A 65,898-nucleotide genomic window follows, 5' to 3' on the forward strand; every position below is an offset into this window, starting at 1 on the left:
GAAATACAAATGATCAATAGGCACATGAAAAAATGCTCAGTATCACTAATGATCAGAGAAATGCAAATCAAAACTACAATGAGGTATCACCTCACACGAGTCAGAATGGCCATCATTCAAAAATCCACAAATGACAAATGCTGGAGAGGCTGTGGAGAAAAGGGAACCCCTCCTACACCGCTGGTGGGAATGCAGTTTGGTGCAGCCACTGTGGAAAACAATGTGGAGATTCCTCAAAAGACTAGGAATAGACTTACCGTATGACCCAGGAATCCCGCACCTGGGCACATATCCAGAAGGAACCTGACTTCAAAAAGACACTTGCACCCCAATGTTCATAGCAGCACTATTTACAATAGCCAAGACATGGAAACAGCCTAAATGTCCATCAACAGATGACTGGATAAAGCATTTGTGGTATATATATATACAATGGAATACTATTCAGCCATAAAAACCGACAACATAATGCCATTTGCAGCAACATGGATGCTCCTAGAGAATGTCATTCTAAGTGAAGTAAGCCAGAAAGAGAAAGAAAAATATCATATGAGATCACTCATGTGTGGAATCTAAAAAACAAACAAACAAACAAACAAACAAACAAACAAAAACAAAGCATAAATACAAAACAGAAATAGACTCAGACATAGAATACAAACTTATGGTTGTCAAGGGGGCGGAGGGTGGGAAGAGATAGACTGGGAGTTCAAAACTGTTGAATAGATAAACAAGATTATACTGTATAGCACAGGGAAATATATACTAGATCTTATGGTAGCTCACGGAGAAAAAAAATGTGACAATGAATATTTATATGTTCATGTATAACTGAAAAATTGTGCTCTACACTGGAATTTGACACAACATTGTAAAATTATTATAAATCCAGAAAAAATGTTTAAAAAAAAAGATGAAAAAAAAACCTCTCAAAACTCAATAATAAGAAAACTAATAACACTTTCTAAAAATGGGCAAAGGATTTGAACAGATGATTCACCAAAGAAGATACACAGATAGTAAATTAACACAGGAAAAAAATACTCAACATCATTAGCCATCAGGGAAAGTAACACTGCAATGAGACACCGCTGTCCACCTACTAGGACGGCCCAGCCATTTGACTCCCCAAGAGGAACGAAAAGGATACATTCACACAAAGACTCACGCCTAAACGTCCACCCCAGCTTTATTTGTAATAGCCCCAAACAAGAAGCAACGCACATGTCTGTCAGCAGACTGCAAGGCATCCAAATAATGGAATTCTGTTCAGCATTAAGTGGGAGTGAAACTCTGGTTCACACAGCAACATGGATGGATCTCAAAATATTGATGCTGAGTGACAGAATGATTCCACTTACATAAGACTTTAGAAAGTGCAAACTAATCTACAGTGACAGAAAGAAGATCAGTGGTTGCCTGGAGATGAAGGGGGTGCAGAGGCAGGGGCGGGGATCTCAGATGGGGATTGAGGAGCTGGGTAGGTCATTATCTCGTCTGTGGTGATGGTTTCATAGGTGCACACATGTGTCAAAACTTGTCAAATAGTGTTTTATGTGCATATCTTATTACGTCAACTTTACCTCTAGAAGGCTTTTTAAAAAAATTCTGAGTAATGACATCAGTAAAATGGCAGAATAAGGACATCCAAAATCCTCTTAGCCAGAGGAGCAACATTGGCAAAAATGATCGGGATCAACTTTTTCAGACCTCTGGAAATTAACCAAGGACTTGAAACGAGGAATGTTTATTCATGAAAAACAGCTGAATCTTGGTGAGATCAGTGAGCTTTGTGGCATTTTGAGTTGCTCTATTCCCGTCTGCCCCCACCACCCCATCTCCACAATAGCCTTGAAAATCAACAGCCTGGCAGCCAGGGGAAAGGGGCAAAATGGAGATGGTACCCCGGTGCCCCATTCCCAGAGAATCATCAGTCTCTGACCCATCTGCTGGTCCTCAGAAGACCACGCTTGCAAGGCCATCTTCCTCTGACTTGACCTCGAGCTCATCCAGCAGGAACAGCCATTTCCCCAAGGTCATTTGTTTTCTAAGAAAATCAGAGGCAATCGCTCAACATTGCGGTGGATAACAGGGCAAAAATAAACAAACAATCTTAAAAGAAGAAGCTGGGAATGAAATGTCCACAGGGAGATTTGGAAAAGTCCCATACATTCCTAGGAATCTGGACGGCCAGGCACTTGTCCAGGGCTGTGCACCTGCTCAGTAAGGAGCCGAGGTGGCCCTGCACTCTCACCTCTGGCCAGTCTGTGGAAGTGAAGGCTACAGCAGAGTTGTCCATTGCTGGACTGAGTGTGGAAGATGCCCCAGCACCACGGAGAGAGCCCTTTAGCAAAGACTGAGACGTACTGGTTCAGGAATTTAAGAAAATCTCCATGCAATCGCTAGCTGACCACTAAGCTAGCCGAGGAGAGATGTCAATAGCCACACAGGACAAATAATACAGATTTTATAGAATTAATTCAGGAAATCACCAACAAACAACACCAAAACTACATATTCCAGCAACAAACCTTGGGGAGAGGAGAGAGTCTGATTTCCAGAGTTGCCTCATTATATTATTTCAAATGTCCAGCTGGAAAAATAGAGACATGCAAAGAAACAAGAAGGCATGTCCCGTTCACAGTGGAGAAAGCAATCAGTAGAAATGTCCCTGTGGCAGCCCAGACACTACGTTTACCAGAAACTTCAAATCAGCTGTTTTAAATATAACTGAAGGGCTGAAGGAAACCAAGCATAGAGAGAGAACAACGTGTCGTCAAACGAGGAGCATCGACAGAGATGCAGGAAGAGCCAAATGGAAATTCTGGAGTTGAAAAGTACAATAAATGAGATTTAAAAATTCATTGGCAGTCTCACAAGCAGAGGAGAGAACCAGCCGGCTTGAAGATCGGGCAGCCTGTCCAGTCAGAGGAACAGAATGAGAGAGGAAAAAAGAAAGAAAGAAAGAAAAGTGAGCAGAGCCTTAGAGACATGTGGGACACCACTAGGCATCCCAAAATGCACATGATAGGGTCCCGAACACAGAGAAGAGAGACAGGAAAGAGCAGAGAGAGTATCTGAGAAAAAATGAGGGCCTAAAACTTCTCAAATTTGATGAAAAACATTAATTTACACATTGTAGAAGCTCAAAAAACTCTAAGTAGGATAAACTCAGAGATCCACACCTGAACACAGTGTAACCAAACTGTAACAGGTCACAGATGAGGGGAGGTCTTCAAAGGAGCAAGAGGAAAACGATGTGTCTCATACAAGGGATCCTGAGTAAGACTGACAGCTGGATTCCCATCAGAAACCACGGAGAACAAAGTCAGAGTGCTGATGGGTGGCGGCCGCCCGCCTGGGGTTCTGTGCACAGTAACCTGTGCTGCAAAATGAAAGCGATACTAAGACACATTAAAAAATAACAAAATTAAATGACAAAAAATATAAATATATTTAAAAATATAAATATGTATATATTTAATAAAATGAACAAAATACATAAAATCTGAGAGGATCCAACACTAGTAAGACTGCCCTACAAGAAACACCAAAGAGAGGCATTTCATCATCAAAAAGTCTACAAGCAATGAATGCTGGAGAGGGTGTGGGGTAAAGGGCGCTTCCCACACTGCTGGTGAGAATGTAAATTGGTGCAGCCACTGTGGGGGACAGTATGGAATTTCCTTAGAAAACTAAAAATAGAGCTACCATATGATCCAGCAATCCCACTCCTGGACATATATCCGGAAAAAAACCCAGTGCTCACAGCAGCACTATTTACAGCAGCCAAGACATGGAAGCAACCTAAATGTCCATCGACAGATGACTGGATGAAGAAGTTGTGGTGTATGTACTCAATGGAATACTACTCTGCCATAAAAAAGAATAAAATCATGCCATTTGCAGCAACGTGGATGGACCTGGAGATGGTCATACTGAGTGAAGTCAGTCAGAGAAAGACAAGTACCCTATGATATCACTTATATGTGGAATCTAAAAAAAAGACAGAAATGAACATATTTACAAAGCAGAAAGAAACTCACAGAGATAGAAAACAAACTGATGGTTACCGGGGGAAAGGGGACGGGGCAGAGAGATAACCTGGGAGTTTGGGATTTGCAGGTACTAACTACTATATGTAAAACAGATAAACAACAAGGCCCTGCTGTGCAGCATAGGGAACTGTATTCAGCATCTTGTAATAACCTATAATGGAAAAGAATCTGAGAAAGAATGTATACACATATGTATGTATAACTGAATCACCTTGCTGTACACCTGATACTAACACAAAATTGTGAATCGTGTGATGGAAAATTCCAGAAGCAGATAGAGGGGCTGGTTGCACAGCAGTGTGGACGTACTAAATGGCGCTGAATTACACTTTAAAAGGGTGAATTGCAAGATAAGTGAATTATATCTCATTTGTTAAGAGATGATTCCTTTCAAAGATGGTAACTGGTTAAAAGGGGCACCGAGGCCAGCCCACACCCACTGCGCTCCTGGTCCTGGAGGAGGGCGGCCTGCGCCCGCCACTGGGGGTGCACATGCCAGGGTCATGAGGGGCCCTCGGAGCCGCTCCCCCGGCTGCGGCTCTCCAGGAGCAGGCTGGCGCTCTGTAACCCAGACGCCCTGATGCCAAGGGGGCCCTGGCACCTTGCCGCTGCGACCACGGCTTCTGGCCTTGGCCGGCTTCCAGCCTGCGCCTCCACCTCTCCCTGCGAGACCTAATCTGCCCGCATCTGCCACTGATTTCTGATTCTAAGGACGCTGCGTTTACAGTGGTGAGATGAGTGAGTTTCTGCGGGAGAGTCCAAGAGCTGACCCGTGGTGGGGGAGGCGGTGGGCCAAGTGTGCCCTGTCCCTAAGCTTCTGTGCTTGTGTCCGGGGAGCCTGGCTGCATCCCAGGGGCCTGGCATCAGGGGACGTGGAGGGGCAGAGGTGGGAGGAGGGAGCCCAGCCAGGCCTCCACCGCTGGGCAGAGGCAGCCTCGAATCCAAGCCCCCAGCTCCGCTCACGGGAACCTGGACAAGAAAATGCTGTAGCTTCCTGCATTTAGAAAATCATGTTTCTGATTCAAATATTAGGGGCACTTGGCTCCCTGGTGCACTGGTCAACCCAGAAGGCATGCAGCTGGAGAGACCCAGAGGGTTTTGGCTCCGTTTCCCCGTTCCCCCTCCTAGGATGCACTCGGGCAGGCCGGCATCTGTGCGTCTGTCCGTCTGTCCACAGCCCGGCCTGGGAACACAGACGTCAGGATAGACAGACGCAACTTCTGCGCTCGTACCCACGTGCGGTGACATGTCCCGGGTCCCCGAGCACTGGCTTCCGTGATGGACTCACTGAGCACCCCCAGGGCCCGCTGATCAGCCTGTCAGGCTCGAGACTGGAGACCAAGGTCTGGGGTGCAGAACCGCGGCCCTGGGTCCTGACCCCCAGCTCGGCACCCACCAGGACAGACTGCCTCCTGCAGGACCTGCAGCTGGCTTCCAAGGCACCTGTGGGAGACCAGCCCCCTGGGCCCCACCCACAGGTGACCCCCTCATGGTGTCAGCTGGGTCCGGGGCCTCCTTCTGCAGACAACTGTGGAGAAGGAGGCAGCTCAGGAGACCAGGATCCAGTCCTGGTTCAGCACGAGTCTGCCGCATCCGGGCAAGTCTTGCCCCCTCCAGTCGGGCCATTCGGACTGGATGACCTTAGAGGCATGCGGCTCCCGAGAGCCCCCGCCCTGACCCACTCCCCCGATGTCCCGCCATCTCCCGCTGTCTTCTCTGGGCTTGGGGCATCTGGCAGAGATACCGCATCAGACATCACGGGGGTCACCAGCCGCAGCTGGTGCCAGCCTCCCCTCCTTAGGAGGCTGACTCTAGAAAGAGGAGCTTGGCGCTGGGATGATGGCTCCAGGCGCGGAGCCCACGAAGCTGACCGCTGGCGCACGAGCCCAGGACAAGTGGGACGGAGCATCTGAAGGGAACTCTTGGGCTCCGACCTGGAGCCACTGAGGACGTTTGAGGTTCCGGGTTCCAGCTCCACAGGGTCAGGCTGAGTTGCAGCTGCTCCTGTCCACTCCCCATCGTGGCTCTGCCTTTCCCGGGCCGCCCCGCAGACGGGATCGTACAGAACGAAGGCTGTCGGGTCCGGCTTCTTTCACTTGGGAAAACGCACTGAAGATTCACCCGTGCCGCGTGCCCACGACCTCGCTCCTCCCCATTCCTGCAGCCCACTCCACTGAGTGGCTGCGCCCCCGTTCGGTCATCCACTCATCTGCTGAACGGCACCTGAGTTCTCTGCGGGCTTTGTCAGCGTAAAGTGGCTGTGCACAGGTGCTTCCAATCCACCTGGGTAGGTGCAGGGCTCTGTGCAGGGGAGCAGCCGCCCCAGGTGATTTCTGGACAGACCTGAACAGAGGCGCCCGGGCAGTGTCAATGCACGCAGTCACCAGAACACTCTCCTGCAGCCTGCAAGGGCAGCCCGCCTTGGAAGCGAGGCCCCCGCACCCACCTACTGAACTGAGACCGGAGGGCGCACAGCCCCCCAGCACGTGGCAACAACAGGGATGGCTCCTCGGACCTTCCTGGTGCGACGCGGCATCCGTGAGGCACCACAGTCCCGGTGGTCACCCAGATGCTGTTCTCAGTCCCTGGAAACAAGGCAAAGCCAGGAAGTGATGCACTGAGCTCACCTCTGCAGAAGGAGGGTGGTCCCTGACCGCCCCCCTTGCTGACCTCACTCCCTTCTAGTCCTCCTGGGACCACCTGAGCTCCCAAGAGTGAGATGCAGGTGGTACATCCCGCCCCCGACCCGGTGCCCAGGGGAGCCTCGAAGGAAGGGAGGACCAGGGAGACAGACATTCCGGGTGGGAGACCCCAGGAAAGGTGCGGGCGGGGGCTCTGGGCAGGGGACTTACTATTCCGGGATATGAGCACAGATGTGCAGAACGAATGAAGTCAAAATCGTCATCCTGCCGCCCCAGCGTCATTGACACCCGTCCAGCCGGGAGAAACCTCCGGTCAGAGCTGCAGGAAGTATGAACGCTGGCTGCTCCCGTGGCTGCGGTAACAAACACACGTCCTGGCTTTAAACAACAGAAATTCATTCTCTCACAGTTTTGAGGCCATAAGCTCAAAATCAGGGAGTTGGCGGGGCCGAACTGTCTTCCGAGGCTGTCGGAGAGGCCCCTCTGCCTCCTTCGGCTTCTGGTCCCTGGACTTGGGGCCACGTCGTGCCAACCTTCCAGACCAGCGTCTCCAACTCTGTGCCCTGACTTCACACGGCCTTCCTGCTCTGGGTCGTCGAATCCCTGCTCCCGTCTTATAAGGACACTTGTGATGGCATTTAGGGGCGGCCCCAACAGTCCGGGCTGGTACCCTTACTTCAAACCCTTAATTCAACCCTTAAGTTTGACACATAAGGTCATAGACACAGATTCCAGAAATTAGGGGGTGTAGGTATTTTGGGGGGCTTTTCTATGTTCTAAGTGGGTTATTTCTGCTCTGTAGGAAAGACGGAGAGTCTTAAAACTTCCGTGATGAGGAATCTTCTGCTCTTTCGTATTGTTTCTCATGTTTTCCCAGGGAATTCTCTTGGGCATTTAAAGGAAGTAACGGCCCGACCGCATGATGACCTGTTACTCGTTCCTCACTCGCTGCACCAGCTAGGACTCCTGGTCTGTGTCCAGCCTCGATGGGGACCACGGCTGTCTTACTGTTGAGCATGATGTGGGCTAATAGTTCATGGTGAGAACTAATTTGAAAAGACACCTGCACCCCAGTGTTCACGGCAGCACTAATTACAGTAGACAAGACATGGAAACAGCCTAAATGTCTATTGAGAGATGACTGGATAAAGAAGTTGTGGTGTATTTATACAGTGGAATACTACTCAGCCATAAAAAAGAATGAAATAATGCCATTTGCAGCAACATGGGTGGACCTGGAGGTGGTCATACTAAGTGAAGTAAGACAGAAAGAGAAAGGAAAATACCATATGAGATCGCTCATATGTGGAATCTAAAAAAAGGAAAAGAAGACACCGATGAACTCATCTTCAAAACAGGAAGAGACTCACAAACATAGAAAACAACCTTATGGTTACCAGGGGGAAAGGGGGTGGGAAGGGATAAATTAGGAGTTTGAGATTTGCAAATATTAACTAGTTTATATAAAATAAACAAGTTTCCTCTGTATATCCTGGGGAAAGATATTCAATATCTTGTAGTGACCTATAATGGAAAAGAATCTGAAAAGGAATCTGTGTCTGTGCACGTATGCCTGAAACATGCTGTGCACCAGAAGCTGACACAACATTGCAAACTGACTACACTACAAAAAACAGTTCACAGCAGATTTTGACACTGTCTTAAAGGGTGCCCCTCAGGGCCTATTTGTCTAAGGTTTTTTAAAACCAGAATTGTATTACCAGAACGGGAAGTCTCTTCATCTGGGGAGGATCACCAGAAGGAGCCCTTTGCTCGCACAAATGCAAGATTGATACCCACTGAGTTTTTCCTGGAGAAAACTGTCAAGTCACTGTTAGCTTGACTGCGGGTGTTCTATGCCAGTGGGGCCTATGTGATGCTTTATATTTGGAGAACCACAAATTGGGAAGCTGGTAATCTCATGAGCTGCAGCCCCTGTAGAGGCAGGTGAGGTGGGTTCTGGGGCGTGAGAATCGGCCATGGAGCTGACGGGTCAATGAGCCCACATGGGGACACCTGGAGAGGGCAAGCCGGCAGGGACTGGGCCAACATGGGCAGTCCAGCCTGTTGGCCACAAGCCACCGTGACTTGACCGTACAGGTGTGTAACAGGGAAGAACAATCCTGACTCCACCTGAGATCTGCTCCTTTAGCGCTAACCCTGAGCTCTGTTTCCTGGGCTGGCTCTGCACCTTTTGTAAAAGAACGTGGCCTGGAGCCTGAACTATACAGGAGAGCCCGTTCTCCAGGCTCTGACCTTAAGGGTAGGACACTTTTCCACTCGTATAGGGGTGGTTCTCCAGGACATGAGTCCCCCATCTGCTCGGTCTGCCGGCTCTCCGAATAGAGCTGCTGTTCCTGCCCCAGAACCTCGTCTCCCGATTGACTGGCCTGTAGTGCAGAGAGCAGGGCGAGTGTGGACGCAGTCACAGGTGGGCAGTGCTGAGGCTGGATCTGAGCCTGTGCATCCACCTTCCCCTCAAAAAGCTCAGGAGGAGGGTGGGCACATGTTCCCAGAACCAGGGCCTGGGGTGTCCGCTGTGGCCACGCTGCACTCGGCCCTGAGCTGCGCCATCGGCTGCTCACACCGCTGCCGCGGGACTGGTGCTGGGTGAGCTGGCAGACAGAGGGTCCCCTGTTCTCCTGGCAGCAGTGAAGGGAGCCATTTAGGCTGTTTGGGGAGAGCAGATTTCTGGGAAAACATCTCAGCAAAGACCCGCTTGCTAGTGCAGAGTTTGCAAATATCACAGACTAATTGGAAACTATCCTCGTCTGGAAAAAGCTTCACACAACCAATCCACCAGCCAAGAAATTTTGGAGAAAGAAGGAAGCAAAGTCCAGGCCGTGTTCACCTAAAGAGCCTCAGATCCATGAGGGAGAATCCAGTTTCATTTCGGTACAGTTTTGAAAACACCGGTGCCTCTGAGCCACGGTCCCCTGAGGCGAGAGCCACGCTGGCCATCTTCCCGGCTCCTGCACCACCCTGGAGTCCGACGCAACGAGCTGGGTCCCACCGTGTAACCAACAGGCCCCAGGTCTCACAAGAGCTCCCCTTCACACGCCCCCAGTCTGCATGGATTGGCTGGGAGTCCAACTGGGACCAGAGCAGGACCCCAGCAGACACACGAGGGTCCTGCATGCCGCGCACAGAAGTGACACATATCTTCTCCCAGCCAGAGCAGGCTGATGGCTACGCCAGAGAAGACAGGATATGTAGCCCTACTATGCGCCTAGAAGGAGGAGCCCTGGGTGTCTGGCAGCCCTAATCTCTCCCTGCTGAGCCCTCCGGGACCCCTGCTGTCCTGGAGAGGGGCAAGCACAGAAGGGGATCAGGACCTGTCCACCGGGACCAGACAGAGCGGCAGAGGTGGGGCTGGGGGCTCCCGGGATGGAGCAGTGCAAGTCGAGAGGGCCAGATGGCTACCTGGAGAACCGTCCACAGAGCCAGGGAGCCACGGTGCACCCAGGAGAGGAGTGGGGTGTAGGGCTGGTTGGCACCTGGAAGGCAGAGGTGGGTCTCAGGATCGGGGGCCTCCTGCCCCACACCTGCGGACACTTCCCATGTGAAGGATGCTTCCGACCACTGAGCCCTAACTTGGCCGGGGCTGGGCTAACCCAGGAGGAGCCCGCAGCCCGGGCCAGCCCAGAACCGGAGCCCTGTCCCTAGGGCTCTGGCCCCCACCCCCGATCCGCCCTCCTGTATGAAGGTCCTCTTAAAGGGCCTTCTCTTGGAGTCATGTGTGGGCAGTGCCTGCAACCAGCGTGCGGCTAGCAGGTCCCTGCCATTCACGGGGTCTGCTGTCAGCAGGAAGTGTAACCAAGAACGAACCAAAAAAGGAGAGAAAGCCACCCGAAAGCCAAGGGGAAACTAACGTATCAAGACGCAGCTGCGACGCAGCCTGGCAGAAGCACAGCGCAGAACTCGCTGGACCGTTGCTTCCTCTTGGCTGCGCTGTTCAGTCCCCCGACAAACCCCTCACGGACCCCTCTGAGCCCCAGGCCCAGCCACGCCCACCCCAGGCCCTGGTAACCGGCGCAGGGGTGGCGGGGCGGAGAGAGGCGGCTCCGACTGTCAGGGGCTCCCCTCCGCCAGGCACTGTCTGGGCCTCACCCGCTGCCCGCACGGTGGGGGGTCCTGAGAGTGAGGTCACCATGGACCCGGGTGATGGGGCCGCCCTCTCTGCAGGCCCTTCTCTCTCCCACAGTCTCCAGCTCCAGCGCCAGATGGAGGCAAGCCCTCCCACCTCCTGCCAGCAAGGCGGTGGTGCCTCAGAGCGGCTTCCCGGGGGCGAGGTCAGGACTGAAGCGGGTCCGCCTCGCGTCCACTGCCACGGCACGGCCAAGCCTTGAAGGCGGCACTGGCCGGCATCCCGGAGGCCCTCCCAGTCACTGGCCCGCAGGGACCCCACGGTTCCTCTGCTGATCGTCGCTGGGAAACCCCAGGATGCGAAGCCAGGAATCAGAAAGCCAGGCACCGTTAGGGTCAAAGAGCCGGGGTGGCTCTGCGGCATGGTGGGAGGAGTGGGGTGGCCGGCTGCCTGCACCGGCGCAAACCCGTCACCCTCCTCGATGGCGCTGGGGAAAGTGGCCAGGCTCCACGGCATCCTGACGCCTGCATTCCGACACCGCAGGAAACTGCTTGAAATCCGACAGTCCTGCACCTGCGACTTTCTAAAAGGAAAGAGCGTGGGGGGGTCTCGGCATCAAGGGCGCATCGGTGGGCACCCTCAGTCCCTAAGAAACCCGCCCTGGAGAGAGTCCAGCCGGGGAAAGGAGGCGCCCCCAGGACGTCACGCCAGGCTGCCGGCGGCCGCCGGCCTCCGCCTGGGCGGGGGCGGGGGCGGGGGCTGCCCCGAGGCCCCCATGCCTGCAGGAGGGAGGCCAGCGAGGCAGGAGGCTGAACTGACAAGGCCCTTCTCAGATTTTAAACAGTAAGAAGAAAGTGAGGCAGAGTTAAGATTTAGTCTAAAAAATCTCTACCCTACATTTTCTGTTGTTGGCTGTTCCAAAGCAGCATTCTCCAAATATGTTCAAAAGACACTGACCTCGTGAGACTTTCCATGAAAGTTAAACCACCTGTCAGTTTGAGAATCCTGCTTCCCCACCCCTCCGGAGGGTCAGAGTTCACATTAGCCCATCAAAGGCTCTGATAAGGCCTGCTGTAGGGCCTGTTTTCCACCTTGCCTTACTCTGCGTCTCCCAAACTCTTTTGGCCCAAGAACCCCCTTTCACAGAATAGGAGATACTGACCCAGAACCCCTGAAGCTGACCTGGGGCACAGTTGTTGAGGTGATTAGCACGGAGGGTGAGTCAGACCCGATCTGGCCGCCCGATGAAGACGTCCTTCTGAACACAAGGGCTTTGAAACGCTCCCTCACCTGTGGGCCGGGCCGTGGAGATGCCCCTCGGCTCCTCCCAGCTCCTGGCTAGATGGCACCCTTTCTCCCAGCAGAGGAGCTGTGAACGCCAAGCCCAGAAACACAGAAACAGGAGAGACAGTCAGAGGTGGGGGTTCACCCACACAGCGTGAAGCGTGGCTGCAGGAGGATGCGGGAGTGCAGGGCCGGCGGTGGGCTGCGGGCAGAGTACAGACGCCCTGGTCCTGCCCCATGCCTCTGCCACAGTGGTGACAACAGGACAGGCCAGCCTCCACTGGGCTCCTTGTGTGTGACCCTCCCTTGGCTGGGCGGGCTCACAGACAGAGGACATGGTCCCCTTACAGACAGGAGGGCTGGGGGGACCGACAGGGATGGGGCCCAGCAGAGCGGCCTGGGGACCCCAGGGGACCAGGCCTAAGACAGACCCCACAGTCGAGACCCCCTACAGCCCAGCCCCTCCTCAGATGAGACGCTTGGATCTGCACGGGTGTGACCCCCAGAGTTCCCAAACCCAAGGCTGCTAACCTCCCTGTTATGGGCTGAGTTTTGCCCCCAAAATTCTATGTTGAGGTCCTGATCTCTGGGACCTCAGAATGGGACAATATTTGGAAATAGGGTCTTAAAAAGGGTAATTAGGTTAAAATGAGGTCACTAAAGTGGCACCGGCTCTAACAGGGACAGGTGTCCTTGTAAGAAGAAGGGATCAGGACACAGACGTGCACAGAGGGACGACCACGTGGGGACACAGGAGGACACAGCGTCCACACGCCCCGGAGAGAGGCCGTGGGAGGGACCAGCCCTGCCACACCCGGACCTCGGGCTTCAGCCTCCAGGCCTTGAGAGAATAACTTATGTGGGTTAAGCTGCCTGAGCTAATACGTCCGGCTGAGACAGCCGTGACCCCGAACTGGCCAAAGACAGATAGAGAAGAGCCAAAGGACCCGATTCTCATTGTAACAAACACGGAGGGCCCCCCGAGTGGCAGTTTCTTGGACCATTTGGCCATGTGGGGGTTTTGCAGGGAGAGGTGGGCGCGGCCGCAGACCCCACCTGGCCGGCACCGGCTGCCCCTCTGGCCGCGCGTCCTAGCTGCTCCCTTGTTCTGTCTCCGGAGAGCGCGTCGCACCGGCCGCTCCCACGACAAAGCAAGCACCTTCTCCAAGAAGCGCCTGACTTGCCGTGAAGCAGCTCACGAGCTGCTCGGCCCCTTGCAGAGGCACCCCTACCCCATGGAAGGAGAGGAGGGGCCTGGCCAGCCCCTCCCCCTGGCGTCATCGACGGCACGGAGACGCGAGACCCTCGGGAACATGTAGACTGTGAGCGGTGGGCAGTGGGGGGCCTCCCGGATCAGGGAACCTGAGGCCAGAGAAGGGGCATCCCTAAGTACTCCTTTGGGCTGAGCTCACCCCTCAACCCCCCGTCTGCCCCTGCAGCTCCCGCCCCCGGGGAGCCGAGCAGTGCGCAGTCAGGGCTGGGCCAGGGACAGCAGCAGGGCTGGCGCTCCCACACCCAGGAGCCCCAGGGGGCTGGGACAAGGTCAGGCCCGGCCCTGGGTCACGAATTCCAGCTCCACCACCAGCCTGCTGCCCTGCGCAGGGACAGCTCCATGGAAAGCAGGCAGCTGAAGGCCTGCTGGGGGGAGGCCAGGCTGTCCCTTACTGTCCCCCACTGACCAAAGAGATCCCTTCCGAGGCGCTGGCTCATGCCGTGGGAGAGGACCGGGGGAGGGCGAGGTGTCAGCCCAGCCAGGTTTCTGGAGTGCGCGCGGCCTTGGCATCTGGACAGCAGGACCACTGACCTCCGAGCGGCCGTATGGGAGCCGCCCAGGGGATTAGCCTCCGTCCAAGGTAGGGACACAGGTGGCCCCACAGCTGCACTGGCCCAGCCTCTGCCCGTTGGGTGGACATGGACGCTGCCGGGCAGCTTACCCTCGGGCACACGTGAGGCCAAGATGGGTCCAGGTTTTGCGTCTGGGCAGCCCCACTGCCGGCACAGGAATGAGGGAGGGTGGCACCCTGGGAGGGCCCTGTCCGCAGAGCCCCCAGGGAAGCAGGTCTGCAGGAGCCGGCCTCACAGAATCCAGCAGAGCAGACCAGAGTTCCTTTCAAGAAGATGCACTGACACCTGAGCCAGCTGAGGATGCACAGGGTTCTGGCCGCGGCTTCCAGAACCTTCTATTCTGGAAATGTCCAGATGTGCACAGACGCACGTGGGGTGCCAGGCAAACTCCAGCCCACATGGCATGCAGGGAAGGAAGGGGTGACCCCAGACAGTCGGGGGGGGGGGCCAAATCACGGGCCCCAGGAGATGGGGAAGGGGTAGACGGCAGCAGGGGCACTGCTCGGAGTCCAGACACTGGGTTACACCCTGCCCGGGACTCAGCTGGATGGTCGGGGTGCGCGGGGCCTGGTGGCCCGTGAAGCAGACGCAGCCCCGTCTGTGGGGCTACAGAGAGCAGAGCCCAGACCCGCACCCCGAGCCGGGTGTCTCTTTCTCATGCGCTGTGGACGCTGGGCCTCTTCAGCTGCCACCTGCCCAGTGGAGAGGCCGGGCTCCTGCTGCCCACCCGGAGCCGGGGCTTCCGCTGCTTGGCCACCCTTCCCTCCAGTTTTTAGGGCTGGCCTCAGTCCCCCTGCAGACCCCGGGGTGGCCGTGGGTCGGGGACACGGGGATGCAGCATGTTGGGAGGGGGTGCCCGAGGCTGGCAGAGGCCGGCAGACCCACTGCTGCGATTCCCTGGTGTCCCCAGCCCGGGGTGGGGAGTGAGGGGTGCCGGGGAGTCCAGAGGGCCCTCCCCACGGCCTCCCTGAGGACACTGCCGAGCCAGGGCCGGCGGGACCAGGCCTGTTGTCAAACTGCCCCCATTACCTGCCCATCAGGCCCGCTCATGGCCCCTTCCTCCCGGCCCGGCTGCGAATGGCGCGTGCTCAGGGAGCAGATGGTTCTGGGTGCGTGAGGAGGCTGCCCCAGCTTCAGCTCGGAGGCGGGGCGGGCAGACCCAGCAGCGCCTGGTCCTCAGCTGCCCAGGAAGCTGACAGTGCAGACTGAAAATAAAAGGTGTTTCTCCTGGAGGCGTCAGCGCCGAGCTTGTGATGACTCCCCCGCAGCGGTGAGCTCTCTCCCAGGTCACAGAGGGCGCCCCGGGGAAAGGGCCCAACCCGGCCTGTCTCTGACCCAGCCCAGCTGCTCCAGGCCTCACCCCGAACCCACTGGGTCCACAGTCCAGCCCCCCCCCCACCCCCCGGCGAGGTCCTTTCTCTCCCTGCACCCCAACTGCACGTGAGACTCACCCGGGAAGAGGGGTTCAGATCTGGATTTCTGTCCCGTCGAAGCCCCAGGGAATCTGGATCAGGGTTGGGGTGGCTGTGCACAGCTGGGCGCCGTGGCCTCGGACAGACCCCTCCTTCCCGCGTGAGTGCGGGACTCCGCCAAGAATGCCCCAGGGCCACGGCCTCAGCAGGCGGCCCAGGCTGAGTGGGGTTGGCTTGTCAGGCCAGCAGCTCACGAACAAAACGGGAGATCAGATTCCAAGAGGCAGAGAGCCCGGGCAGCCACAGGCCTCCTCTTAGCACCCCGGCAGGGCTGAGTCTCCCAAGGGAAACTCTGGTTTTCTAAGTAATGTCCTACGTGAGTCCTGACAGGGCTCAGGCCAAGACCCGCCTGCTGCCTGCAGGATATTGTCCCCCTCTGGGAGGCCACCAGCCTTCTTGGGGAGGTGGGGTCCAGGGAGGAGGCCACAGACCCACCTCTGAGGGTGAGGCCCCCTCACCTGGCATCAGGACCTGGGCTGGGAGGGTTGATGGAGGCAGGGGCCTCTAAAGAGCCAGACTGGGGAGCACCTGCCCAGAGGCAGTGGCCACGGCCTCTGGGCAGGTGGACCTCTGCCTACACCAGAGCTGTGGGCCCTCGGTGCCCAGGCCGCGGCCCTGAGTCTGCAGGCTTCCGTGCGCAGAGCCTTTGCACGTGCAGAGCTCCCTCCTTCGTGCCAGCTGGCAAGGCCAGGCCCGGTCACCCCAGTGGCCTCTAACTGTCTTGGGTGTGGCCATCAGCAGCTTCTTGTTTTCCTTCCTCTCCTGGGAGACAGGCTGTTCCCGCTGCTTCCAGAAAGTATGTTTGTTATTTGGCTCCTGGAAACACCATCTGATTAAACAGGCTCTGTCCGGACCTGCCAGTCAGAGGCTGCAGGCACCCGTGGCCCTCCACGAGGCAGGAAGGAGGGGCCGGTGCGGCCCTGTCCTCCAGGCTGGGACCAGGCTCTAAACAGGGAGATGAAAGAACTTGGGGAATCCTCTCTCAGAGCAAAGAACAGCTTCCCCACATCAACTTGCTGCAGAATCTTCCTCTGCGGGTCACCACCCCTCAAGCAGATGGGGGCCTTGGGCCCAGGAGTTCAAGTTCAAGAACATGAGAGCCCCCTGTGCATGTGTGCACACATGAACACACATACAAGGGGCACACGTGTGGGCACCCAATGCACATGTGAACACACTTGCGTGCATATCTGGGTAATATTAATTCACACACACGTGCGCACACAGGCACACATGTGGGCCCCAGTCTCAGTGCTGGGGTGCAGTTACAGCTCTGTCGGCTGCACAGCTAATGAACGGTTCAACAGAAACGTAAGCCATTAATAAAGGCCCATAAACAAGAGCCACATGGGAATTCTGTTCACGACGTGCAGGAACGCAGAGCACACGGATCAGCACCCTCACCGTCACCGGACAGCTGCCCCCGAGCCACCCTTCTTCCTCTCCCCCGATGCCCAGGCCCCAACCCAACAACCTGCAGCCCTGGACGCAGGCTAAGACAGGGCCACTGTGCTCGAACAGACAGGGACCTTTCGGGAGGGACCCAGGTCTCCCCTGGGCCAGTCCCATCTGGCTGGCCAAGACTCTGCGCCCAAGGCTGGGAAACTGTGTCCCAGACCCAGGGTCCTCAGGAGGCGTCACTGCGGGCAGAGCCAGTGCTCGGGCCTCACTGACAAAGCGCCTTCTCAGCCTCGTCACAGGACACCACCAGCAGGGGCTGCACATTTCACCCACTGCCCCTGGGGTCCTGTCACCGGCGAGGCGTTCCATGGAGGCTGACAAGCGGGTTTTATAACCTGAGCGGTGGCTGCCGGGGTGGGTTCTTGACACACTCACTGGGGGTGGGAGAAGTATGGGGGATGGGACAGGTGTGGGGGTGGGACAGGTGTGGGGATGGGACAGGTGTGGGGGATGGGAGGGCAGAAGGCAAGAGGTTTGCAGAACCTGCAAGGCAGGGCTGGGATCCAGGAAAATTTCCTTGGGTCCCAGGAAACAATGGAAAGGGCAGCTGGGGCGGGGGAGGGTGAGGAGTGAGGCCGGATAAAGTCCCAGGGGACATCGGCGAGGACAGGGGGCCTAGGGCTGCGTGTAAGGATGGCGCCCTGAACAGGGTGGGCCCCAGTGGGCTGGGGAGAGAAGGATGGGGAGGCGCCTAGCCAAGGGCGAGGGGGCCTGGGCCTGACAGGGACACACTGGACGTGGCCTGGCAGGGCTGGGCTGCTTGGAACCTGGCCTGCAGGGGCAGTGGGCTCTGGGAGCTGTGAGTCGGCCTCCGCTGCAAGGGGCCAAGGTTCGGTCACGGTGGGACGGGGCTGGCTGTGGCCTGCTGGGCCCCGTGTATTAGGTACCTGCCGCTGTGTCACGAATTGCCCCCAAACACAGCTCTACACAGCCTGCAGGCCGCAACTCCTGCAGCTTCCCGCTGCACCTCAGGCTGCCCCGCCTGCAGGGCTGGGGCTGGAGGGTCCGTTACCAGGATGGGTGCTGGCTGTAGCCCCCGCCCTCACCGTGCACCTCAAAGGAGCCACGCGGCCTTTCAGAACCGGCGTGGACAAGGCTGCCGTGGGCTGTCAGGGCCACCGTGCCATGTGTGCGGTGAGGGGCAAGGGGCACACCAGCAGGGGGGCAGCAGGGCCATCTGGGAGGCCGGCTCTGTGAGCTGACGGCCCGGGGCTCAGGCCCCCTTGGTGGATGAGGGGGCCGGCCTCAGCGTCCTCACCCGTAGCTCCCGGCCAGAGAGGCGCCCCCGTCGTGGGGTTGGCCGGAGTCCGACATGACATGGGGACACCACCAGCCCCGAGCCCGGCCCCAGAAGGTGGAGAAGGCCCTTCGGTCACTCTTACCAACACCAGCAGCCGTGGGCAGAGGTGGGCTGGGGAGAACGGCCCCCCGACAGTATGTTGCTCCTTTCAGCCGGGTGAGCAGGGGCCGCAGCGGCCTCTGGAACTGGGGGCCCACGAGGGCTTGTGCTCCTGAGTGACAGCAGAGACCCCCCCCCGAGGCCTCGGCCTGTGGCCACCACCTGGCTGAGATCACACTCACATTTTTCAAGATGCGCAAACAAAACCACAGTGTTATTACAAGGCTAAGTCCTGCTTTACAGCTGCCTTTGATATATGGTCGTCTTGTTTTAGTCTCATCCAAACAACTTTCGCTCCGCTCTGAGCAGCTGCGAGGCCTCCCGCTCGCGGCCCGGGAGCCGGACGGAAGCAGGGGCGGCAGCACTCGGAGGTCACTGGCCCTCCGAGTGCTGCCGGGAAGGAGCCACTCGTGGGCATGTGGGGCCCCCAGCCAGGGGTCACTCCAGAGGCCCAGAGAGACCCCTGCTTTCTCCTGGCGGGAGGGGGCTCAGTCTGGTTCTTGGGGTTGGGTGGGAGGAGAAAAGGCGCCTGGTTTCCTTCGACGTTGGAGGTCCCGTGTTCTGGAGGCTGCTGTGTGACATCTGTGGTTGGCGCTCCTGGTCAGGACAGGGAAGGGGAGCTCCGGGACTCACCCTGGCGTGGCTGGAGCGGGTCCTCTTGGCACCAGCCCTGGACGAGGTGCACACAGTGTTTCCTGGCCCTCGGGCCCCACCGTGGGCCCGTCCAGACGCTCGGACTTCGGGGCCTCTGGCCCTCTTCCCAGATCGCTGGGAGGAAAGGACTGACCCCTTCAGGGCTGCCGTGAGCCCTGCCCTGTCCCGGGAGCCCAGCTCCCCATGTGCAGTCTGAGTCCTTCTCCTTGGTGGAAAGGGCAGGGGAGACGAGACACGGCGCCGGCTGCCCGCCCTCCCCAGCGCCTCGGAGAGCAGGGCAGGGGCGCCCGGCCGGGCAGGGGTCCGGGGGCCGGGGCAGGGGCTAGCACGCTCCTGACGTGGCTCACACCGACAGACAGACGCCACACAACCAGGAGTGACACTTGCAGCGCCGACTCGGTCCCCGTGCGGAGGGCCGGCTGTGAGGACGAGGACAGGCCGGGCGGAGCCCCGTCAGCTGGACCCGTGGCCGCTCCTGGCAGATCGGGGACCGGCCGCCTCCCTGATGGCGCCCTGGTGAGACATCCAGGGGGCGGACTCCGCCCCAAGCAGCCCCCAGGGGCGTCCGCGCTCCCGAACTCATGACTCTACAGCCTTTCTATTTGCCAAATCAGCCACTGCTTTTTATCTCTCCACGTGTCCCCACAGCTTCCTGGGGCTCCAGGCCGTGCCGCAGTCCTCTCCTCCACGGTCTGGAGCGGAATGCTTCGTCCAAGCACTTCCTATTCTCTTGTGTATAAAGACAACCTCACGATGCTCAGGTCTCCTCCACTGCCTTCGAGAAGCTTCCTTGGGCAGCGTCTTCCGTGCTGCTTTTCCAGACCACCTGTCAGGCCGTGTTGCTTCCTCCGTGACTCAGCTCGCTGTGAGAGCAGCTGTTTCTTTGGCAAGCTGCGCCACACACCTCAGTGCGACTGAGCGGTCACTTTCGGCCCCGTTGCGTGTGTCGGAGAGCTCGTCTGCATCCGGCGGTGCATCAGTGTCTCTCCGGGCACCTCGGGCACAGGGCGCCCTGCGCACGGGCCCCTGCAGGCAGGCGTGTCCCGCTGGGGCCGCCTCCCCGGGGAACAGAGGCGCCGCTGGGGCCACGCAGGGAGGCCCTTCTTCCACTGCTGTTCCCTGGGAGCACGTCTGACTTGCTGTTTCTTGCAGAAAATTCTTATTTCTCAGTATTTCTGGCCCGACTTGCTGATGGCGCCCACTCCTGACCTCAGCACAGAGTGGCTTCCTTTTCTCCTCCGCGGGCTCCTCGATGGGAAAGGGAGGAGGTGCATCGGTCACAACGGGCCAGGTTCTGCTGCCATGACGAACATTCCCAACAGTGGGTGGCTTCCTGGCCACAGCTGAGCTTCCCCCTAGACAGGTCCGCGTGCGCTAGCCGGGCTCTGCTCCGTGCCGTCCCCACCACACCCTGGCCGAGGGACAGGCCACCGTCTGCAGCACTGCTGCTCACCGCGCAGCGCAGGGCATCTCACCTGGACTCTGGAAGCTGCCCTGGGGGAGCGGGGGGGTGCAGGCCCACCACCAGCCGGGGGAGGACCGGCTCTGGGCACAGCCTGGGGACAGACCACAGTGGGGGCCCAGCACAGAGACAGGGAGACTGTACAGGACGGCACCCGGTCACTAGGACCTGCTTCTACGTGTCCCCCATAGTGCTGGGTGGGGGCAGACTGACGTGTCCGGTCTGTCCCGGGAGGAGGGTGGCTGGGCCGGCTTCACGCTGAGCCTGGAGACGTTCCTTACGAGGCGGTTTTGTCCCAGGATGACGAGGGGGGAGCAGCTCCGGGCCAGGCATGCGGGGGGGGGGGGCTGTCTGGTCAGAGAACCTGGGAGACCAACCCAGAGAGCAGGTGGTGGTCCCAGCGCATCCATCGGCTCCTACTGGGGTGCCAGGACCAGGACATCAACTGGACAACAGGACACCCGAGGGGTGGCCAGGGCGGGGTCCCTCCAGGCCTGGCTCAGGGTTGGGGGGCTGGAAGGGACAGCTAGTCGGGCCTGAGGACCAGGACGAAGCCCTGCAGCAGAAGGGGCCTGACCTCCTCCATCCGGGGGGAGCGAGAGCAGGGTGGGGTCCAGCCTCGGGGTCGGGGGGGACAGTGAAGGTAGAGATGCCCCCCCCATCGGGCCCAGGCTCGCGGGCGTGGCGGGAACCTTCCCAGGGACCCGTGGGAAAAGCCTCGGGTTTGAAAGGTGGCCGCTCACCTCTCCGCTCCGGGAGGGGCCGGAAGGGCTGTGGGCGGCTCCCGCCCGAGCAGAGGCGAGCGCAGAGGCGCCAGGTGGTGAGCCAGGAACGCAGAGCCCTGCTCGGCTTGTGGAAAACTGATCGCACCACCTGCCCACCCCCGCCCCCCAAGCAGTAAAAGTGATAATGAAGCACGTGACCGCGAACAGGCGCCAAGAAGGGGTTCAAGAGACACGCGCCCGGGAGTTAGGAGATGGGTTCCCTCCTGTTCTGATAGGACAGGCTGGAGGGCAATCGCCTACCTCGTACCTGCAGAGTCCCTCCTGAAAGCACACACGGTCACACCATCACCCCACGGCCGACATGTCCCCAAGGGTGGGGGGTCGGCACCCCTGGAGCCCCCACCCGCACCCCGTCTGAGCCGGTGGTCTCTGAGTGCAGGAGCCCGGGGAGGTGGCCGTCAGCCTGGCCCCACTGGTGCCGCTCTTCCTCCTTCATTTAATCCCAGTCACTCCTGTCTGGGGTTCAGGCTGCAAGGCCCCAGCGCACCAGGGGCCCCCAGGCACAGGGAGGGTGGGGACCTGGCGCTGGACACAGTGTCACTTACTCAAGTCCCACATTTACCTGTGGGATTATCTTTTCCCATCTGCACAGACCGAGGACCCAAGCCGGCCCCCAGCCTGGGCGTGGGCTGTGGGGTAGACCTGGTCCCCCTGGGCTCCCAGCCCATAGCCCCAGCCGTCCCTGCCCAGCGTGCAGGGCGGCCCCAGTCTCTGGGGACAAACGCTAACAATCCTCTACAAATATGACTCAGACGCTTGCTTTTAGACACATCCTCCAGCAGAATAAAACCCACCAGTCCTAGCTGTCCAGCACATTTATTAAGAAAAGATTTAAATTACATACTGTAGTCTTGACACCTACAGTGGAACACTTTACATACTGTAAAAAAAAAATAAACGTTTAAGAAGCAACCCGTAAAAATCAAGTCAAGTGAGGGTGGCTGTGTGTCCGCCGGCGGCAGAGGGAGGAGGTGTCCCGGGCGACTCAGCACAGTGAAGTGACTCCACCGACCAGAGAAAGCAGGACACCTGTGCCCCAGAGGCAGGATCCCTGAAGGGAAAGCTGGCGGGGAGGCAGCGGGAATCCCCTGTGTCAAGTCTTCAAGCTTCTCCCAGGAAGAGTCGGGGGTCTGGGCCAAAGGGTCCCGCCCAGAGCCACTGCCTCCAGCCTGGCCTCCAGGTGTGAGTTCCTCTGGCATGGAGCTGACACCCGCCTCGCTCAGACTGGCCACCATCCCCCTGCCTCCCCTGGTGGGCCCCAGCAGGCCTGGACTGGGCTTCCAGGACAGTTGTGCCTGCCCCACCAGAGGGGTCCCTTCATCTGGTGGGGGTGGCTCAGGACGGCCATCGATGAGGCCAGAAGCAGTAGTCAGAATGAGACGGAGCTGGAGGAGGGCCCTGCCGGGTGACAAGGACGAGGGCGAGGGGCACGTCAGCCTGGGGGGGTGGGGTGCAGTCAGACCCCGGGGCACCTGCAGGAGAGGAGAGAAGCCTGGCCGGCTCCTTCCGCAGGAGGCCTGCAGCCGAGGGCCGACCTGTGCCCAATTCTCTAATTAAACATCGTTATGTAATTAGGATCTGCTCCCCCACCTGGCAGAGACGCCGAGGCGGGAGTAATTACCGCTGGGCTAGAAACCAGACACCAAAGGCAGGCAAGGGCACGGCGGAGGGGGCTGCTGTCAGGGGACCAGTTCCTCTTAGGGCACCCCAGACCCCGTGCTGCCCTGAACTGAGGGTGGAGGTCTAGTGTGTAAGTGGGGGTCACAGGGTGGCCAGCAGCTCTGTGTTCCCAAGGACGCAGCAGGAAGTGCGCCCGACACCCCCCAGGCCGGCTGGGGGAGCGCCCCGTCTCCGGGCCTCAGTGTCCCTCTGCAGAGGGTCCCAGCCAGGGGCCCCGGGGCCTCTTCAGGCGGCGGGGGCCGCGGGGACTGGAGGGACGGGCTGCAGGCCCAGCAGCCTCTGCGGCACCGGGGGAGACATTGGGGTTCAGAAACAGAAGTGACCACGTGTTCTCCCGGGGACCTCGAGGGAGACTCCAGAAGCACAAGCCGGCGTCAGGAGCATACCTGTAATCTTCACTGTAGCCTACACTGTCTGAACATCTTTAGAAGAAAAACAGTCTTCGGCTTTAAAATAAGGGACTTCCCATGCAGACCCATGGCCCCAGGTCCAGGAGCAGGGGACCAGCTACCCCAGGATCGTGACATCAGAGAAGGGCCTGGAAGCCATGGCTGTGTGGCCTCCGCCCACCAGCTGCTCTCCTGGACCCAGGAGGACCCTGAGAACCCGCTGGAGGCGTGGAGGGGCTGGGCCCCAACATCTCGGCATGATGACCTCAGCCAGGCTGCGGCACCGGCATTATCACTGCACGAGGAACATTCCAGAAGCAACACATCTGGAGTTTGTACAAACCTGGCTTCGAGCGGCACTGGATGCCAACAGGAGCAGCTGCCCAGGCCCGCCTGGCCCTGGGAGTCGCGTCCCCATCCCCGCCCCAGACAAACCTGGTGATACCCAATGCCTGGAGCACAAACACGGTCAGACCCGCTGAGGCTTCAGGACCTGGGTCGGGTACCAGGAAGACGGTGTGGGAGCCCCATGCAGGACCGTCTGGACAAAGCCAGGAGCAGACGGGCAGGGTCACCTGTGCAGCAATCCAGATACCTGCGGCCTGCCCCTCAGCACCGGGCCCTCCCTCCCTCACCGCGCAGAACCCCGCCTGCAGCTCACGCAGAGGGGAAGGAGGGGTCTGCCGGGCCCCAGAGCAGCCCCCTCCCCTGCACACCGTGTGCAGACCCGAGGCCAGCCCTGCCGGGCCCTGGGCTCCATCGTCTGGGCCCGCCTAGGACCCGTTGTTTCCTGCCTCTCATTCATTCGGTCAGTCACGCAGTCAGCAACACCTGGGTGCGAAGTTCAGCTTCCTCCCCCAGGAGAGAGAAAGAGGAACGTAAAGGCAGCTGGGAGGGAGGCAGAGGCAGGCGGGCAGGCACGGGGGCCCCTGCCCTCAGTCCTCAGACCGATCCGATGGCCCTCTCCCTGGGCACCAGGGACCCCCACCGGGCCCCACAGGTGCTAAGGACTCCGGGTGGTGCGGAGCCCCTCACGCTCCCCTCTAACCTACTGCTCCCTCAGCTGGATGACACCACTGCCCAGGCCGACCCTCCCTCTCCCTGTGACCCCCTTAGAGGGCTCGTCCCCCAGCCCCCACTCCCCTGCCCCCCTCCTCACCCCCCAGCCTGGGCCTGTGGGCCTCGTGCCCCAGTGACGGACCCCCGGAGCGCCTGGGGGTGGGGGGGCACCCGCCCAGACAGAGCCAGCCCCTCAGAGGCCTGCACCACACGCCCTGCAGAGCAGGACAGCAAACTAAATGTTTAAAATGCACAGAAAACACCAAGCTGTTTCACTGTCACTTAAATTTATTACCAAGTAATCCAAGTTCATTCTACAAAGATTAAAAAACAGATATACAAACGCGGAGGTCCCTCCACTCAGACAGGGCAGCCTGCGCGGGGCGAGCCAGAAGCTCCCGGCAAAGCTCTCCAACCTGCACTCCTGCTCTCAGCCCCGGCCCGCGCCTGTCTGGGCAGCAGGGCTCTTCTGGGGGGCGGTCCCCACACATCTGTGGCTTCTCCAGCCACACTCCGGGGCGGGGTCCGAGGTTCACCAGCAGGGACAGCAGAGCCGGCTCACACCTCACGTCCCCGTCCTCCGCTCTGGCATGGCCGCCACGCGGCCACAGGGAAGGTCCTGGGGTGCGGGGGGAAGTCAGGGGCCCTGACAGAGGGCGTCACCAGGAGGTGGTCCAGCCACGCCCTGGAGAACCAGGAAGCCAGGATTCTCTCTTAAAATAATATATAATAAATGTGCGGTTGCTGTTGACAAACTCAGACAAAACAGGGAAGCGTGAAGGAGGCAGGCCACGGGGCCGCACCGCCGCCTGGGCGGCCCGCTTCCAGCCCCACACACATCCTGCCGTTTTCCCAGCGCTTGTTTCATTGCAAAACAGGCTGTCACAATGCTGCCGTGTAAACCGCTCCCCTCCCCCACTCACGGGGCCCAGCTGCGCCGAGGACCACAGCCACCGTCATGAGGGGCCTGGTGGTGCAGGGCGGGCGGTGCAATCGGCCCTCTGTGCGTCCTCGGAGCTCACGCACACCCCAGGGCCGGGTCAGGGCTGGCTGCCGTCCAGCTGCATCTGCTGGGCCAGCTGCCGCCCAATGGCCAGCAGGGGGCTGGCTCTGTAGGCCGGACTGGCCAGCAGCTCCTGAAACCGCGTCCTTTCTTCCTCTCTGAAAGAATGGAGATCAGAGGTCAGCAAACCCATGCTCCTCAGAGGGGGCCGGGAAGAGCACTCAGCACCCCCGGGACCGGCCCCCGCTTGGCCACGCTGCAGGGACCCCAGCAAAGGGCTGGTCCTGGGCCAGGGCAAGGTTGGGGGTGAGGAAGGCAGTGGGGCTGTGAAATTCTGCCAGGAGAGTCTCGGGTGGGGGCAGGCCAAGGTGGGGTCTGAGGGCTTCAGGCTTCAGGGCTTTGGGCTGGAGGGGACTGGCTGCCCTGCAGGCTCATCACAGTCACACAGGCCCCATCCCGTCCCTGAACAGACACGGAGCTGCCATGAACGGCAGCAGCCGGCAGGCGCCTGCACACACGAGACCTTACATAAGACATGCCTCCCTCCAGTGCAGCCAGAACAGATGCGGCCACGACAGGAGCAGGAACCAGGGGCGTGAGCCCGGCACCACGCGACCAGCCCTGCTCCCCAGGGCGCTGCGGTGATGAGCGACAGGCGGGCTTCGGTGGGCCCCTCTCCTGCAGGAGGTCCCACGCCCCCAGAGTCCATGGCAGTGCCAACACTCTGCGCCCATCCCGACCCCAGCCGGCCCCCACCTGGAGCAGGCGTGGTCACGCCACCTTTCAGAAGTGCTGGGGCCAGTTCACGTCCGGTAGACCCCATGGCCCAGCATGGCCACAGGTGGCCTCGCCAGGGGCCCCTGGGGAACACCACCTCTGCCACTGAAACTCAGACGACCTGGTCAGAAACCCACGCGGGCCTGTCGTGGTGGGGACAGCCCTGGCCGGGGCTGGCGAGGTGGGGTGGGGGGCTGGGCCTGGGCTCTGTCCGTGCAGGTGTGTGACCAAGGACAAGGCCAAATCACACTGGGCTCCAGCGTTCTTGGCTGTAATGGGGAGGTTTTGGACCCCACTTGATGACAGACTGCCCAAGCCACGTGTCTACATCCCCAAGATGCCCAGGACAGCAGGGTCCCCGAGTGCCCATACCAGCCCCCAGCAAAGACCTGGGCCCCCGACAGCCAGGAGCAGCTGCTCCCCTCACCATAACCACAAGGCTGTGCCCAGAGCCGGCCCCGCGTGGACTGGGGCTGGGGAAGCGGCCAGAGGCCTGACCATCCGGGGCAGGGATGTGCGGGGGCGGGGGCAGCACCATACTCACAGGAGCTGCAGCCTCTGTGCCGCGTTCATCCGGCTCAACTCGGCTGGCCGAGGCCTGCTGGCAGCCCCACTGTGGACAGAGAGGTGAGTTGGCACAGCACGGCTTCACCTGGAACCTCCCGCCAGCGCGCTAGACTCGGGGCCACGGGGCCACACCAGGCCCTCTACCCCGTGAGTGACTCTGGGAGCGTGTGCGGACGCGTGGAGACACGGGCGCCCCGTGGCAGGAAAGGGACCCAGCTGGGGCGGCGGAAAGCATCTGGGTCCTGCGACGACACCTAAATTTAGTCTCCAGACCAAGAGCCCTCATCTCTTATTCATGCTTCTCTGTGAATTATGAATGAAAGACGTGCCCTGCCCTCCAGCCCCACCCTGGCTGCTCTGGGGTGCCAGTGCCCATCCCATCCTGCTCCAGGCCCCCAGTACGGGACCCCCTCCAGGCTCAGCCTTGGGCCAGGACACTGCGGCCCTGCTCCTCCCACCGCTGACCCTTCTCCCTGTGGCCACCAGGGGGCAGGTACCCCACCGACCACCCAGAGTTCTGAGGAGCCCCACCCTAGCTGAGTTGGTGGGCTCAGGACTCCCTCCTTCCAGCCAGCACCCCCAGGAGGCAGCCGTGTGTTGCGAGGCCTGGGTCCAGCACAGCCTTCCAGCGGGAGGAGCGGGAACCTTGGATCCCCACCCCCGTGAAAGGCCCCCAGGACCCCTTCCTGCTCCAACAGGGGAGTCCACCGCCCCCCGGTGCGAGCACACCCAGGGGTCTCCTTGGGGCCAAGGGGCAGGTGGGGCACAGTGGGAGGCAAGGAAGGGCAGGACCCTCACCCAAGCCTCAGGGCACGTCCAGGGCCTGGTAGGCAGCTCAGAGGGAGGCACAACTACCCCCTCCAGAGGAATCTTCCAGGAGTTAACTGGCGCTGTGGACAAAGACAGGTGGGGTGATTCCCCAAGGCCACCAGGGGAACAGAACTGACCCCCCAGCACCCAAACCAGCAGCCCGGGGGTGGGGGCTTGCACCCCTGACGTCCTGCCCCAGTCCTGCCACCAGCTCTGAAGTACCCTCCCAGGGGGCCCCAGCTCATTCACAGCGTCCAGGCCTGGCTCTGGCCATGGGGCCGATAGGGTGGACAGCGGATAGAGACCTGCCTGAAGGACTGATGTGCACACAGCCACTGCCAAGTGCCCACACTGGTCCTCGGGCTGCAAGAGGGCCCCAGCCCCACCAGTACCAGGGCGGCAGCTCCAGATGCTGGCTGACCCGGGAGGAACCCCGAAGCCTTAATTTCCCCAAATGTAAAACAGGCCAGTGCTTTCCTGCCAGGCTTCTGTCAGCCACACCGAGCGCCCAGGTGTGCCCAGCTCTGGGGGTCTCCTGCCACCTCGCCTGGCCCCCCCCCCGGTGTGACTGGGCCCATATGGCTCACCCACCCCTAGGGGGACGGGGGGCCCCGAAACCAAGCAGCACCGGTGGGCAAACCCTGCTGCCGTTAAGACCTGCGCTCCCCGTGTCAGGCTCTCTGCCCTCAGCCGCTACCTTCAGCCAGAGGAGCAACTTCCCAGAGAAGCTGATCTCTTGCTGGTAAGCATGGCCCTGGGCAGCGGCTCTGGTCCCGGGAGCGCCGTGCGGTTCTCAGGCCGGCCTCAGCGCTGCGCGGCACCCACCTGGTGGAGCCTGGGGACACCCCGGGCCCACCTGCGGCCTGAGGCTCTCACCCGCCACCCTGCAAGGCCACCCACAGACGGGGATGGACTGGGGGAGGCCCAGGGCCTCGGTCAGGGTGTCCCAGATGGTGACAGGGGGCCCAGGCCTTGCCCTCAGGATCTGGGTGCCACCACACATCCTGCCCAACTCTGACTTTTAGTACAAGCCTGGGGGGCAGTGGTAACAGAAACACCTGCCAGCTGTGACCTGCTGCTTTCCAGGGCACCCCCGGCATGAGCTCCAGGGAATCCTGGCCTGTGAGGGAAGGCAGCAAACCTGCAGGGCCTGGGCCTGTGCTAGGAGCTGAAAGACGAGAGCGATGACAGGGACCCCAACTCTGTGAAATGGGGCTCCCATCCATCTCAAAAGGGCACAAGAATCAAGTGAAGGGGCCAAAGATAAAGTTTGCCAGCCATGCCCACCTGTCCACAAGGGACTGAGCTGGGTGGGCGTCCCCTTCCAGCACAGTCCCTCACCTTGCTGCAGGCTGGTACTGGGCAAGACCACCGTCCAGCCTCCATGGGGAGGGAAAGCTGGAAGCTCCACGTCTGGAACTCTCCTGCAGTCCCCACCCCTGGTCTCCTCTCTTGGCCAACTTCAGCCTGTCTCCTCTCCCCGTAACAGACGACAGCCGTGCGCAAACCGGCTTGTGAGAATCACCAAAGCTAGTAGCAGCCTGGGGGCCCCAACCTGCAGCCGGCGGTAGACACGAGGGTGGTCCCCAACTGCGCAAGAACACATCGGGTCAAGAGACACACACGTATGTCCCTGCTGTCAGCTGAGAGGGCCCAGAAACGACTCCCCAGTGGCAGTCACCACGCCAACACCCAGGTCCTGGTTTCTGACACCAAGTCCAGTGGAAAGACCCAGCTTCCCGGAGAGACGCCACTTCGGGGACAGGAGCGAGAAATGCCCAAAACGAGCCTGGAGCGCACGGTGCCGAGAGGCAGGCTGTGCTCAGCAACAAACCACACAGCCCCGCGGGGGAGTCAGAGGGACCGGGGCCGCCTGAGAGCTCCCAGTGGCCAGAGCTGGAGCCGGTGCAGCAGCAGAATTCAGCTGGATTGGATCACGGCCCAGAGCAGAAAATAAACACCCGTGGGTCCGACCTGACATAAGTAAACGACTGGTGAGCACACCGGGAGACGAGGGAATCTGCTCCCAGGAGAATCCACGTCGGTCCGGCCGCTGCTCCGTCCTCAGGGAGGGGGGCGGATCCCCTCCTCGGGTGCCGGTGTGCACAGCGACCCCCTTCCGGGGGACAGTGGGGGGGCAGCCATGTGGCGGAGAGACCCCACAGACACCCCTGTGCCGGGTGACCAAGGTCAGCGGCCGCGGTGAAGGTCGTGGGGAAGGTCGTGCTGACGGCTGCCCTGGACGGGCCGTGATGAGAAGGGCCCTCTCCTCTGCGGTCCTCACGGAGGGGCGTCCTGGAAAATGCCTGACTGACCCCTCACAACTGTCAAGGTCGTTGAAAACAAGAAAGTCGGAGGAACCGTCACAGCCCAGAGAAGACCCAAGGGGACATGATGACCTGGTGTCACGTGGGATCCTGGGTGAGGTCCCGGAACAGGAAAGGACACCAAGTAAAAACGGAGGAGATCTGGATAAACTATGAGCTTAAATTAAGCATTACTTTAAGCTTATTACTTATGAATCAACACTGTTCCGAGCGTGACGAACGCCCCACACTGGAGTAAGAGGCTGCTGACGGGAGGCTGCGGGCCGCGGCGCTTGGGGCTCCTGGTGTCACCTCTGCCGCTTCTCTGCAGCGACAACGGCTCCAAAACAACGTTTCCTTAAGCAAACAGCTCCCCAGCGCCAAGACACACGCGGGGGGGGGGGGGGCGTGGTGACCCTGGCCGATGGGCTGGGAGGCCCCCGTCGCACGCCCCTCCTCGGCCGCCAGCCGCGGTATTTACGCGGCCCTCTCCCCTCTGGGGGCCCGAGCACATTTTTCAGATGAGAAAACTCGAAGCCGGGGAGGAGTACTTGACCGGGTCACATTTTTGTTCAAGAAGCAGGAATGGAATGTGCATCTCAGGCTCCGGTTCTGTGGCCAAATCTCAGCTCTGGTGGCCACTCCTCGTCTGGACCCAACATTCCGGGCGCTTCCATCCCGGCAGCCCCCGGCCTGGGGCCCAGCCCCTGGCTCTGCAGCAAGCGGCCCTGAGCATGGCACCCACCACCCCACCTACAGCCGTGAAAGGGGGCCGGGGGCCCAGACCCCTTCTCATCAGAGGGGAATTCAGCTGGAGAAAGAATTATTTCAAAAAGGCAAAGTTAGAGACGATGCAGGAATGATGAGGGACGGAAAGGCCTCAACTCCCCATTTGCTCTAGAGCCGCGGCTGCGGTCACACCTGTACCGGTGCCTCCCCCCGAGGCCGGCGGCCTTGTCCTGCCCAGGAAACGGCAGCCTGGGAGCAGCAGGGGGCGGCTCTCCTGGAGCTCCCAGATCCACGGGAGGCAGGACAGGCCCGGGAGGAAGTCTGGCTCCAGGAGGGAGGCAGCGGAGGCAGGCCACGCGCCAGGGGTGGGGGGCGGGCAGGGACAGCCGGGCACAGCACCCTGCTGAGCAGCTCCGGCCTGAGACCCCAGCCCCTGCCCCGTGGCTGGACCCGGGGCAAGGGTATCTGAGTTGAGACGGGCCTCCGCGCATCAGCACCCACCAGGCAGCTGGACGTGACACTCACCGTCTGGCAGGGAGACGCCGGCCGCCGGCCTCCAGCTCCAGCAGCTCAGGGAGGGCGTCCCTCAGGGGCTGCAGGTCCCCCACCACCACTGTGGCCTGCCGCCTCCGTTCCGCCTTGCGCTTCTGCTCCGCCAGCTTGATGGCTTCGATTTCTGCGGAGGGGACAAGGGGTCAGCAAGAGATGATGACCAGAGGACAAGCACCCCCCACCACCTTCACTGGCAGGTGGGATACCAGCGGTAAGGGTCCTGACCCCCAGCCCACCAGAGCCCGAGCTCGGCCCTGGAAACCTGGGGGTGGTGGCTCTGAGCTATTTTCTCCCCCTAATCACAGAGGCACACTGTCTAATCACAGGGTTGACAAGGAGACTGGGTGACAGGCACTGAGGATCTTTTCCAGAAAAGGGACGATAGCGTGCGGCCTGGACTCGGGAGTGGGGGCTCGGGGGCCACACAGTCAGAGCAGTTGGCACCTTCCTCTCTGCTCCCAGTGCCTCCTGGGGACACACCAGGAGGGAGAAAGTGGTTCCCACGGGAGCAGTCCGCAAGGCGGGAGGGTCCCGAACACCGAGACGGAGAGTGTCCGAGCCCAAAAGGAGAGGGAAGGCGTGCCACTGGGTCTCGAGACATCTGTGCACAGGGGGGCGGGCCCGTGGGGACGGGGCACCGGGACAGCCCGCAGGAGGGGGGGGCGGGCCCAGGGCTCCAGTGTGCGGTGGGGAGGGCAGGGCAGGGAGGAACTGCGGCCCCTCCGTGGAGAAGGGGACAGTGACCCGGGATTTGGCCTTCATTTTAAATACATTTACTTCAAAATTGCTCAAAAAACAGGTAGTCAACACATTGTTTCCACCTTGTGGCTCGTGGAAAACACCAGCTCACAGGTCTGTGTGCAGATCTTGCCCCAGGGAGACCACCTGACTGTGGCAGTTGATTAGTTAATTGACCTGCATTAGATCCCCTTCATTTAAAAAAGAAAAAAACAGCCCTGCTACGAAGAGACCTGCAGACGCGGCTGCGGCGGGCCTGGCCTGGCCAGTCAGACCAGAGCCTGTGCGAGGCTTACTGGGCTACAGATAGCTGGGCTGCAGACTCTGAGTCACGCCCAGAAAGGGAACTACAAGCACCTTCCTGACAAACGGCCGGCAGAGGCCGGCAGAGGCCGGGAGATGCCGCCAGAGCAGCGCGGCGGGCCCTCCCCTCCGCCTCCCCTCCCCCTCCCAAGGGGCCGAGTCCACCGCCTGAACTTCTGGCGTCGGGGCCGCCCGGCGGCCCCTCAGGCAGGGACAGCAGGGGATGGTAGGCACCCAGGAGGAAGAGATGACACCAGGCACAGGGCAGGCCCGGAGGACGGGGACCTGAACTGGGACCCCTGAGTGAGGACAGACTCAGGAGAGCCCACCGATTAACAAAGAACGTGTGTGTGCTCAGCACCGCCCCCCGGAGCCCAGGATGTGTACGTGAAAAGGGTGCGTGGTGACCCTAACAGGCATGTGCAAAACAGTAGTAATAATCACGTGTGGAAACTGAAACCACCTGGGGGGCCCAGCAGGCTTCGGGAAGGCCGGCCAGAGCAGCTCCTCTCCAGCTCGCAGTCCTGGACAGCGCTGCCCCCACCTTCTGAAAGGCCCACTCAGACCAGCCAAGACAGGGACACCCTGCCCAGCCAGCCCAGACTGGGAGAGCCCAGGGGCCTGTGCAGCGAGGGCCGTTTGCCTTGCCCCAAAGAGCCGAGCTCTGGGGACAAAGACTGCCTGCCCCTCGGGGCCTCACGCGCTGGGCCCCAAGCCCCCCCTCAGGCCAGGCTGTTAGGGTTTACAAGGTGACAATCAGCACTTCCCCTCCTGCCAGGATAAACAACTCACTCAGCACCTCATCATGCCGGGCGCCTCTCCCAGAGAGCCCAGGCCCCCAGGTGGGCCGAGACGGCCAGGGCTAGGGCTCAGGTGGGGACGGAACCGGGTGGCTCCCTCCCCGGCTGACAGACCCAGCACCAAAGCCGCACGGGACCACGGAGAGCAAAGCAGAGGCCCGGCCCCCAGAAGGACAGGTGAAGTGCCTACAGAAGGGTCGGCCCATGAAAGGCGGAGCGCTTTAGGTGAACGACAGGCGCCCACCAAGGGTGTATCCAAGGCACGCGAGGACAGCACAACAGAGATGCGTGCCGGCACCACTGCGGTGGCCACTTTGAAGGGAAAAGCCAGAGTGACCACAAGAAGTGCCAAAAGAACCTGCTGGAACCCACTATCCACACAGGACAAAACACAACAGAGCCAAGAACAGAGGGAACCTACCAGAAACACGGCGCCCTGTGCGCCTCCGACACACGCAGCGACGGTGCAGGGAGAGACGGGGCTGAGCCGTGCGTACACAGGAGTGAGAAGAGGGTGCTGGGAGCTCAGCCTCACCCAACCAGCCAGGGGCTGCTCCTGAGCAGAAGGCCGGCACCGAGCCTGGCAATAACTGGGGCCACTAGCTTGCTCTGTGCTCCTCGAGCAAGCCTGTAACGTACTGCTCACGTGCCATCAAAGCGCACCTGTCCTCAGACTCGGGTGCCCCTTCGCCCCGGCCTGGAAGGCGGCGCCCACCGCGGTGAGAGCAGCCAACTGAAAGGGGTGCCAGCTCCGTGCCCAGGGCTCTGCACCGGCAGCTCTTAGCCGGAGAGGGCAGCCTGGCCGCGTCCCCTGACCCGGGCCCCGCCTGCCCACGCCCCCTCTTCCGGCCGAGCCCACAGAGCCCGCCCTGCCCTTTCTGGCCAGAGGCAGCTGTGTCCTCCAGGCCGGTAGCTATCGGGCCCCTCCCCCCGTCGCTGGCCTGTCGCAGCTCTGCACCTAGACCGTGAAGGTGACCTCTCTCCAGGTGAGCCCCCCTCCGTCCCCAAGAGTGGACTGCGATGGCCCACCTGCTCCTGAGCCGACGGGCACAAAAAGGCCCTCCCCGCAACCTGCGCTGCAGAGCAACAAGCTGGCAGCTGGCAGTCAGGCCGACATGCCTTCATCCTAGGAGTTTTCATTCAAAACCAGCCCGAGGTGTGGCCACGAAAGCACTCCTGTGCAAACTGGGCCTCCGAAAACAACTTCGCTGCCTGTGGACGCTGATGCGGGGAGTCTTTTTGGGCTGAAACTCGCGTTTCCATGTGGTGCCCAGGAGGGCTGTGCCAGCTCCCTGAAGGCCCGTCCATCCCGGTCATGCCCCCTTGCTCCACTGTAAAAACTGAAGGACGTTCCTTATAAACAGGGCCTGAAACGGAGCGCGCCCGAGGGCCAGCAGCCTTTGCACCCCCGCGGCCGGGGCTGCTGACCCTGAACAAGGCGGGTGCACAGGACACTGGCCACGGCCAGCCCCTGCCCCTGCAGACTGCAAGCCATTCTCATTTCTTCTCTCAATGCTGCAGAGGCTCGAGCCATGGCCGCAGGGTGAGAGGACGACATGAAACACGGTTTGGAAAGCGAGACGTGAGCCTGTGTTGTAAGCGGCAGGATTATGACGCACAGAGCTCTAAGGGAGCTACAGGGCTGATGCGTGATTGCAGCAAGGTCAGAGGACACAAAATTAATGGCAATAAAACATACTTTTCTCTACTAGTAGAAAACTGGAAAATAAGCTTTTGAGAATTCCATGCACAAAAGCTCTGAAAAGCACAAACACTGCAACAAGCTTGTCCACACGAAACAAATCTAAGAGCTTCACTCCGAAAACCCCACAAGCGCGCTGACAGAGCCTGAGGAAGATCCACACAAACGGAGGGGACGCCACGTCCCCGGATGATGCGCCAGCAGCGCTAGAACGGCAGCCCCCCGACTGACCTGCAGGCCAGAGGAGGCCCGCTCACGGCCCCCTCGGTTCGGGGGGGGGGGCTTTTAAGAAACCGACAGGCCCGTGAAGATTCACACGGGAACAATACGGGCCCGGACTGCCCAGGGCGATGCAGGACTTCCCTCATCTGATCCCAAGACGAGCTTCACAGACGCAGCAATCAGACAGCCTGGTACCGAGACGGCCCAACAAGCAGAACCGCTCCTGGAAGGCCATCTGATTGTTCGCAAAGACACCAGGACAACTGGATGAGGAAGGAAAAGTCTTTTTATAACAAATGGTGCTGGGACAGCTGAACACCCACATCGAAGGGGGGAAGAACCCTGACTGTGCTTGTCACCACAGACAAACGGCGATTCAAGACGGACCAGCAATCTGAACACAAAGGCCCAGACCACGGCGCTCAGAGGAGCAGGACCGCGCCTTTCTGACTCGGGGCTGGGCGCTTTTCTTACACGGGACGTGTGAGACGTATATGGGAAAAAACAAACAAGACCCTTCAAAATTAAACTTCTGATCCTGAACACAGTTGTTCAGAAAATAAAGGGGGAGTCACAGTCTGAGAGAAAATTATTTGCAAAACACACACCTGACAGGTTCGTCTCCAGGACAGAGGAACCCTGGAGCTTAAGAGTAAGCAGCCCAGCCATAACCTTGTGAAACAGACCCTCGGCCCCCGAGGACGCCCAGACGGGCAGCAGCATGGAAAACACCGGTTCACGGTGAGGGAGCCCGAGCCAGACGAGCCGGCAGCTCACGCTCTGCGGCCCGGCACGGCCCGGCACCTCTCCCACGATGCGGGGCTGTGAACGTACACCATGTGGAGAAGCATCTGGCAGGTGCTTGTAAAGCTAAACACACACCTGCCCTATGACCCAGCGCTCCATTCCCAAGTATTTACCCCCGAGAAACGAAAACATATGTCCACAAACAGACTTGTAAAGAATGTTCATAGCAGTCTTGCTCACAGCAGCTAAAAAGAGAAAAAAGACCAGGTGTCCATCCGCAGGAAAGTGGTGCCAAACGGTGTGCCCGTACAAAGAAACGCTCCTCAGCAACAGACGGGCACGGAACGCGGCTACGTAAGACACAGAGGAGCCCAAGGCCGTGCCGAGCAGGAGAACCCAGACACAGAGAGCACGTCCCATGTGACTCCCCCGACGCGACATCCAGGACAGTGACAACCAAACTCTGACCTAGAAGACCAGGCAGTGGTCATCCCGGGGAAGCGAGCCAGGGAAGGGGTCCTGGGGGGTGACATTCTGCATCCTGGAGGGATTCTGGCTGTGCAGGTCTCGGCATTTGTCACACATCACTGAGTAGCACACAGGATTTGCATTTCACTGTATGTAAATTTTACCTCAAAATAAAAATTTTAAAAGATCCACAAACAAACACTGAACTCCAGCAGAACTATTTGGCAGAAAGTGCAGCGAAGCCTGTAATTTACTTCAGAATGCACAGATGAAACTCGGGCTGGTGGCTGGACAGACAGATGGGGCTGGACGGGTGCACAGATATGTGATAAAGAAGTGAGGTGTTTGCTGTGGAATTCCCCCTACTTTTCTGTACAAAATTTTCCATAATAAATGCTAAGTCAAGGCAACTTGGGAGATGCAGCTAAAGCTATGTTCAGAGGCTAATGCACAGCCTTTCTTTCCTAAACAAAACATACAAAACAACTGACTAAGGCATTGAAGCAAACCTAAAGAAACCAAGAACAAGGCACTAAGAAAACAGGAACTGATCATTTAGAAAACACACAGGTAGAGCTGACAACGAAGCACAAGGCTTCTCGGGATGAAGGTGACGGGACTGATCAGAGACGAGAGAAGCGGCACAAAGACCGACAAGCAGGACACTTAATGACAAACCAACCGTTCTCGGCTGATCAAGGCTGGGGTCTGATCAGATCAGATGACTTCTTTTTAAACAGGAAAACGAATGACCAAGATTGTCTCAAGCAGCTAAAGAGAAAGACCGACTACCACGGAAGAAAATGTGTCATAAAAGAACCGTGGCCCCACACCGTTCAGGGCCCCAGTGGTCGCAGTCTATCCAATTTCCCAAACTCACTTTACAAGAACACTTTGCACAGCTCCACACAAGGGACCACGACAAAGTAAATGGATGGATGGACCATTTCCTTGAGAAACACCCCCAAGTGACAGGAAACATGAAACCAATCATCGTGGAAGAAACTGACAAATCTCTTTAAAAAATGAAAAACATACGCTTTAAAACCTTCAAGGAAAAAATAACGCAGATCATACTGGAGGGACATGGGGAACGGAGAAGTGACCCTGGAAGGGCTGTGTCAGATGACACCGACTGGCACACGTCCCCGTCGTGACTACACATCTCATCGCGGGGCCAAACCCAGAACGATGCTGCCTGAGCCCGCCGCCCTGGGAGGGGAGCCCGCCAAGGCTGTGCAGACCCGCGTGCGGCCCGGACCCTCCACGGCCTGGCCCGACCGCGCATCAGCAGGGGTGGGCCTCGCGGGGGTCCGGGGGTCCGTGCCGGGACAAAGCAGGGGCGGGGGCGGGGACGGGGACAGGGACAGGCTGAGCTTACTGTGCAGCCACCGCTCGCGCCTCAGCTTCAGCTTCTCCTTCTTGGGCAGAACAGCCTTGGTCTCCACACCTGAGGGCAGAGAGCACGGGGTGAGCGGGCGTGCGGTCCCCCAGCCCGTGGAGCCCAGCCCCTCCAACACACCCCCACCCAACCCCAGGGTGACCCAGGCCAGGTGGCAGGAGTGGGCAGTGACCGGGCAGGGCCCACCATGCCCCGTGGACTCCCCGGCACCATCCCTGCCCCTCTGGGAGCCGTCTGCCCCCCTCATCTGCCAGTGTGGGGGACGTGTGCAGGTCTCACTCGCCCACAACAGGGCAAGAAGCACAACGCATACCTTCACCTTTGTTCCCTGAACACCTCTGCCGGGAACTCAGGCCGCCCTGGGACCCCCGCCCCCACCTGCCCTGCTCGCCAACCTCCCATCTCGCTGGCCTGTCCTCCCTGGTGCTGCCCTCATGCAGCCCAGTCCTGCCGCCCCCCTTCTCCTGAGCCTTCCTCACCCCAGCAGCACATCTGCCGTCCCCGCTGTGACGGGATAAACCGTGCCCCCATGCTGGTGTGTCGAAGCCCTCATCCCAGCACCCCAGAATGGGCAGCATCTGGAGAGAGGACCTTTAACGAGGTAATCAGGTTAAAGTGAGGTCACTAGGGTGGGCCCTGATCCAGTCTGACCGGGTCCCTATGAGAAGAGGTGATCAGGACACAGACACACACAGAGCGACGACCATGTGGGACACAGGGAGGAGACGGCCACCTACATGCCCAGGAGAGGGGCCTCGGGAGAAATCAATCCTCCTGACGTGGGACGTCGGGTGTCCAGCCTGAGGCTGTCACCGCCACTCGAGCTGACCACCACACCACCTTCTCACCAACGAGGCGGAGCTGAGCTTCCTGCCACCAGCCAGGCAGGAGCCTAGCCTCCTGCACAAGCAGGCCACGTGTGAACCTCGCCTGCCCACCCCCAACAAGGACCTGCAGAGCCAGCATCGGGTCACTGTCACCAGGAAGGAAGGGGCAACACCTGTAACACCCATGGGCGACCTGAAGAAATCGGCCGGCCCAGGAGCACAGGGCACGTGTCCATCAGCGACCCTATGGACTAGCCCCTTTTTGCAGACAAGGAGACTGAGGCTGGGCAGGGCGGTGGGGGCTGTAACCTGCCCCAGGCTGCAGGGAACTGCCGCAAGCCAGATGAGAACAGAGCCTGAGAGCTGGGCCCACGGCAGAGCGGCTCCACGCTGCGCCCTACCCCCCGGGGGCCACTGGACACTTGGGCTTTGGAGGCTCCCCCCGAAATAAACCACACACAAGGTGTGCACTCAGGCGGAGTTCCTCTGGCCTGCCTAGGGCTGCCACCTCGTCCGCAGCAGGCAGAGCGGGTGGAAGCAGGCCCACTCCAGGTGGGAGGCCAGCCGAGCCGCAGCACGGCGCCCGTGACCTGGCGTGAGCTGCCGTCACTTGGGCCAGCCCCACGCCTGTCCACGCTGACTCCCAGCTGGACGATGACGGTCGGCCAGTGTCGGCAGAAGCCGTGGGGGAGTCCCGGGAGGCTCGGAGGCGACAACTGGAGCATCAGGTGGCACCGAGGAGGCAGGCTGGAGCAGCCAGCAGGGAAGCTGCCCTCCCCGTCCCTTGGTGCTAAGGCAAGACGTGGCTTCGGGGGCACCCAGAGACCCGCAGGAGGGTCCTCTCACTGGGCCTCTTGGAGCCTCCACTTCCTCTTGAGGACACAGGTGGGCGGAGAGAAGGGGGACCTCCAGCCTGCTCTGTGAACTTATGACACAAATCCTGGGACTGCGGCTGCCCCTTCGAAATTCTTCCAACCGGGGGAAGAGAGCTGCCTTCAGAGAAACATGCCAAGGTCTTCGGGCTCTGTGCACACAGCCGGGCCCAGGGCAGGCAGGGAGCATGCTTCAGGGAGCAGACATTGCGGGGCTGGCGGCTCCCCGTCAGGGCTGTGGCCCGCAGGGCGCAGGTGGGAGGGCGCTGGGCAGGAGACGCCAGACGAGGCTGAGAGCGTCTCTGCCAACAGTCTGCTCTGAAAACAGGGCGGGGCCCAGGCCGCCCCACTGGCTGGGCCTTAACTGGTCTTCTCAGACAATGCGGCTTAAGCCCAGGACACGTTCCACCTGTACACACTTGCGCAAGATCCATGTCTTCACGCAGGTCCTCTGGGCTATTGCAACAGACCCAGGATGTCTAATGAAGACCGAGCAGAACACGGCTGTCCGAGGAGCAGGGCTCCTGTCCCACTGCGCCTTCCACCCCGGGACTCGCGTAAACCCAGGACCTGTGACTCCCACGGGGATCTAATCCTGGTTCCAAGAGCCACCTCCGCACGCTGGGGCCTCCTGTTCAAACTTCCAGATGTGCCTGGAGCTGACCTAGTCTCCCCGCCGCCACCCCAACCTCCCACAGCAGAAAGGGGCAGCGCAGCAACTGCCAGTCACCCTCGGCCGAGTCAGCGGCTGCTCTGACCTGTGTGGGGGCCCGGGGCGAACAGGAGAGGGGGCGCTGCACCAGGGGACCCAGCCTGCGCAGGGAGGGGGGCGTGTGCGCCCCTGCAGCTGTCAGAGACCACGGGGGTGCAAGTGTGAGATGTCCATGGGGCCCAGTGTGGGGCCAAACCAACCCTGGAGCGATGAGGGCACCACTCTGGGGCTGGGTGGGGTGAGGGCCCGTGTCCGGGTGTGGGTCTGAGCACGGGCGCCAGCGGCGGGAGGCGGCCTCACCACGAACCTCCGGGAGACAAGAGGTGTCAGCGCTCACTCTCAGACGTTCAGGAAGAGGTTTTCTCTCCCCTAATCCTGCAATTTTCTACAAATTTTAAATAATTTCAAAAGAAGTCTACAACCTGTTGAGACTGATGGAATCGTGAACCCACCACATCCGACGAGGAGCAGGTGCACACATGGGTGGGGACGTCCCCGCAGCCCGTCCCCATGGCCCCCGGAAGCACACCCACCCTGAGGCCGCAAAGGACTTGCAGAGCTGCAGCCCCACAGAGGCCGCCTGGGATGCTGGCAGCAGGCCCCGCGGGCCCCAAGAACTCGGGACGTCTCTGCCCAGGTGGCAAACAGACACTGCCCCTGGGGCACAGGCGGGAACAGGCAGGAACCGGTCTGCTCACCTCAGCATCCCCACTGGGCGCCCCCAGCAGATCCAGAGGGTTCTAAAAGCCCAAACCCTCAAGGGCCTGGCAAAGCCCTCGCTCTGCACTGAAGCTACAGCCTTAAACGAGACAGTGGGAGAGGGTTGGCAGGGGTGGGGGCCCATGGGCCAGGGGAACCAGCCCCAAGAAGAAGGCAGCATCTGGGCACCCTAGTGGCATCGGGAGCATCTGGTCCTGAGTGACAGCAGGACGGCTGCCCAGGACAGCGCTCCATCCATCTCTGGACATCTCCAGGGCTGCAGAAAAGAGACATGCAAATTTAGCCAAAGGGAGGGGCCCGGCTCCGCAGGGGCTTTAGTGGAAATTATCAGACACGTGCAGGGCAGAGGGATGCTCGCTGTACAGAACGCTCAATGCCCCAGCTTCATCCTCCCGACTCTGGTACTGAAATCCAATCCCAGACAGTCCAGCGTCCACCCTCAGGACAGCAGCCTCGTGTGGGTCCCCCAGGTGTTTAAGTCAGCACCTGTGAAAGGGGACCCACCCTAGGCCCTGGCACCGTGGCCATGAGGACAGGCCATCCGGGCAGGATGGGGGACACTCAGAGGGACACTGGCCAGCACCAAGAGGGCAGAGGCACCATGTCAAGGCCGGTCCAGTCTGCACACCCCTGAAGCTTGCCTGTCACTTCTCTCCAGGCCCAGCACAAGCCCTGCGGCTCAGCCCTGGGCAGCCCAAAGACCAATGCTAGTGGACAGTGCTGTAAAGACAGTGTCCCCCCCTTGGAGGAAGGTTCTGGAACTGCAGGAGAGGAGCAGATGGGGAAGGCTCTCGGGCCACCCTATCTGGTGATGGAGAAGGAGCACCAGAGAACCTGCGGCGTCCAGGCCCAGCTCCGCTGACATGAGAAAACAATTCCAGAAACTGCTGCCGCGCAGGCGCTCCAGGGGCACCACGTCCTTCCGGTGGCCAGGAGGGCCTCCCGGTCAGTGTGTGGAGCCCCGGACAGAGGCACTGCGTGAGCCTCGCAGGAGACAACCAGGGCTGTTCCCAGGTGGACATTCCCTGGGCCGGGCCACAGCGTCACCGAGCTGCCCGGCGAGGGGCCCTTCTGGACAAAGGGCGGTGAGGCAAGCCCACCGAGGAGTGCGCGGCCACTTCCCGGGCGGGCAGCGCCAACTCCACCCAGGTCAGCGAGCAGCACGTTCTGCGAGCAGGAGTGGGGCCCAGACGCAGTCCACGTGGGGACGCAGGGCTGGCCTTTACTTGTAACATCGATTCTCTGGCTTTTCTACCACATGCACTTCCTGCCTTTCCAATCAGGAAGTGTCTCTTACAGAAGGTCACTTTAGCAGGAGGCTAGTCCCTGACTTCTCAGTTCTCTGCTAGGTGCACCCTGCGGGGAGGGGCCCCGCGCCCACTCAGGGTCGCGGACTTGGCTTCCACCCCTGCACCAGCTCAGCTCCAGGAGCACAGACAGGAAGGAGCAAAGGGGCCCTGTCACAGCCTAGCCCCTCCTACTGCCCCTGAGACCCCAGAGCAATGCCAGGGCCACCTCCCACCACAGAACACTTGCCGCTGCCTCTGGGGCCTCCTGTCCCCTGAGCACAGGGATGTCCCACTGCAGCGAGATGCCAGCCTTCGGGGGCCAAGGTCTTCACCGCTGCCACCGCGTTGGGACTCTCCTCTGCCTGGGGTGGCACCTGGACACAGTGTCTTCACACGCAACTAAACACGACTACGTCCCATCAGAGCACCCAAGATATGAGGGCAGCACAGCACGCAGGAGGGGCCAGACTGGTGAGCGTTCCTGCTCCCCAGGGCGCCTCGTTCCGCTGGCACTGCCTTTAAGCCATTTTTAAGACTTTCAAATTCTCAACCCCATGAACACGTAGCCCGCCTCGCTGCCGTGAGCGGGTCACCACCACACATTCCCGGACAGGGGAAGGGGTCACCCGCTTGGGCCGCCTCTGCACTCAGAGCTCTGCAAGGATGCACTGACGGGGTCCCTGACAGAAAGCCTCGGGCCCCCAGCAAGGAAGGGGCGGGCAGGATGTGACCTCACCCCGGGAACAGAAAGGACAATGATGGAGCCAAGGCCCCTCGGGCCCACGCTGCTCCTGGGAAAGAGGCCACAGGGCCCAGCTACCCGGAGGCTCCTGGGCAGGGGGCGGACGCTGTGCCGCTGAGAGCCGCCCTGGTGGCGCTGCCCAAGGCCCTGTCCAAGCACCAGTGACTCCGGCTCAGCTGTCTTGAGACCCGTCGCCGTGGGGATGCCCACTTCCCGACGCCCCTTGGAGCGGTCCGTTACCCAAATCGTTCACGGTAATTCTTCTGCTCCACTCCCAGGCCCTCCCCCGCCCTTCCCATTGGGCCCTGTGACCAAACAGCAAATTCCTCCAGGGTGAGAACTGGGGTGCAGGGCATGCTCAGGTCTGCTGTGAGCCTGGCTCCGTGGCACCCAGGCCCCAGCACACATCACCCCTCAGCGCAGAGCACACACGTCCTCACACCACCCTGCTGCAGCCAAACCCTCCTGCTCCCCTCCCACCAACAGCCCGTCCAGAGCCGGGAAGAACGTGCCGGAAACACCCCGAAGTCCGGACAACAGGGGGAGAGGACGCAGGCCCCATCACCTCCCACGCAGAGTCCAGCCCTTTCCTCTCAAACTCGGGCAGCAGGGGCCTCAGCGGCCTCCCTGACCCGGCCCTTCCCCACTTCCTCTGCCAGAGAACCGGCTCGACGCAAACTCGGGTGAGAAGAGCCTTCCCGCCCGCCCACCGTGTGATGGGGTGGCCTCGGCCACCAGCACTTCAGCTCAGCAGCCCCCAGCTGCCAGCAGGCCCGGAGCAGAGGCCCAGGCCCCCCAGTCCTCCGGTCCAGCACACAGAGCGCAGGTCCTGCTAGCCAGGACGCCCCTGGAGGCAGTGGGCACCTTCCCTGAGGGTCTCCCCCCTCGGCAAGGAGAACAGCGCTCAGGCGACGTGCAGGGCGCTCACAGCTGCCAACCCAGGCCAGCGGCCACCTCCAACGGGCAGGCAGCGCACACCACGGCACAGAGCGGGAGGGCCTCCGCCGGCCCACCCAGGACTTCCAGGACTCCCCTCCGGCGTCCTAAGAGGGCAGGGAGGCCAAGGAGAAGCAAAACAGCCCCTTGGCCAAAGTGCGCCTCCAGCGGAGCAGCGGTCCTGTCTCGGGATCCACCCTCCCCGGTTCCTATCTTACACTCGGGGCGGGTGGAGGTAAGTACAGAAAACGCTCTAGGTGGAAGCGTCACAGCCCTGACTTCACAGCTGCAGGACAGGCGGGCAGCTCTGACCAGGGAGCCTCAGCCACAGTCGCTAAAGACAACGGGGCGGGGGGGGGGTGCTGGCGGAACAGCGCAGCGGGGGAGGGTGCACTCAGCCTGCACGAGGCGCTGGCTTCACTCCCCAGCACCTCCATTCAAAGCAAAGTTTAAAAAAAGACACGTAAGTAAGTAAGTAAGTAAATAAATTTTTAAAATTAAAAGTCCCTAAAGATAGCCTCTGGAAAGCGCCCAGCTCCGCCTCCTGTCGGGAAGCAGGCCCGGCTCCGGCTCCGGCTCCGAGCAGACGCGGCTCCGCTGCCCTCTGCTGAGCAGCGGCTCTGGAGCAGGAGCTTTGCGGGGCCCGTGGCGGGCGGCCAGCATGGGGCGGGGAAGCTCTGGCCGCCTGGTCCGGGGAGGGGAGACCGTCTCAGCCGCACCGTCCCCAGGAGACGGACATGGCGTCCCCAAGGCAAAGTCCCTCCACTGCAGCCTCGAGGTGTCTTGTCCACTCACCACCATCACATTCCCCTGGAGACACGCTGCCGCCACCACTTCCCCCTCCTGTCCTCCAGGCCCACCCCACCTGCTTACGTCTCACCTGAGTCTGGGGGTCGGAACTCCCCGGCTCAGGGTACAGAGTCCTGGCCGACACCCCAGGTGCTTGTCTGAGCAGAGAGGGGCTTGTCTCCTACAACTTTTCAGGACAAAGGAATGTAGAACTGGAAACGTGATTTGCAAGGTGGCACCCCGTGCAGGAGGGGACGAACGCAGAGGCCAGAGTGCCTGCTCCAGACCTGCCACTCGCCCGAGTCCCTGCCCCGAGAGCAGACGCAGAGGAGCTGGGAAGCCGCTTCCTGTGCAGGCCCACAGTCCCACGGGCCCTGACCCTCAGGACACAGCCACATTCTGCTGCTGGTGGGTGGGGGCTGTCCGAGGGGCTGAGGGGAAGCCAGTGGTTCCCCGTAGCTCAGAGCCCCAGCGGGGCATCAGAAGGAAACCTGGGAGCAGGCCTGGCTGCTGAGCCAGCAGGGCTCCCAGAGGCTCTGCGCGGAAGTGCAGGAGAGACGCCGCGAGCAAGACCCCCACGGGCCAAACAGGGCCCACGGGAGCCCGGGCCGCGGGCGACGGCATGAGCACGTCCACACAGGGGAGGGGAGCAGCAGACATCCTTCCCCCATGGAGGGGGGCAAGGCGTCCACAACCCGCCCCCGCAGACCACACTGGCGGTGCGGGATGGCACTGCGGCCAGAGACGCGGGGACAGCAAGGACGCAGGAAGGGCATGTGCTAATCCAGGCAGACAGGAGCCCGTGCCTTCACAGCCCGGCAGCTCCCTGAGCAGCGGCTGAGTCACCGGACGCCACTTTCCCCATGACCTCACCTACCCCAGGCTGCCGGCCCCTGCTCAAACCCAGGGGAGCCACCAGGCCCGTTGTCCCCAAGGGGTCCAGGGTGCTGGCCAATAGGGAGGCGAGGCTGACGAATGCCACAAACACAGGAGCTGCTGGAGAAGGAGGCGTGGGGAGGGTGACAGACATCTGCACTGGGCCCCAGGGGCGTCTGGGCACCTCGGCCTGCAGAGAGGGTCCTCGCTCAACAGGACACACGGCCAGTCCCTCCCACAGCGCCAACTGGGCACTTACTGAAGCTGGGCACTGGTCCCAACATTCCACGCTTACTGCCTCACCTGAACCCCAAACAGGCAGCACTCAGGGGGCAAGTCCTGTTGTCACCCCCTTTTACAGATGAGCAGCTGAGGCCACACCCAAGCCACCAGCCTGGGAGGCTCCCGTGCCAGCAAGCACATGCCCCACACCCTGAACCCCGCACCCCCAGCAGCGCTGCCCCAGGCTGCCCGCCTGTTTCCTCCAGCACCCCGGGCTCTCTGACCTCTGCACCTCACAGTCCAGGCCCTCTTCTCCTGTAAATATTCTTTAATTCTCTGTATAATACGACATTTTCACATCCTAAAAAAAACTTTCTGGCTGGGGGAGACCCCGTTCCGGGGCGGGCAATCCCCGTTTGCTGCCTCCTGGTCTCCCCAATTCCTCCCCCTTGGTCCTGCGGCCCTGCTCCGGCCCGTAGGACCTGTGAGTGCAACAAACTTCTCAGCTGCTCCTTCCCCTGCGTGGCCTCACCCACCGACCATTCACAAAAGAAAACAAACACCTTGCTTCTTTCTCTCCCTGTTCCCCCTCCCACCCCTGTGGTTCTCAGGCTCACACCACCCGAAGTTTTAAGCACATTCTGGCCACGCCCCCCGGGCAGCCGATGCCATCGGTGGAGGCCTAGGATTCTCTCACACCCCTCAGCCTCAGTGCAGAGGCGTAGGGCTGGAGTTCTTCCTGCTGCGCACTGAGACGCCCCCCAATGAGAGCGCCCAGACCCACAGGCTCGCGCCAAGGCACCGCCACCCCGGGGACCAGATCAGGAGACAGTAGGTTAGGTTGCGAAGACGGATCGGGGATCTGGATGACAGTGCCTCGAAGCTCAGGACAAGGAGACCCTGGGCTCCGAGAGGAGATGGGGGGCTTCCGTGCTCCTGTAGCTGCAAGGCAGGACCCACCAGGCTCAGGGTCAATGTCCTGAACTTGGCAGCGCTGGAGACCCCTAGAGGGTGTGTGGAAACAGGTTCAGCAGATCTGGGATGGGTCCCCAGTGCTGACCTCGGGCCAGCCCAAGCCAAGGGCAAAGCTTTGGCCCCTATCTGCACCGGGGAGCTCTGACGATGCCCCCAGAAAACATCTCAGAGATGCCAGAGGGAGGCCCAGCTGTCACTCCATTCCCAGGCAAGGCCTCGCAGCTCTGAGCTCGGCCACCTCTCCTCTGCTGCACCGCATCCTCCTCTGGACAGAGGACAAGCTGTGTCGGCGCTTCACTGGCATGGGGCACGGCTGAAGGAGCCCTGGACACGTCCCAGGCAGGCCCACACTGTACATCTGCCCGACAGATGCCATGCTCACCTGATGAACATAGATAAAAAGATGCTCCAAAATCCAGCAGCCAACAAGGCACGGCACTGGGGCTCCAACACAGGTCCCGCATCTCCAAGCTAATGCTCCGTCCCCTCAAGCCCTCCAGAATGCTCGGGGGTGCGGGCCACAGCACAGACATCTTCTCCCGCCCTCTGCCCCAGGTCCTCGCCTGAGCCGCCCCTCACGGAGGCCCCACTACAGGCAGGTCAGAGGCAGGCGCAGGGCTGGGGGCTTGTCCCCTGCAGGCCCCACCCTTTCAGGTAAGTGAGAATCCGTGTACAGGACGACCGTGAGAGGCAAACGAGAAGGGGAGAGGATCCGCAGGCTGAGACGTTCCTCTCCCCCACTGCCTCTGCCACCATGGGCACTCAGCCTGAGCGGGGAGACCGGACACCTTCCTGGGTGGGCGCTCACCAGGCAGGACCGCACACCCACCTGGACCAAACAGGCAGAGCCCATCCCGTGGTCAGAAGGCAAACTCGAGCCCACAACCCCCAGGGCAGGCGGGACAGAGGGGAGAGCGGCCGCTGGGCGACCCACCGGGGTTGCCAGTTGCCAGAGGACAGCCCTTGCCAGCTTTCTGGGGGGACAACGGCAACTCGCAGCAGCCCGGAAGAGCTTCTGCACAAAACAGTGAAGAGCCTCGTGCTACAGCACGTAAAGCCCTCATTCAAGTTTAGGAAAAGTCATCAAGACAGCCCGGTACACAGACAAACTGTAAGAGAACCAGTGAACACGCTGACAACCGTTTGAACACGTCGGTCTCCAAAGACCCAACGCCCTGCCCGAAGCGGCAAGTCCCCGCGGCGTCATTCGGACAGCACACGGGCAGGACGCAGCTGGAGCCCTGCTCTGCAGAATCCATTCCAAGAAATGGTCAGCAGGAGGGTCTGTGAGGGCCGGACACAGTCCCCCAAGACACGCCACTCGGGGGGCTGGGGTTACGGTGAGCTGGAGGCAAACAGAATCAGCAGGGGCAGAAAGAAGCCTTCCCAGAGCTTCCCTTATCCGACCAAAAACAGAAAGTCCTGAGACGAGGACTGTCACGAATCCCCCCGTCTGAGGACACCACGTGGCCGTGAGGACCCCAGGGTCGGTGCCAGGCGGACCTGCGCACACCAGCCTGCCCCCAGGCACCCACTCCCAAGGGTGCCCCCGGAGCCTCAGCATCGCTGCTCCTCGCTGAGACGCTGCAGAGGCCCCAGTCCCAACCTCGCCTCGAGTGGCTCCTCGCTGAGGTTTCCCCCACGGACGGGACCTGCGTGTGTTAGTTACTAAACTGTTTTTCTCTTGTTCATCTGTCTTCGGTTAGTCTAATTTACAGGGTCCTAGCCAAGAACCCAGGAAGGTGGAGGAAAAAGGTTCCCCTCTGCAGTTTCAATGCACAAAGAATGTCAAGGAGACGTGGATAATCCCCCCAGTGGAAAAAGAATAAGTAGTAACTTAAAACTCTAACGGTTGTTTCCAAACTGCAGGTGGAAATTATACTAAACACCTGAAAGCTGCTTAAAACAGCTCTGCCCTAGAGGGCCGGAGAGCTGCCCGCAGGGCTGCGACACTGTTACTTCCAGCCACTCGCATCCGCGGCATTTAGGTGGTGGTGTGTCTGCGTAGGGAGTGGGGGGCCGCCCCCCACCTCCAGGACCAGCCCAGGCAGGAAGCCCTCAGAGCATCACTGTGTCAGAGCGGCATGAAGACAAAAGAGGGTGCAACCGGAAAGTCCAACGTGAGGGAAGTGCAGCCAGAAAAAGGAGCCCCGCGATGGGAAGGAAAAGGGGGCGGGGCTGCCGGGCAGCACGGCCTGTGTTCACACCTGACCGTGACAAGGAAGCGCCACGAGGCAATCGTGGAGCTGTGGGCTTCTTCCACTTCGTGCATCTGAAATGCAGAGTCACCACTGACGCGTTCGGGTGTGAAAACGGCCTCACAGGCATGTTTCTGACTTTTTTCTATGAGCCCCCAGAGAGGCATACTAAAGAATTCCTGAGGAAAATGCTTCAAAATAACCCAGTATCAAGATAATGATGATAACAAGCCAGTGCTGTGCATGCTGAAGGCGGCGGTGGGCACAGGGGGTTTCCTGACACCGCCTTTCTGTCCAGAGCACCTTCAGAATCTCCCACTGTTGGAAAACTCCCTTCCAAGTGTCCAGGCTAACCTGGCATCGGCCCTGCCATGCCCGGGAGGATGCGGCGGTGGGCTGGCGCCAGCCCCACACCCGTCCGGGCCGCATGCCGCTCACCTCTCCTGGTGGAGGCCCTGCTCCTCACGTCCTCGTCCAGCTTCTGCACCAGGGCACCGGGGTCTATCGTGGTCCCAGCGAAGACACTGGCGCTCGGGAAAGCCCACTCCTGGGGAGGACAGAGAGAAACTGAGGCTCGCTCCGTGGCTTCAGAGACCCCCCAGTGAGGGCGGGACCCGGAGAGGAGCTCAGACCGCAGCGCCCTCAGGCTGCTCACCACGCGGGCCCCGCTGAGGGTTCGACCTGAGCCCAGATCAGGATCAGGAATGATCCTAAGCCAGCCTCAATATCAGGAGCTCTTGTGGGAGGGACCAGCTCTCCCTCCTGCCCTACGTCTTCTTTCTCCTCCTCCCACTGCACAACCCGTGTTCCATCTCAGCAATCTCTCTCCAGGCCTGTTTCCTACCCGCACTCACCCCCACGCCAAGATTTCAGAACCCTCCACGTCCCCCTGCCCGCCACACCGTGATCACCCAAAACCTGCCTGAGGCCCAGCTGGCTCATTCAGGTCCAAGCTCCAGGACAGGGGCCCCAGAAGGGGAGTCACGGACAGAGACAGGGCTGGGGTGCGGCCGAGCAGGAGCCAGCCTGGCCTGCAGCCCCGAGTGCCTAATGGAGAAGCCCCGGCTGGAGCGGAGCCCTCAGGATGGGGAGAGGCAGTCAGTGAACAAGACACCAGAGATCTGACAGAGAAGCAGAGCGCGAGCCAGGCAGGAGCCAGGGTGGCAGCCAGGGAGGGGCAGAGCAGGCCACCTGAGCCAAGGCCCCGGCAAGGAGGAGCCACGGGAGATAAGGGGCCACGTGGACGTGGTCACACAGATCTGTGAGTGCACAGCCACCTCCACTGTCACCTGGACATTCGCCACTTAACAGAAAAGGTGCTGATGCTACAGTGTCTGAAGGTCTTTCAACAACAAAGTAGGACCCTCGCCAAGAAACAGAAAACAAGAGCTGGGCGCCAGGAGCTGCTTCGGGCAGGGGGACATACTGGACTTGGCAGCAGTTCCACAGCAGCCACTGTAAACGCGGCCCCAGGAGACAGTGCCTGAACAACAACAGGAAAGGACGAGGACAGCGTCTCATTAGACAGAACATCTGCAACAGGACAGAGTTACTTAAAAGTGAAATAAAGTTCTGGAGTAAAAAGTGCAGTAATCACAATGAAAAATGTCACTAGAGAGACTCAAAAGTAGGTCTGAGCTGGCAGAGGAAAGAACCAGTGCATCTGAAGAAAGGTGAATAGAAACTGCACCCCCGGAAGACAAGGGGAAAGCACAGAGCCTTGGACAGAGGGGGACCGCCTTACAGAATGCCTGGCAGAGGAACAAACCAAGCCTGAGGGCACCACGCAGCACACTAGCCAACAGACCGCACGAGTACCCGGAGGAGGAGGGACAGAAAGAGGCAGGAAACACATCCAAGGACGTTATGGCCGAACACCTATCAAATGTGATGGAAAACACTAACCTACACATGCAAACTCAATGAACGTCTAGCAGGATAAACAAACTCGAAACAGAATAAACACAAAGGGATCTACATCAAGACACATCACAGTCAAAATGTGTAAAAGCAAAGAGAAAATCATGAAAGCAGCAAAGACGACGCATCGCACACAGGGAGCCCCGTGAAGATTAACAGCCGACTTCTCGTCAGAGACAGCGGAGGCCAGAGGGCAATGGGACTACGTAGACAGCGTGTGAGAAGACTGATGTCAACCGAGAATCTTACATCCAGCAATAAAGACAGTACCAGATAAACCAAAGCTGAGAGAATCTGCTTCTACAGACCTGCCTTTTAAGAAATACCAATGAAGTTCTTTTAGGCTGAAAGCAAATGATACCAGGTAGTAATTCAAATTCACAAAAAAAAAACAAAACAAGAGGTCTGGAACAGGTAAACATGCAACAAGTTATGAAAAAATAATTATGACAACTTAAGGTTAGTTTGTAACATATTTAGAGGCAACTTGCATAACAACAATAGCACAAGGAGGAGATGAGAGGGAAAGGAGTTAAAGACCAGTGAAGAGTCTGTCACTGGAATTCAGATGTAGACACTGGTGTGTATCACAACGCCTACATCAACCACTAACGGGCGTCCACTGACAGCTTCTCTCCATGACCAAAATCAGCTCAAACTTCCTTAAGCATTTCAACTAAACCCTGACTTTTCAAACCACCAAAAGCACAAGCAACAAGAGAAAACAAAATTAGATCTCATCAACATTAAAAACTTTGTATTTCCAAGGACAATATCAAGAAAGTAAAAAGACAACCCACAGAATTTGAAAAAATATTTGCAATAGAGCACATGCCTGGCATGCACAAGGTCCTGGGTTCAATCCCCAGTACCTCCTCCAAAATGTAAATAAATAAATAAACCTAATTACCTCCCTCCCCCTGCCAAAAAAAAAAAAAAAAGTTTAAAAATTACAATAAGAAAAGAAAAGAAAAGGGGCAAAGGACTTGAATAGACATTTCTCCAAAGAAGATACACAAATAGCCAACAAGCCTGTGAAAATAATATTCAACATTGTTCATTAGCCCTTTAGGGAAATGCAGATTAAAACAGTGAACTGCCACCTCACATCCACTAGGATGACTACAATCAAAAAGACAGACAACAACAAGTGTTGGCAAAGATGTGGAGAAAATGCAGCCCTCACATTGCCAGTGGAAATGTAAAATGATGTGGCCACTGCAGAAAATAATTTGGCAACTCCTCAAAAGTTAAGTACAGAGCGCCATACATCCCAGCAATTCTGCTCCACGCATTAACAGTAGATTCACACACAGCAGTATTATTGTGGCAGCCAAGAGTCAGAGACAGCCTAACTATCCATCAACTTACGAATGGATAAACAAGATGTGATGTGGTCCGGTTTACCCATACAATGGAGCACTTTTCAGCCATAAAAAGAGTAAGGACAACAGAGAAACGAAAACTACAAAAATAACGTTCCAAGGATGAACCTCGGAAACTCAGTGAAAGAACGAAAGACGTACTGAGCTTACTCCACTTATGCGAATTGCCCACAAGGGGCAAACAGACAGAGACAGAAAGCAGATTCACGGATGCCAAAATGACTGAGGATGAGTATGGGGGTTCCTTCCGGGATGATGAAAATGTTCCAGTTTATAGCGATGACTGCATAAATCTGTAAACACACTACAACAAAACGAAACAAAACAAAAAACCATTGAATCGTGCACTTTAGTGAGTAGATTTTATGACATGAATTGTATCTCAAAAAAGATTTTACGAAGGCTGGTGCCAGACCCTGGATTCAAACATCAGCTACCCCAGCAGCAGCTGAGCAACCTGAGTAATTGATTTAAACTCTTATTTTTCACCCTGCAAAATGATGGTTGGGAAGTTATAAAGATGTAAAGTGCCCGCCACACAGCAAGGGATTAACGCACACGGCTGTTCTCTTTAGCATTACTGACCCAAAGCCGTGGTCCCCACAAACCGACAAGGTCTTGTCTGCTGCCAGCGTGCTAGCACCCCGGTTGGACACCAGTAAATGCTTCCAGGCAGCTCTAGAGTCAGCACCTGCATAAACAAAACGCGCTCTAACCTCATCGTGGAACATTATTCCACATAAAAGGTACATCATACAACCTGGATGAACGTTCAAAACCCTAGGCTAAGACTAGGAACCAAACGCAAAGGCAAAGGCCACAACCTGTATGACTCCATCCAGATGAAACGCACAGAACAGAGGCAGAAAGATTAGTGGTCCCTTAGAGCTGGGGGGAGGGGGGGAGACCGGGGCTGGGATGGGTGCTGACTGCTACAGGGTACTGGGTCTCCTAGTTTACTTCGACTTGGGGGGGGGCGTAATTAAGTTTAGTTATCTACTTTTTTTTTCCTTGGAGGTACCGGGGATTGAACCCAGCACCTTGTGCATGCTAGGTATGCACACTACCACTGAGCTATACCCTCCCCCTTCCTAGTTTGCTTCACTTTTTCGTTAATCTTGGGAATCCCCTTTCCTTTCCTGGGAGCTCAGCTACGAGATAAAGGAATTTTTACCACATTCGCGCAGCGTTTCTACACGCGGTGGCGAGAGGTTTCTGGCTCTCCCTCGCACAGCTCCAGACGCGGAGCAAGCCAGCCCCTCCTGGGCCGCCGCGCACGCGAGCCGAGCCTCGCTCGGGGTCCACGGAGGCCGGGACACCTCGCGGACCGAGAAGGCCCGAGGGCGGTCCCGGGGTCGCGGGGACCCGGGGGTGGGCGCGGGGGCGCCCACAGAGCACGCGGGGCCCGAGCGGGCCCGGGACCCCCGAGGCCGCACGGCGCGGAGCCCCCACCCCGGCCCGCACCCCCGCCCCAGTCCCACCGCCCGCGGTGTCCCGTTTACCTTCCCTCCGACCCCGCCAGCCGAAGCCTGCGGAGGGGCCGCCTCCCGGGCCGGGGGCGCGGGGCCGGGCGCGGCCTCCCTCGTGAGCCTCACGGCAGCCTGGTGCACCCGGGCCCGCAAGCTCCTCACTTTGCCCATGTTCGCAGCTGAGACCCACAGCGGACCGGAAACCGGGGGGGCACACGCGGCGCAGCCTGCCGGAAGCTGGTCCTACGCTCCCGCGGCCCGGCGGAAACAGGAGCCACCACGGCGAGGAGCCGCGCGCCTGTCCGCGCCGGCCGCGCAGGCGCAAGGGAGGCGAGGGGGGCGTGGCCGCAGGGGCGGGGCCGTTCTCCTGGCCTCGCCCCACCTCCTGGGGCAGGTGTGGCTAACCGCTGGAATCAATGCAACCTCTTTGAGATCCGGGGAATGATAAATACAGCGCTGGAGAGGACCAAGCATGTTGAAATACATGAATGTGTTTGCTTGTGCCTGTCAGAAATGCCCTGGGGGAGGAAACGAATCAGAGGACTGAGGGCTGGAGGCCTGCACTGTATGAGGGTTTGGTAGTGACTTTTAAGATGTGACATCGTAGGCACCACCAAATTGAAGTTTTCTGCTCTACAAAAGACAATGACAAGAGAATGAAAAGACAAGCCACGGGCTGAAAGAAAATATTTGCATGAGAAATATCTGATAAAGGACTGCTATCCAAAACATACAAACAACAAAACAATAAGAAAACAAACAACCCTATTAAAAATGGTCCAGACACCTCACCAAAGAAGAGATATAGATGGCAAATAAGTATATGAAAAGATGCTGCACATCAGATGTCATCAGGGAAATGAAAATTCAAACAATGAGTTACCACTATACACCTATTTAGAATGGCCAAAATCCAGACACTGACATCACCAAATGCTGACAAAGATATGGAGCAATGGGAACTCTCATTCATTGCTGGTGGAATGGAAAACAGTACAGCCACATTGGAAGATGGTTTGGTGGTTTCTAATAAAATGAAACATACTCTTGCCATACAATCCAGCAATCACATTCCTAATGCTTACTCAAGAGAGTTGAAAACATGTCCACACAAAGGTCTGAACAGGGATGCCTATAGGAGCTTTATTCCTAATTGCCCGAATTTGTAAGAAACTAAGATGTCCTTCAATAAGTGAATGAAAAAATAGACTGTGGTCCATCCAGACAATGGACTATTACTCAGAAGTAAAAAGAAATGAGCTATCACACCATGAAAAGACATGGAAGAACCTTAAGTGTGTGTACTAAGTAAAAGAAGTCAATCTGAGAAGGGTCCATTCTGTATGATTCCAACTATATGACATTCTAGAAAATGCAAAACTATGAAGACAGTAAAAAGATCAGTGGTTGCCAGGGGTTAGGGAGGGATATATAGGTGGAGCACGGAGTATTTTTAGGGCAAACTATTCTGAATGATTCCATTGTGGTGGATACACATCATTATAAATTTGTCTAAACCCATAGAACATACAACACCAACTACAGTCTCTGGGTTATTACAATGTGGCAATGCAGGGTCATTGATTATAACAAATGTACCACCTGGTGGGGGATATTGATGATGAGGGCTGTGCATGGGGGTGGGGCAGGGGGATGTGGGAACTCTCTCTACTTCACACTTAATTGTTCAGTAAACCAGAAACTGCTCTAAACAATAAAGTCTATTTTTAAAATGCAGGGGGAAATTGCCATTTGCAGCAACATAGATGGACCTGGAGAATGTCATTCTAAGTGAAGTAGCCAGAAAAAGTAAGAAAAATACCATATGATATCACTCATATCCTGGAATTTTTTAAACAGTGACACAAATGAACTTCTTTACAAAACAAAAACAGACTCACAGACACAGAAAACAAACATGGTTACCCCGGGGAAAGGGAGTTGGAAGGGATAAATTGGGAGTTCAGGATTTGCAGATACAAACTACTATATATAAAATAGATAAACAAGGTCCTACTGTATGGCACAGAGGACTATATTCAATATCTTGTAACCTATAATGAAAAAGAATATGAAAAGGAATATACGTGTGTATATGTGTATGTCTGAAACATGATGCTGTACACCAGAAATTGACACATTGTAAACTGACTATGCCTCAATTTAAAAAAGAAAGAAAAAAAGAAAGGCATGGCAAAAAGCCAGTCTTTCTCTCTCCCCCGCCCCCGGTGCCTTTTCCATGCAGAACAGTTTTATGTATGAAAATACATTTTTCACTGATCCTTCTTTTCATTGATCCACTTGATTGTGACCATTCAGTGTCACACATTGCGCTGAAACTCATTTATTCACATGGTAACATAGCTTGGGGTTCACCCCCTCGCTCCTCAAGCTAATGAATTTGCCTACATTCCCTTCCAGCACTTGTCTAGATGTCAAAAACTGTAGGGAGGCAGGCAGGGCCCGGCCCCAGTGAGGAAGCTGTGCAACCCTACTGAATATTACCCGTGCAGCCCAGGCTGGGGCAGGGCAGCCCCGGAAACCGGCAGCATCCCCTGTGCAGCAGCCATGGTTGTCCACTGCTTCTTGGCCAAAGGCAGCTGCAGCCTCACCTCTGCACTCTGCCTCTTAGATACGAGTTATCAAGACACAAGGACATAAAAACATCCCTGCTTCCTGGCAATTGAAAGCACCCTCACTTCTTCAGACTGTCCCAACACCTAACCCCAGCTGCAATCTGGCAGGGAGCCCCTCTGGCTCCCCCCAGGATGCCCGCGGCACCCTGCTGGCTGGTGTCCCCTTGGCAGCTTCCTTCTTGAGCTGATTACAGGTCTGTCCCAGGTGGCCTCTGGCTCAGCTGGGCACAGCCGACCTGTTCAGTTCCAGAATGTCCAACTGCCTATGAGGTCATTTGTAGACGACAAAATCTCCTCAGAGACCTCAAGCCAGAACTTACAGGGATGACTTCACGGCACAGATCCAGGCAGGAGACAGAAGGAAATGCCCCTGGGAGAAACCCTGGAAGCCAGTTCTCAGACGTGGCACCCCCACTGTGTCTGAGTGGCCGGACTGTCACCGCCTGTCAGGGGCCAGGTGGGTGTCGGAGCAGCGCCTGCCACCAGGATGGTCGACAAGAAAGTGCACTTCCTTCAGTTAGAACTTCTTGCCCAGACATGGGCAAGACTAGCAGAACTTCTGGGGAGACTTTCTGGAGTGTGGGGAGGGCTGAGCCCACCACCCAGTCATGCCTCCTCCCCCCCCCCCGCTGGTGGCACCTACAACTTCTCTAAGTGGGGGTCATGAGATGCTCTCTGATTCCACAGCTGTGCGGAGACCTCCGGAGAATGCAGAGGCAGTGACTGCCCGGTGAATGTCACGGCAGGGTGTGCGCAGGCACAGAGCTAACTCAGCTGGCGTCCGGGGTGCAGAGACACTAGGGAACTTTCCAGAAGCAGCTCTGTTCTAAAGGTGTCGGCATCACTGAAGTGATCCTCAACACACTTGTATCCTCTGCATCCAACCAGCCTCATTTCCTGAGCCGTCTGCAGCAGGGAGACCCCCAGCTTTCCCTGGCCCTGGGGAACTGCTGCCTCGCCTGACCCCTAAGTGATGTCAGCATGTGGTGGGCTCCAGAGGCCTGCAGGGCAGCCTCCATTTCAGGCTTTGCTTTTTGCCTCTTCCATGCAGCCCATATTTTCTCAATAAAAGGAAAAGAATGTCCAGCTGCTGCAAAATGGATGTTACAAGACTTTTTAAATCCTGGGGCCCCTTCTCTCTCACCCCCCTCGGTGACCATGCTGCAATCTGGCGTTTTCATCGGAAACCCGGATCTCGCTCTGGGTCTCCATCCGAAATTGTAGTGGAAATCTTCAAGTTGGAGTTCTTAGTTCCTGCCCCAATCTGTCCCTACTGCCCCAGCAAGATACTCCTCTCCAGAAGACACCCCCTGGGGCACTGGCACAGCTGCTCAAGCCTGAAGCTGCGGTGTCATCTTGGCTGGCTCCCCCTGCCCTGCCACATCTAACCCAACAGCCCCCTTATCAATGCTCCCAAGTTCCACCCTCAGGGGGCTCCTGCCCTGGCCTCCTCACTGGAGTCCCTTGCCCTCTCCCTCCACCCTCGACCAGAATGATGTCCCTTCTGCTCACAGCACCCCCACCCCACCGGCTGCACAGGAGCCACAGCCCCGTTCTTCCCGGGAAAGGCTACCCCTGGCTTAGGCCTCCACAGGAGGCCCCCCTCCCTCAGCGGCTCTGCCCTTCCCAGGGCTCAGCGCATCTCTTCTGTCCCTTGTGCAGTCAGTTGGCCTCCCTGCGGGACCGCAAGGCCTTGGTGTTCCCTGGACCCTGCCACGTGCCCGGCGGGGGCGGTACGAGTTGACCCTTCTGTCGCCTGAGGGAGCCCGCGGCCCGCCTGGGTTTCTCGGGAGGAGCTGGGGCACAGCGGGCCCGCAGGCAGGGGTGCGGGGATGGGGGGACTCCCAGCGCCGGTGCTGCCCCTGGACTCCGAGCCCCTTCAGCCTCCAAGGGGTGTGGACCGCGCAGGAGCCATATGAAGACCTCCGCGTGGGTCGCGGGGTCCTAGGCAGCCGCAGAAGGATGGCTTCCAGGAGAGCCTCGGGGCGCACATCCCAGCCACTCATCACTGTCCGCCGGGTCCTTGAGGATCTCCGCAAGGACTTCCCTACGAAGCGCCAGCACTGCTCTCCAGTGTCCCAGACCCCACCAGGCTGAGCGTTAGAGCCGACTGCGTCCCGAGAGCAGGGCTGCTGATGCCTGGCTCGACCCCCTGCTCCTCCCAGTGCAGCGGCTTCTCGGGCCGGGAACACCCGCGGGGCGCGGCCGCGCTGGGCCGTGGAGCTCCACAGCCCGCTGCATCCCAGCCCTGGGCCAGCGCCCTCACCCCACACCTCTGGATGTGCCCTGTGTCGGGACTTCCTCCCTGGGGTGGTCGCGGAGGCTGCTCCAGCCTCCCGCGTGCAGCGCCCGGCCTGGTGAACGAGACTCCGGGCAAGCCTTCCCAGGCCCTCCTCAACGCCCAGATGCGTCCTCGCCCGGCCACACTCCTCCTCCCTCGGGCCCTGCCTGACCTGAGTCCGGGTCTCGGGAACGCCAGGCCTTTCCCCGGGAGTGGAGATCTGGTCACGCACCCAGGGAGACGGCCGGGCTGGGAGGTGCAATGTAGGAACTTCTGAACCTCGCTTTCTCCAGCTCTGCCCTGGGGTTGCCGTGGGGGTTCTTTGAGGACTGACTGGGAAAACACCAGGAAGCGCCTGCAGGCAGCCGTGCTTAGGTTCCAGTGGCTCCCAGCCCGAGGGAGCAAACGCGGCAGAGTCTGCGGCTCAGGGCAGGGTGTCAGGCTGGGCGCTCGGGCCTTGGGATGTCTGAGCCTGGCTGGGGCAAAGGAAGTTCCGAGTGTGACCGCAGACCTTCCCGCCCCGCGTCGCTGCCCCCGGGCGGTGCAGAGGGAAGGCGGCTCCCCTCCCTCCGCGCATCTTCGGGCGCCTCGCGAGCGCCCCTGAGGAAGCGGCTCCGGGAAGGAGGCACCACACTCAGCGGCGTGCGGCTGAGACCTGGCCCAGCCTCACCGCGGAGTGGACTCCTTCCACCGGCTACAGATTGGGAGACTGAGGCCTGCGCAAAGTCCCGCCGCCCGCCTTCAGGTCTGGTGCGGGAAGGGGCGCGCAGGCCACCCCGTGACCGCTTCTGGGAGACCCGGCGGGCGGAGCGGGTGAGCGGCTGCGGGTCAGGGGAAGAGGGTCGCCAGCGCCGCGTGGACGCGTTGGCACCGGGAGCAGCTGCCTCTCGGTCGTACGCGGGAAGGGAAGGACTCGGTCCTGGCATCCTCAGGCCCGGCGGAGGGGACGTGGCGCGCTGTGCTCCTGGGCACCTCTGTCCCCATAACCTGCAGTGGTTAGTTTTGGTTCAGGGACGTTGGGACTAAAAATGATCGGTTTGGGCTTCTGCGAGGCCGTTTGTCGTCCGAGCATCTCCAGAATGGGACGATTTCTGGGAACCGGGCTCGCGCGCCTCCCTCTTGGCTCTGGGTCAGAGTGGTGGTGCCCAACCTGTGCACCTCTGCCCGCACCGCCGCCGTTTTGGCGGGTCCTGCCCGTCCGCGCTAAGCAATAGGACAGGAAGGCCTGCTGCAAACTGCTCGGGGTGTGGAGTTCCTGCGCTGGGAAACCTTGGAGTAAAATCATGCACCCTAAACGCGGTCGCCTGGTTTGACTGGAAGGAAGCAGTGAGAGAGGGACGGGAGGAAGAGGCTTGGGGAGGAGGTTACCCCGAGGCGATTTCGGCTTTATTCTGCGGGGTCGGGGCTTGGCGGGGCCCTTGCAACCGCCCCCATGGCGGCCCTGGCCCGTCGCCCTCCAGGGCCGCCCCCTGGCCCGCACCCCACTTCTGGCATGCTCCTTTCCCTCCCCAGCTAGGTAGAGAGCCCGCTGCCAGGGGTTGGGTCTTTTTTGTTTTGTGGTGTCATTTATAGTTAACAGCCTTCTCTGATTGTAAAATTAATACGCGGCTCTCACAGACAATTTGGAAAAGACAGAAACCTATTTTGAAAAGCGAAAAATCCCTTTGATCCTGTTGCCCAGAGATGCCCCGAAATGCAGTGTCCAGGCCCTCCAGCCCCTCTTTTCCCTCCCTGGGTCGAGCAGCCTTTGTAACTAGAAATTTTGATTGTTGCTCAAGTGTAAAATGTTAGGTCTCCCTGGTGCCCACCCAGTACACAGCCTAGGGATGGCCAGATTCCCGTCTCCACTTGGTCAGCCAAGCCTGGCTTCCCACCCTCATGACCATCAGTGGGGCACTCCCTGCATGGCTGGTGTCACACCCAGAATAGGGCAAATGTTCCCTTCACAGCTCAACCTTGGCCTGACCCCAGCTCAGCCAGGCTCTGCGTGCCCTGCCCTCCCCTTCCTGCCCCTCTGCCCTGCCTTGTTCAGCAGCCTTGCTGGGCTGTGCCCCAGGCACTTGGCCTGGACCCGGCCCCGCCTTCATGCTTCCAGGTTCAGCCGAAAACTTCCTGTACTTCATCTCAGCACCCCGAGAGGTGAGCCCCCACCCCCACCTTACAGAGAGAAAAAGGCTCCTTCCAGGGACTGGCCTGAGGCCTTGCAGCCCCCTGCCCAGCGGGTGCCCGGACCGCCGCCCCAGCTCTTCCGAGCCCTGCCACTGCTCACCCGCCCTGCTTCTGCTCTCATGTGTGCCAGCGGCGAGGCTGATCCCTGGGCCTCACGCTGAGACCTGCTGCTATTTCTCTGAGAAAAAAAACATACGTGGGAGAAGGAAGATAGAAGACTGCCCCGGCCCAGCCTGCAGAAGCTCCCGGTGAAGGAGGGAGAGGTCTTTCTGGAGAGGTCCCTCTGGGCTGAGAGACCCAGAACCAGAGGGGAGGGAGAGGGAAGGAGGAGGGGAGCACCTCAGGGGAGGAGCCCCGAGCCCGGCCAGGATGCCTGCAAGGGCGGCAGGGGACCCAGGCCAGGCAGGCACTGCAACACCCACCTTTGGGGGTTCAGTGGGAACTGGGGAGCCAGTGAGATGATTCAGTCCCCTCTGCAGAGGAGGAGGAGTCTTGAAATGACAAGAGGCCAAAAGAAAAGTTTTTTAAGACAGAGAAACGGTCCTCAGGGTCCACTTCAGCGTTGGGCGATCTTGGGCTCGGTTCCTGCCTCTGATGTCCTCCTCTCTTGCCCCCAACACGGGATGCGTTCTAGTGTGCCCCCAGTGTGGCGCCGGCGCAGGGTCCCCCCAGGGGCTGGTCCCCCCGCTGATGACCTGGCCACCCGTAGTGGACACCCAGGTCCCACCCCAAGGTCCGATCCAGTGGGTTGGGCTTGAACCAGCGGGTCTGCACTCCCAATGAACACCAGGTGCTCCCCCACCTCCCCACGGTCCTCACTCCCCAAGAAGCACTGACCTCTAGCTGGTTCTGCAAACCCCAACCCACCTGTTTTTGAACACGGGGGCTCATTTACTGCAGGGTGGTCTGTGGCTGCTCTGGGGCCACCGTGGCAGAGCTGGGCGGTCACGCACCAGTCACAGGGCCAGCCAGGCTGAACACAGTCACCCTCTGCCCTCCTCTTTTCCCAGGAAAAGCTTGTCCCCGCCGCCCCAGCAGACCCATCGTACTTCCTCTGTAACCCCGAAACACCACACTCGGGGACAGATCGCCGTGGTCATCGTCCTCCTTGGTGGGTAAGGGGACTAGCTGCCCATCGCCATGGCCACGCCTTTCACCTCTACACAACCAACGTGACACCTGTGTGTGAAGTGCCACCCTGGGGCCAGAGGAAGGGACAGCTCCTTACCAGTTAGGCAGGCAGCAGGGATGAAGGGTCCATAGGCCGACAGCATCTGGGTCGGACCCTTCAGGATGGGAAATGTGTGGATGGGCAGGGGGGACTTCAGAGTCCACCGGGCAGGTGGGACAGCACAGGTGAGTCCAGGGATGAGGCAGGTAATTCGACTTGGCTGAAGCATGGAGTCCCTGGTTGGGGTGGGAGGTTGAAAGTGGGTTTTCGTAGACCTTCCCTGCTCAGGGTTGGTGTGAGAGTTTCTCGGATGTTTCTCTAAAATCTCAGGCTGCCTGAAACCCACCTTCTCCTGGGCATGGGGGGGGGGGACACCGGCGGCCTCAGGTGCCCCGCCTTCTCACCTGTTCGCATTTCTAGGAGGGAATGGGGAAGGAGCTTGCTTCCTGTCTGGTACAGAGCCAATGCAGAGAAGTTAAATTGCTCTGCTCCCCCAGGTTCAAAAGTCAGCAGTTAGAAGCAGAAGTTTTAATGAGAAGAAATTTCTTTGTAAATCCAGATATAGACCCTCCCCTCAAAAACAGAATCTGTAATTTTATCAAAAGCTCCATGAGCACTGGGACTTCGTGCCATTCTTCTTTTTATGATTTATACCTTTATACTAGTTGGGCATCTGTTGTGTGTCAGGCCCAGTGCAGGGTCCTCTCACGTGTCCTCATTTGTTCTCAGAACTTAGGGGTGGCAGGGGAGAAACTGAGGCCAGAGAAGAAACATGGCAGAACGTCCCGAGGTTCCCACCGCTACTGCTAGACCCCAAGTATGCGCGCCCTCTCTAGCCTCAGCCTCCTCGCCCCTCAGCCAGGCCCCTGGGGCGAGAGGCACTCAGAAAGCCCCTGTGGAAACTGGGCCACTTAATCCAGGGATGGAAGGTGCAAACTTGCTTTGGCAAAGGCAGCCCCAGCTTTCAATGGGCATGTACCCCCAAAGACACCCTCAAGAGGCATGGTTGGGAATCACAAACTGAACAGGAAATGGCAATTCGATAAGCACCAGGGAGGAGAGGAATGAGCCTGGGGACTGGGTTACGATTAGGTGCCCTCTCGCCACTGGTGCCCCTCCCCCCCGCACCCCGCAGGTCAGCCTGGCCTGCCTGGTGGAGGGGGAAGTCAAACCCGAGGTGGCCGTGGCGGTGTCGTGATCTTCCTGTCCTGCCGGAGGCGGGCGTGCTCCTCACAGCCCCGCCCACGCTTGCCTCTCTGTAGAGCTGCTGTCACAGTCTTTATTTTTCACCTCGGTTCAGTGCGTTCCTTCCTCTAACCACGTAAATGTGCGCTGCGGAGTCAAGTGGACGTACTGTAATTACATTTTCTTCCCAGCACAACTTTCTGGTTTTCCTCCAGAGCTGATAATCACTTAGCCTTTTTGCTGGCTCAATCCCCACTGAACTTAGAGCCAAGTCTTCCTGCCTCCAGCAGGGACACTCCTCAGAGTGACCCTCCACACGGTCGGGCCTGTGGCTCGTCCCTCTGCTTTGGTGCTAGTTGGGCACCTGTTGCTCAGGCCACGGGCCAGCCCTGGCCAGAGACTCCCTGGGGAGCCCGGGCAGCTTCCTTCCAGGTAGGTCAGGGAAGCGGGAAGGCCGCCCCCTCAGCTTCCTCCCGCAGAGGGAGCAGCCGCGAGGGGGAAGGCAAGGAGAGAAGGCCCTCTGCTCGCAGGGCAGGTGGGGCGGGGGGTGCCCAGGCCAGCGCTCCGGACAGCAGGTGGCTAGAAGCAGCCCCGCCCCCGCGTGCCTCGGGAGCCTCGGCCCTCCCGCTGCTGCTGCGGGGGGGGGGGGGGGGGGCGTCCCGGGCGCCGCAGCTGCCGCTGCTCCTGCTCCCCGTGCTGAGCAGGGCTCATTTCCCTTCACTTCCCCAGCCGCCCGCAGACAGGGTTTGCGGGCCATGCCGTCAGCCACCTGTTTCCAGCCTACAAATGTAATGATTTGTGCAGTCATCGCTACGAGCCATTTTTGGAACATTTCCATTACCCCAGAAAGCTCCCCACGCTCATGTACAGTCACTCCCAGTTGGTTCCTTCTTTACAAAAAGAAAATAGACTATTTTAAGACAACGGAAAAGCGTGGCGGGCCGCATCAGGAACACCTACGTGCCCACCATCCAGCTTCATCAGAGCTTATGCTTTTGCTTTACTTTGCCCAGAATTTCTTCTTCTTTCTTCTTAATAAAGCGTAAACACGGGAAGCTGAAGCCCTCCGCATGCCCCTCCCAGGACCACTGCCTTCAGAGGCGGCCACTCCCCTGACGCGGATTCACGAGCGTGTGGGCATCTTTCCTGTGGGACACGTGAGGTGCTCTGCGGAGGCTCCTTCCGCAGCCTGCTGTTCAAGACGACCTCCGTGGTACGGTTTTGGGTGTGTTACGTGGACACATGCAGCCCCAGATGGGTATTCTAACGGCTGCCTCTTGTCTCGTTGCACAAAGGGCTACGAGGCGTCTCCTCATCCCATGTTGGACTGGTTTCCAGGTTCTCAAGGTGCCAGCTTTTCTTTAACACTGTCCTTTGGTTAGCGGCTAATTTTATTAAATTGTGTCTGTGAATTTGGCCTCCTCATGATTTCTGGGCTTTAAAACACGGTGAGATTTCCTTTGTGGCTTAATAAATGGTCCGCTCGTCACTGTGCCCCACGTTTTAACTTTATTCACACAAGCCGCGAAGGAAGGGCTGTGTTCCTCAGAGCCTCCGCAGGCCTAGTCTTCTGCTTGGCCTGCTCGCTGCTGAGAGAGGCGCGTCACGGCGTGCGCCACGCCTGCGGGCCTGTCAGTTTGCTTGTGCGCTCGTCAGTTTTTGTCTTACGCACCTCGGGGCCTTTGCTCAGGACGCGGGGACCTACGACAGTGTGGCTCCCCGCACGCTCTGTACTCATGGAGGGTTGTCTGCCCTGAGTTGCGTCGTGCGATGGTCTTTCTGTGTTGATTGGTATTTTCTAGCATGTAACTTGTGTGTTTTATGCCTTTATTTTCAGCCTTCACTGTCTCTTTTAACAGTTTATCTGATAGACAGCATTTCTTTCTTTCTTTCTTTCTTTTTTTTTTTTTTTTGAGTCAGATCGGGTCCACATTTTACTGTCACCAAAAAAACAACAATCTGCCACCTGCAAAATATTTGAATTATCCCACCTCGGTGTGCGCTGAACTCAGATACAATTCAGTCTCACGTAAATTTGTTACCTGGAAACAAATGTATGTAAAGGAAACGAATTGGTATCGCATGGCACTCAGTGTATTTGAGTATCAGTCTGAGAAGGGGCATCACAAAGCAGTTAGCTCTGGGGGAAAATAACAGATGACGAAATTAACACGCACAGTACTGTTATTTAACTCTACACGAACCCCTTCAACACAAATGTTTTGAGCGATTCAGAAATCGGCAGGAATTCCACCACGGCTGACGCCTACTTTCAGGGGCACGTGCGCTCACACACGTAACCCCTTCTTGGACACCTTTTTTGATCCCTCCATGCAGCTACAGGGGGCGTGTCTGTCATCACAGGCTGCGTAAAAATCATCTATTTTCTCAAAGATCTGTTGGGAAGGCCATGTGAAAAATTGTATAGATGATAGAAATGCCTATGAGACAAGCATTTATCTCAGAATCTGTTTTCCTTTTTATGTGACTAGGAAAATAAATCTATCAAGTACGTCATTTTATTGCCCACAGTATCTAAGTATCCGATTTGAGTCCCTTACAGGTTATAAAATGAAGAATTGGGATGAAAATCGTTGTCTGCCTGACTCCAAAGTCCCCCCCTTTCCTGCCCACCAGAGCTCCTAACGGGAAAACGCACTGTGTTTTTTCCTTTTTAATGGTGGTGAGCCACACAGGACGTTAATGTAAGCATTTAGCCACCTCCACCAGTTTTAAGCGTGAAGTTCAGTACTATTAAACATACTCACATTGTGGTGCAACTAACGTCTAGAACTTTCTCATCTTGCAAAACTGAAACTCTCTCCCATTAAACAACTTTACACTTCTTTTTAAAATTAAAAAAAAATGCTTTTACTATAGGAAATTTCACACACATGCAGAAGCAGGCAGCACCGTTTCAGAAGCGCGTAGGCCCTCGACGTGGGCTTCAGCAGTGCTCAACGCGGCCAGCCTTGTCTTCTGCACAGCCCTCCCCACGCCCTCCCCACCCCGGATTATTTGGAAGCAAATCCAAAGCATCATGTCCTGTTATGTGTAAACATTCTAGCACAAGACTCTAAAAGGCGACACTTTTTTTTTTAACATAATCACAAAACCTTTA

At 58.8% G+C, this 65,898-nt stretch overlaps 1 protein-coding gene and 1 long non-coding RNA gene across 7 annotated transcripts; both read right to left on the reverse strand.

Annotated features, from left to right (window-relative positions):
• Nucleotides 1-3,451: 3,451 nt before the first annotated feature.
• Nucleotides 3,452-16,859, reverse strand: LOC123611747 (uncharacterized). Of its 5 annotated transcripts, none has more exons than XR_012511726.1 (7): nt 15,368-16,859; nt 13,128-15,121; nt 11,970-12,156; nt 11,175-11,370; nt 10,124-10,197; nt 6,911-7,053; nt 3,452-6,643 (listed from the first exon to the last, which is right to left on the reverse strand). It is a non-coding gene; the product is annotated as an uncharacterized LOC123611747 (long non-coding RNA). The 5 variants fall into 5 exon arrangements; XR_012511738.1 differs by having other exon boundaries at nt 3,452-6,401; nt 6,505-6,643; nt 10,124-11,370; nt 15,368-16,857; XR_006718836.2 differs by having other exon boundaries at nt 10,124-11,370; nt 13,128-13,433; nt 14,946-15,121; nt 15,368-16,851.
• A 7,688-nt stretch (nt 16,860-24,547) lies between these two features.
• On the reverse strand, nt 24,548-53,609 carry SLX9 (SLX9 ribosome biogenesis factor). Of its 2 annotated transcripts, XM_074341402.1 has the most exons (6): nt 53,369-53,598; nt 49,000-49,108; nt 37,383-37,451; nt 30,995-31,145; nt 26,602-26,670; nt 24,548-25,438 (listed from the first exon to the last, which is right to left on the reverse strand). In XM_074341402.1, exons 1-6 carry the CDS (start codon nt 53,504-53,506, stop codon nt 25,318-25,320), a joined length of 657 nt encoding a protein of 218 aa, XP_074197503.1. In that variant the 5' UTR covers nt 53,507-53,598; the 3' UTR covers nt 24,548-25,317. The 2 variants fall into 2 exon arrangements, with proteins under 2 accessions (XP_074197503.1, XP_074197575.1); XM_074341474.1 differs by lacking the exon at nt 37,383-37,451 and having other exon boundaries at nt 53,369-53,609.
• Nucleotides 53,610-65,898: the final 12,289 nt, after the last annotated feature.

The sequence above is a fragment of the Camelus bactrianus genome, chromosome 1 (genome assembly GCF_048773025.1).
Source record: "Camelus bactrianus isolate YW-2024 breed Bactrian camel chromosome 1, ASM4877302v1, whole genome shotgun sequence".
Lineage (NCBI taxonomy): Eukaryota > Metazoa > Chordata > Mammalia > Artiodactyla > Camelidae > Camelus > Camelus bactrianus.

Coding starts and splice junctions, on each gene's coding strand:
- SLX9 (XM_074341402.1), bottom strand. CDS start 53,506: ATGGGCAAAGTGAGGAGCTTGCGGGCCCGGGTGCACCAGGCTGCCGTG. Junction 26,671..30,994: donor CGGCGTCTCCCTGCCAGACG/GTGAGTGTCACG, acceptor CTCTGTCCACAG/TGGGGCTGCCAGCAGGCCTC. Junction 25,439..26,601: donor GCACAGAGGCTGCAGCTCCT/GTGAGTATGGTG, acceptor CCATTCTTTCAG/AGAGGAAGAAAGGACGCGGT.